The sequence below is a fragment of the Parasteatoda tepidariorum genome, chromosome 10, assembly GCF_982258835.1.
Source record: "Parasteatoda tepidariorum strain Cologne lab strain chromosome 10, Ptep-v5.0, whole genome shotgun sequence".
Taxonomy (NCBI): domain Eukaryota; kingdom Metazoa; phylum Arthropoda; class Arachnida; order Araneae; family Theridiidae; genus Parasteatoda; species Parasteatoda tepidariorum.
This window is the reverse complement of record NC_141764.1, coordinates 37744705-37816793: the sequence shown is the minus strand read 5'-3', so window position 1 is coordinate 37816793 and position 72089 is coordinate 37744705. Positions and strand designations below refer to the sequence as shown.

The window sequence follows — 72089 nt, the reverse complement described above, 5'->3', positions numbered from 1 at the left end:
AATTTATTTTTAACACCAAAAAAGTATTGAAATTAAAGCTATCTGAACTCCAACAATACAATTAAAGCTATTTAACAGCTTATAAGAAGCTTTACTAAATCTATCTACTACTCCATATAAGGAATATAATTTAAGCTATCTACAACTCCATAAAAGGAGTACAAATAAAGCTATCATTTTCATGTTACAAAGAGTACAATTAAAGTTATCTACAACTCCATATAATTGCTTGGGAGGCAATTAAATTAAAATTCTTATATTTTGTTGTACTTGAAGATAATGATTAGTAGTCCTTCATACAATCATTTAAAAAATTATTTCAGATTTTTAAGTTATCTTATAAAGTAATAAATTGTTTCCGAGGCGAGGTTTTCGAATTCCATTAAACCACCTGTTTGCTAAACCTAAAATAAATCTAAATCCCTTTCTTAACCATCTTAGAAACATCTAAATTATGTAATATGAAAATGATATAAAAGTATGAAAGCCAATATAAATTACTCGACATGATATCTTTCTTTGTGACCATTATAATTCCAGAAAGATAATAGCCATAGCCATTAAATCAAACGCAATTTACTAAATTTTGAATAAACACATTATGATATTCAAGAGATAGCTAGCGATTTTATAACCACCTGCTCTTAAGCGAATTCTTGCTCAAAAATAAATGACGACGCTGTAACAATAAGCTTGTCCAATTATAAAAAGCAATCTAAATGTAATCACAATACCCCAATCGACAGATCATAATCGGGCCACAGTCCCAACAATAACAAAGTCGTAGCGAAAAAAAAAAGTAAATATTAACATTGCTTTCCATTTTTTCTGATTAACCGTGAAGGTCGCTTCGGATGTTACAGAAGATTATAAAAATAAAGGAGTACCGTTAGTGAGTAGAGGCCAACGCCTTTGCCTAAGGCACCTGACTCAGGCACGATGTGTTCACATGCCTTCAACTACTGAATACCATCACGCAGAAGAAAACACATCCGCATCTTAAAATCTCCTGGCGCCGGACACGGGGTGGGAATTATAAATTTTGACTCGGGTCCTGGTTTGGGTGACTTCTAGACTTTCCTTTGTTATTTTTCTATCAATTTTAACATCAAAATTCCATTTAATTTAATGAAGTGTAATTACCGTTAACTTCCTCTTATCAGAGACTAAAAGGGTGGCAAAAGTTACGAAATGATTGAACTGATATTGATGTAATAACATGAATTTGATCTTAGTAATGTCAATAGTAATGCAGTTAAATATTTTTTGCTTCCAAGTTATGTCCATTTGCATTAAAAAGAAATCAATAACGAATGTTTTATAAGTGTGTTTTTTTATGCTGTAATTATTTATTTATTTATAGGACTCTTTCATCGATGTTAAAGACGAGGTGAAAGTTTGGCGACAACCAGCTTGGTGACACTAAATGAATCTTCAGGTATTCGAGAACAATTATAAGCCTTAAATTACTATCATTATAATTAATTACATTCTAATAAAACTTGAATTATTCATTTAAGCATTTAAATTTATTTATAGAGATACTTTTTCTGCTTGAAACAATATAGAACATATTTTTTTATATATATAGACTAGAAGGCTCCACCCACAGCTCTCCCATGCACCAACTCCCAAGTTTGTTTCTCATTCATCATCGTTTTTATCTTAAGGACCATTTTGTTAATAAAATATATAATATTATAATTTTGTAATCTTGGGGATTAAGATGTAAGAGCATTTCTGTTAAGATGTTTACCGTAACGAAATGAAAGATTACCTGGACTTGAAAAACAGTATGAAAAAAGTTAAACTTAAGAATGTGAGACACAATCAGGAGAAATAAATTAGGAAAAAATTTACTTTTTATCGATGCACAAAAAAATCTTATATCATTATGAAAGTTCAAATCTGAGAAGAATTTTATCTCTTCTGAATTAAAATTTTTTATTTTTAAGAAATTCAAAGTAAATGTTAAGATTTCTATCTTGCAAAATTTTATCTCTTTCTAACTCTTTCTTTGTTGTTATTTTCCACATCAACTCAAGTACGAGCTTATAAACTGAATATCTCGAGAAAAATAAATAATTTTTTTTTAAAACGATTGATAAATAGTCTTTATTTTAAGGGGGAAAAACAGTTTCTAAAAAAAAATTTGAAATTTTAATAACTTTTAAACAAATTGGAATCTTGATAAAATAAGCAAATAAAAAAAATAAAATAAACTTATGTTAAGTACATGAACAAAAATGGACCTTAAAGCACATCTAATTTCAAGTCTACATTTACAATATCTAAGAGGTTGCAAAGTGGTCCGTAGGATATTTTTTACAACAAGTTTAACAAGTAATAATTCTCAAACTATTTATCCAATGCTAATTTTTATTCCATCATATTCTCTGTACATTTTTCTAAACGTCATTTTAATTTCAAGTTTCCAATTCTAATAGTTTCTGCTCAGTAAAACAAAATGTAACATTAAGTTGAACATCCAAAACAACGTTGGAAGCGCTCGTAATTTTTTTAAAATTTTATTTATATATCTTTTTATAGAGAAAAAGTTTTACATCAGATTTTGAATGATAACAAAAATTGAACAACATTTTGCTGATTAATACGTTAAATCATTGCTCGACAACATTTCTTATTTATTATACAAAAAAAAATTTTGCTGATTAATACGTTAAATCATTGCTCGACAACATTTCTTATGTATTACACAAAAAAAATTGTTTGCTGATTAATACGTTAAATCATTGCTCGACAACATTTCTTATTTATTATACAAAAAAAAATTGTTTGTTGATTAATACGTTAAATCATTGCTCGACAACATTTCTTATTTATTTTACAAAAAAAATTTTTTTTGATTAATACGTTAAATCATTGCTCGACAACATTTCTTATTTATTATATAAAAAAAATTGTTTTTTTATTAATACGTTAAATCATTGCACGACAACATTTCGTATTTATTATACAAAAGAATTGTTTGTTGATTAATACGTTAAATCATTGCTCGACAACATTTCTTATTTATTATACAAAAAAAATTTTTGTTGATTAATACGTTAAATCATTGCTCGACAACACTTCTTATTTATTATACAAAAAAAATTTGTTTGTTGATTAATACGTTAAATCATTGCACGACAACATTTCTTATTTATTATACAAAAAAAATTGTTTGTTGAGTTCTTGTTTTCACGACACTAATGGACTCTTAATTAACTTACTCTTAACTTAATTAACTTACTCTTAACTTAATTAACTCTTAATTAACTGACATATATTGTTAAAATATACCTTCCAAAATATTAAAATAGTTTAACTATCATATTCTAAGTGTGCTCTTTAAGTGATCGTACAGTGAAATCTGCAAGAAAGACCACCTTTTTGCAGAACCCACCTCCATTTACGACCACTTTTGAGGGGCAAGGAATATTTTCCATAGACTTTGTGATGCCGAAAACCTTTAGGAGAGACCATCAAAACCTCTCCCAGAAACCGGGCAAATAAGGAAACACGAAAAAATATCAAAATAAAAAATATTAACAAAACAGTTTGATTCAAATGTATTCAAAATATTTGTGACTGACTCTTATTGAAAGATTGAAGAGATAAAAACATTGAAAAAAATTAGAGATTGATTGTTGTAGTTGTTGTAGTTCATTTACGTCGCACCTAGAGCTGCACAATGGGCTATTGGCGACGGTCTGGGAAACATCCCTGAGGATGATCCGAAGACATACCATCACAATTTTGATCCTCTGAAAGAGGGGATGGCAACCCCGCTTCGGTATCCCGACTACCAATTAGAGATTGAAGAAATTGAAAACCTCATATTACAGTCAAAGTGCAATGAAGACGATGCCATCAGTGATTTATTTTAAGAGTTAAGAGTTGAATTTAAAACAAAAGTTAATTCAGAAAAAGTTTCCTTTTCACTTCTCATTCAAATGTTCAATTTTTAAAGGAAACTAATTCTTATAATATAAAATTAACACTAAAAGGACGGAAAATTAGTATATACCTATATTGCCCAAAAGTAGTAAAAATGACTGGATTGTGAATGCGTAAATAAATTTGTATAAAATTACTTTTTAAAATTTTTTATATTATTTACAGTTATATAACAAGTTATTAGTAAATATTAACAATAAAAAGAATTATATGTTGTACAGAAAGTCGCAAAATTCTAAGAAATTGTGTCATTATATACATCATTGTTTTTCTAATTGAAATTAAAAGCAGTCAAAATGACTTCCTTTGGCAGTCTAGTGTTAAATGCAAACTAAAACAAAAAACATAATTGTTTATTTATTTAAAATAATTCTATTTGTTTTGACACATAATTATATCAGGAGAATCATTTTTATTGACGCTAAATTTCATTTTTCGATCCGGTTTTCATGACGCCAGCACAAATGCCATTTTCGCACTAAGAAAATGACACTGAGTAAAATTAAAATCACTCCTCAGAAGTCATATACCTTCGATAACATTTTGAAGTCAATGGAAGTAACCTCTTAGAACGACCAACCTTCATTAACGACCATTTAAATGCTGAACAGTGAGTGATCGCTCTCGAGAGGTTTACTGTACTACTATAATCGCACCTAATGCTCTGGGCGACGAACATTGGATATGATTTTATTGTTTTGCTTTGTTCGTGATTTTCTTTTATTTGCCTGATTTTCTTTGATTCAAAGCATATTTAATCGGATACCTTAAAAAATTGTTTTAATAAAAAAATTGGACCACCCATTAAGAGTTTATTTTCATTGAATATTTTTACATTTAAAGTGATATAGAATATATTTATCTTATTATTAAAAGTTTAAATCATATTTCTAATAATTATGCTTCTTAAATTAACATATTATAAAAATATCGTAAGACAGACATTATTTCTTGTTTGATGCATAATGACGAAAAAAGTGAACATCTAAATAACTTTTGATATTATGATCAGAATTTTACAAGACTCAACATCAATGCTCCAAGAGCCTAACCTTAAATATGCTGTTTAATTATGACAGATGATATCTTAAATTACTAAAACAAAAAAAGAACGTACTTCTCCGGAACAATACCGGATAAACAATACAATTTTTACGGTTTTGGTTTATTACGGTTTTGGTCCCTAAAAATTAAAGGGGTCCCCAAAATCTGAAAAATTAGACATACTAGTTAATGCCGGATAACATTCAAAAATTAGGACAACTTAAAGTTATTTCACTTTTCTCACATTTCAACCATATTAAAGAAAATGTATTTTTAAAATTGTATTTTTCGAAAACTATTCAACAAATTCCTTTCAAATTTTGGATTACATCATTAGAAATCACGTAGATTAAATAAGTGTAAAAATTTGTTATACCTTACGATTCAAAATTTCCACTACCAAAAGTGAATTAAATGATAAAAAATGAAAAATAATTAAAAGATAATATTTCACACGCAACTATCCTATTACAAACACGTTTTTTAATTACATGCCAAAATTGTTTCGTTTACTTCATTAGTTCCGAAGATGGGGCGAATAAAAAACTTTATATTTCCACTTAAAATAAGCTTTAATTAAATATTCACTCAATAATTAAATGTAAGCAATTGTTTTGTGGTCATTGACAATTGAAACATGTAAATATTTCACTTGTCAGTAACCACAAAATAATAGTTTCAAAATTTTTAAATTTCAGCGTAAGTGTATGTACAAGTTTCAATATGCGCGTATAAGTATTGGATGATTCTTAATTTTCTCCATGGCTTTTTTTATGTTTATTTTCATAAATTTATTATGTACAAAACTCTTAGCGATGAATATATGTTTGTTTTATAATTATTTTTGAACTCAAACTAATTTATGTTCCGTTCAATAAAATTTGTTTGATTGCATTTTAAATGAAACAAAACACGATAAAACAAGACACAAGAAGCTTTCATGACTTATACTTTCCCAAATATTACTTAACAATACAGAAGTTTCTTGGCACACATCGTATGGAAGAAAAACTATTTTTTATCAACGCTGCTGATCTAAAAAACGATCTAATAAAGCCTTTCAACATATATTTATATAATTACCGGTATTTCAATTACAAGAAAGAAAAAAAAAATTTTTTTTCCATGGCATTGTATCCTAAATTACACGTTTCTCGATGTTTGATATTACGCCAACAACATGTTTGACCGCCAAAAAATATCGCCTAGTGAAAAAAAAAAAAAAGGAGCAATATTCCTTTTATTTGACTTCTGGCTAAGGAGTATAATGTGGATCATAATAAAGACTTCATCTATTAATATTGGTAAAAACTTTAGAGTTAAAAAATTTCGTAAACCTTTTGTATACCTAACCACACCTTGGCACACCCTATCGTTCGAACTATTGAGGGAGGGGTTACTTTTGTGACTATTTTTTCTCACCCCTCAGGGTATGGGCCATTGTTGCAACCATTGTTTGATTTGATCGACTTCGATTTCAAATGTTATCATTTTTTGCAACGGAATGCATTCTTCATTTGATTGGCATGATAAGAATCTTATTGAAGTATCAATTTCAATGACAAGATTTCCTTGAAATTTGCCAGAAATTTTCTGATTACAGAAAAGGGCTTTTATTTCGCGAAAAATCTTAATTTTTTGGAAAAAAATTTAAAAAAAATTTTTTTATATTAATATTTAAAATTTTGCATAGTCATTGATTTTGTTACTAAATTATGAAACTACTGCAGGCAATTCTCAAAATTTTGAAATAATTACCCAATTTTTTCTTATTTAAAAAAAAATAATAACGTGACATCTTCCTCATTAGCAAAAAATTTTTATATATATATATATATATATATATATATATATATATATATATATATATATATATATATATATGGGTCATTCTCACGAAAACTGTCATTTTTCAGTTCATAAAATCCCAAAAAAGTAAAGTGAATAAAAAGCTCTGAAACTTTTTATATTAATAGAAATATGTAATGGCATTATAAAAAAAGTATATATCCTATAAATTATACTTAATACTTAAACTAATAAATTTTTTAAATAATTAATTTATAATTAATTATTAATAATAATTAATAATTAATTAATTAATTAATTTAACAAATACATTAATTAATTTAATTAATGCATTTATTGATTTTTTAATTTATTTTTAAAATTAATTAATAAGTAAATTAATTATTTTCACTATTTAAAAAGTGAGGGAATAACACTAATAGTGAGGGAATGATATTTTATTTTAATACATGTTTTTATCTAAGTTACATCTACCTAAAGTTTGAAAATGATAACATACTAAGTATATCTAATATTTATTATAATTTAGTCTTATATATTTAATAGTTTTTACAGGTTTGGGAAATAAAATTGGCTGGCACGATTGAACAAAAAAAATTTAATAATATACTCATCTTGAATCATTCCCTCACTTTATACACTAGTGAGGGAATTTCGAATTCAATAAAATTTAAAAATAACAGTTAGGCCTAATTAATTTCTGAAGTCAATCACATACAATTATATTCATACAAGAAAGCAACATATAATTATCCACTTTCTCGATGAAGTTGTATTTTATTTTACTCTAAAAAATGACATGAGTGAATGACAAATGTAAAAATTTTTACCTGGTTTGATTCATTCAAATTTATTCCACAGCAAAGCTTCTTTAAGTTGAAGATGGAAACATACTGCAATTTTGTTCTATGATGCCAGTTGTTAACTTCTGAAGTTTTTATTAAAATATTTTTATTCTAAGAAGATTGCAGGTGATAAGAATATTGTAGTGAGGGAATGGCGCGAAACACTGGGGACAAAGTTTAAGATAGTGCTGTGTTAATATTTTTATCAGAAATTAAATTTAAAATTGATTTTCTAAATTCTATATTTCAGTACTCTGAAATAAAAAACACGAATTTGTAAAAAAAAAAAAAATTATTTCAGAAACAATTTTTTTCTTTTTTTAAATCAGCAGTGGGGACAAGTGAGGGAGTGACATATTGGTATATTTTAATTACATAAAATAAATAAAAAATAAAAATTGATAATTTTATTTTTATTCTTTTGTTAGCTTGCATTCTGAAGGACACTTTCCCTGAATTTTTTTTTTTCGTAAGCTGTAAAACAAACATAAAATATACTGGGGACATGAAAATGACTGTTTTTGTGAGAATGACCCATATATATATATATATATATATATATATATATATATATATATATATATATATATATATATATATATATATATATATATAAAATTTCTCAATAATGAATATGTCATCATTTTTCGAAAATTATATGACATCATTCTTGAAACAATAAGATTAAAAAATGATATGATAAAAAAAATAATGTGATAAAGAAATAATATGATAAAAAAATAATATTATAAAAAAATAATATGACAACATTCTTAAAGAAATATGATATTCTTAAAAATTATATAGCACCATTCTTAAAAATTATTGCATCATTAAAAGGTAATATATTATAGGTCAATTCCATATAAAACAGAATAAAAAATATAAAAATCTTATTGCTACCATATCATATATTTTCATAAAAATTTTATGTAGAAAAGTTCTTGATAAAAAGAAATAGCTTAAAATAATTTTTCAGAATTTTTTGAACCAAAACTGCGACGAGGGAGACTATTTGATTCAATTTAGGAAAATGGCGTAACTACATATGAGGATTTGTATATTAAAAATGTCTATATCTTTTTTAATGTATGACCCTAATTTTCGTAATTTTGGTATCAACACTATGTAAGGATTATAAAAATATTTTTATAAAGTCATTACTTTGTAATTTAGCTATTAAAATGCTAAAAATAATTTTAAAGGTTTATTGAATGAATTTTTCGGAGAATTTTTTGGCAAATTTCAATAATTTTCTACTGCAAATTACAATAATTTTTACTAATTTTCTACTTCCCCATAATGTTAAATATCATACACTTCAAAAAAAAAAAAATCAAAATGGGGATGAACTGTTTCTTCGTGTGCTTTCGAACAGGTCGTAATTGGGAAACCGTCATAACAGATCATAGACATTTCGTCGTACCCGGCCCCTTGCCGGGTGCGACGAAGATACTTTACATGGGTTCCTATAGCATTTTAATCCTGATCATTTACTCTAATTCCACTCGAAGTTTGACGCAACATTTACGGATATCCCTGTAATACACGACAATTTTAAATGCGTACATTTCGACAAAAAAATGTCCATTAAAAAATCTGTAGCTTTAGGAACTAAACTAATTACAGATTTGAAATTCCCGTACCTGAATTTGGAAAAATCAAGTATTTGCTGTTGTTTCTAATACTACTTTCAGATCCAGAAAACCTGCTTGGGAAAACCAAGCGTATTCAAGACAGAGGGTGCGTTTTTTTGTTTTTCATTGGTGCCATCTATGACCAAGAATACGAATTGAGCCACACACACGACACAATCCGCTTATAAAGTGAACCCATGCATACATCCACAGATCGTAACTTTGATCTGAACTAGAGAACGATCAATCTCCAATTCAGTACCCCCAGAGGTATGTATTGTTATAGAACCATGGAGGACTTTGTGACCCGATAGATTTAACGTGCATCAGTCACGATTTCACGACTTCTTGCAGATATGCCCAACGCCCTACCAACCAGGTTATCCCGGCCTAGATCAAGTATTTGTATAAATGCAACAAAATATTGGCTCCCCAGTAAAATTTTTATTATTTATTTCGATAAAGATTATGTAACAAAGTTGGACTCCTCCCGCTTGAAAAGCAGTTTCCCTGGCTCCTTACGATTTCCTCATTATCGGTAAAATATGTTCAACTTTGAACCATATCATTAATAGTTTAGTTCAAATTAAGCAACGGCGTGTAACATAATATCGGCAATGTGGGGCAAATATGTTGAAACCTTATTAAGTAGTTAAAACGAACCATATTTCAGTTCAAGCTGCACCATTTTATTTTAATCTAATAGTCGGCGTTAGACAGTCAGCCCAATTTTGAGTTTATGACTTTCAATGTTCAACTCTGTAGCTTTGTAATTTAAACCAAACTCAGAAGACAAAGGAACTCCTGGATCAAGCATTGGGACAAGCTAGCATCCGTGGAGAGGATTGTTTGATGTGATCTATACGTATTTGCGTTAAATGGAGAGAAAAACTACGAAAACCTGTTACAGTTAGCACAATGCCCAGGGGTTCTAACCCCTAATCCGTCAACATCTGATCATATTTTGCTTCAGCACTAGCTGGTAATAGAATTCGTATGAACCAGCCACCGCAGGGATTCAAATCTGGGTCACATCATTGGGAAGCGAAAGCTCTATTCTGTGAACCACCATATCGTATAATAAAGCTGCACCATATCGTATTATAACGTTCAAATATTTTTATTTAACTTAGCACCATATTAAGGTTTAAAAGTATTATGATTTGAAACATTTTAAAATAATTTCGTTGAAGTAGCGTTTAAAATTCAAGACTAAAACCCATAGAAATACAAAATTTCCATGAAAATGAATGTTCTTTCAAAATATTGTGAAAGAACCTTGTCCTGGTTAAGTAATGCTGCATTACGTGTTCAAGCTTTTAAGCAAAATCCAACATCCCAATATCCATAACTTCATTAAATACGTTTTAAAGTATTGTTTTTAGAAGCAAAATTTTTGGCACCAAACTGACCCATTTAGACTAATTATTAGAACACTCTCCCCATAATTTTCTCTCTTTGTATACTTACAATTATCTGGGTGTGATGTTTCCTTTTAGTTTCATGGGACACGACCTTGACCTATTGGAAAGTTTAAAGTCAAATGTAGCAACTAAATTGATCAGACAATGCATTTAAGAATTGTGATTTATGTTGGCTTGAGACACTCATATTCAAAATAGGGTGTTTCTTAGTTTTTGTTTTCAACTACTTCACCCTTTAAAAAAAAATCGGAAGCAATTCGTAAATATTATTTATTGGAATATTATCCTTAAATGTTAATGCTTGTATATGTTAAATTATTTTTCGAATAATTTGTATTTTCTGCCTAGAAATAGATGTACGAATCTAATCTATGTTAAAAGTTTAAAAAAAAATTTTTTTTTTGATTGTATACGAAATAACATGATAAAAAAAGCATATCGGTAAGTTATGAAAAAATATTTTTCTTTCATAAGAAAAATAAAGGAAAATTTTTTCCATATCATATTCTGGTGTCATTTATGTAAAAATTAAATTTTCAGATAAAAACGCTAATTTTACGAGGAACTATTGATAAGAATAGCATTTAACCCTTTTGAAGGCCGTGGTAAGTATACATACCACCACGTTTTACCACTTTTAATTTAGGTTTCCATTTTTCAATAACTTCAGCTTTCTTGAAGTGAATTTAAATAAAATTGGTAACCATTTGTCACTTTTAAAAAACGTATAAAAGTTATAAAATACATAATTCCTTTTGAAGTTTGTAACATTTAAGGAATTTATTTTATAAATAAATAAATAAATAAATATTAATATTTTATAAATATATTTACCACCAAAAAAATGGCATTTTTATAAATGAAATGAGTTTTTTTTTGTATCAATTACTGTTCTTAAAACAATTTTAATTCCGAAAATACTTTAATTTTTCTTTACTAGAAATAAAAGGCCCGTTAAAGGGCTAAGATGACACCAATAATGCAAACACAGACAAATATATTTTTTACTAACTAAATATAGAGTGGAAAAAAACCGTGTACTCAAAATAACTTTTGATCTAATGATCGGATCTTCACGTATTACAACTCAATCTTAACGGTTTAAAGAGGTGAATTCAAATGTGTTAATTAAGTAGTGCAGACGATATTTTAAGTTACGAAACCAAACACAAAAACTTACTATCTCTGGGAAAAAAACGGATTTTTTTTTTTATTGATTGAAATTACTTGACCCTCAAAATATGTAGGACAGCCGCAATCGGAAAATTATGATTGTTCAGGAGAACGGACGAGAGTTTGGTCGAATAGTACCTGAGAAATTGAATTTTGAAAAATCGTATTTTTAATCTTTTTTAGTTACATTAAATATACGACAGGTTATTTTTCTTCTCAGGAACTATTTACAGATTTCGTTCAAATTTTGCATTTCGCCATATAAAATAAGATTCGCTAAAATGATGTAAAAATTTGTAAATCTTATAATTCAAAATTTCATTGAATGTCATTCAATAAAATAATAAAAAAAAATTATTAAAAAATTATTTTGTGCATGATCTTTGGATAAACGAACTTTATAATTGTGTACAAAAAAAAATTCGATTCGCTTAAAAAATTCTAGAAATATGGAAAAATACGCAAAAAGTGAAATTAACATTAAGGGGATCAAACCCCTCAAATTTCATGGGTCAAGAATCCGATTTCATCAAAAAAAAGATAACTTTATTCAGAGAAAGTAAGTTTTGTGTTCGTCTCGTAATAGAAAATATCGTTTGTATTAATCTGTTCGCTAATTTCATGTCACCCCTTTAAACCATTATGATTGATTCCTTAATACGCAAGGATCCGGTCGTTACATTAAAAATTATTTGGGGTGGTTCGTTTCTTTCGTACTTTGTTTATTTGAATTATAATTCCATGTAAATTATAATACTCAGTAAATAATAATAACCTTATAAATATTAGTTAAAAAAAAAAAAATTTTTTTTTTCGCTTCATCCTACAGTTATACTTTTACGTAAATTCTCTTAATCACATTTCACATGACAAAAAAAATAAACAAATTAGGAATAAATGCCAAATTTTTAAAATCACTTCTGAATTTCAGAGCAATTTATAGCTTCACAGCAGGATAATGCATCTATACACATTGCTAGGTGACGCGAGATTTTCCGAAATTCAAACTAAGCAATTAGAGCAATTTATAGTTTCACAGCAGGATAATGCATCTATACGCATTGCTAGGTGACACGAGATTTTCCGAAATTCAAACCAAGCAATTAGAGCAATTTATAGTTTCACAGCAGGATAATGCATCTATACGCATTGCTAGATGACGCGAGATTTTCCGAAATTCAAACCAAGCAATTAGAGCAATTTATAGTTTCACAGCAGGATAATGCATCTATACACATTGCTAGGTGACGCGAGATTTTCCGAAATTCAAACCAAGCAATTAGAGCAATTTATAGTTTCACAGCAGGATAATGCATCTATACGCATTGCTAGATGACGCGAGATTTTCCGAAATTCAAATTAATTCATGAATACAATTTCGTTGATAATCGTTAAGAGAAAAAATGAAACTGGATGCAATACAAAAGTATTTTGGGATTTAAAAAGGATAAATCAAAGACACTGTATTGCCAAGAGTGATGATTTACAACTTTTTTAGAAGAAAAAAAAACTGCTTAAAAATGTTAGAATCAGAACCCTTAATTGTAATGATATTTTGACTAACTGCAATTGACTTTTTCAAAGTACATTGAAAGCAATAAAATTTATATTTTCATTCTAAACAATTTTCCCAGAAAAAAAGTAATGTTTAAGAAATTAGTTTTTGCATTGAGTTATCATTTTATTTAACATTATTTCATTTAAAGTAATGGAGCTGCTTTGGTTTCCTTCTATTGGTTTCCTTCGAGTTTTGTATAATAAATAATAAGGAAACAACTTTATCTAAAACTATTTAGTTTTGTTCACACACATTCAAAAATAAACTTATATGTGAGTTGTTCAAACATTCGTAGTTTAAAATGACTTCTAATGACAATTTTAATTTTTATTTAAAAAAAACGGTTCAAAATTATATTTTTTATTTTAAAATTTGTTACGAAAAAAAGTACTTTAGTTGTTAACATTTATGCTACCATTTATATTAGCATTTATGTATGCAATAATTTGAAAACATCATATCTAATTGCATAAATTTGCTCATTTATAATATTTATAATCATATTTAAAAAAATCTGTTCATTGTTTTACAGGTAAAATTATTAAAGTCATCATTAAAAAGTTGGATAAATTTGAAAAGCGGAAAAGAAAGAAAAGCGGTTTAAAATTATATTTTTTATTTTAAAATTTGTTACGAAAAAAGTACTTCAGTTGTTACCATTAGTTGCTACCATTTATATTAGCATTTATGTATGCAATAATTTGAAAACATCATTTCTAATTGCATAAATTTGCTCATTTATAATATTCATGATCATATTTAAAAAAAATCTGTTCATTTGTTTTACAGGTAAAATGATTAAAGTCATTATTAAAAAGTAGGATAATTTTTTTTAATTTTTAAAATTGGATCGTAACTATGAAAAGAGTAGCCTGTTGAATATTTTTAATTATTTATATACTTGAAATGTATTTATTATTAAAAAAAGTAACTCTAATCGCCTATTTTGAGGATTTAAGTGATAGGACTCTATGTTTTTCATGATTTATTCTAACTTGATGAGGGAAAAATTTGAAACTAGACTGACTTTGATGCAATGCATTTTTATTTGCTATTAGTTCTACGTAGGAGGTAAAAAAAAGCAATTAATTAATTAATCGGAATTAATCAACACAATGAAATAACGCACAAAACTGAAAAACATATACCGGAACAATTAATAAAACTAAAATCAACCCATATTTTTTTTATTTATTATTTTTTTACTGCCCTTCCTGGGAGCTGCAGGTTTTAGATTTAGCCAAGAAGATAGATTAATTACCCTCAGTATCATTTGGCATGATGCATGTCAACTCATGATAGCCAAAATTAACTAAGATCAAGCAATTTTTTTCGGTACTCATCCCTTTAGGGAGAAGGGGGGGGAGTATTTTACATTAGCATATTTGGTACAATGCCTAATGATCTATGAGAAAAAATTATTTTTCAAAAGTTCCTCCTGAACGCATTAATTGAAATTTTTGAGCAAATTCAAGGATCGGGGGGCTAAACTTGCCCCTTGCACTCGCTGATCATATTTCGGCAACACAACAAACTTCCTTTTATATAACTAAAATTAAATCTATATAACTTCCTTATATAGATTTAATTTTAGTTATATAACTTCAAAACAAAATTGTAGGATTCAATAAGAAAAAGCAAGAACCGTTTTTCTAATAAAATACTTTTTTATCAGTGCTACCTGATATCAGCATTTTTATCAATGCATTAAAAAAAAGCGCTTATGTTGGTTTATTTATTTATTACTTATAATTCGTATTTTTCCTATTACTGAAAAAGGCGAGGAAAAAAACGAATATAACCGTCTTTTGGTTTCGATCAGTGTATAAAAAAATAGTCTCGTTAAAATAGGTTTATTAATTTTTTATCCAAACTGTAAAACGCTAGTGGCGTCATCTCTCGAGGAAAATTCGTATTAAATACGTATTTACAAAATGCGATGTACGAAAACTGCTTTCTCGTATTCTCTAGTATTATAAGTATTTTATTTCTAAGCCTTTAAAAATTAAATAAATAAAAAACTTCTCCTTGCTCCTGAAAAATCTATAATTTAAATAAAAAATAAACAAAAACTTTTGTTGTTTTGTATTTTCAGTTTCTTGATTACAAAGTGGTTTGAACTTTTAATACTTCTGATTCATCTGAATCAGAACTACCTATATTTTTTTCACATTTCCCAAAACACTGTACAAATATAGTGCATGATTGAAGTCATGGGCGTCACAGGCTTCCAACACGACAATTAAAAAATTACGACGATAACTAAATAAAACAAAACTTAAGTCAAACAGTTATATTACATTAGAGAAATATATTTTCATCTCTCATTTAGGATTATCTAGAAGAAATTCTGGTACGTATTTTTTTCTTCTTTATGATCTGACTTTTTTAAGCGATAAATTTGGTTCTGTATTTTTTGAATCTAAATTGAATGAATTAGAAATCAAATTGTTTTATTGTATTTAAAAAAAATATACGAATAATTTTAACTTTAAAAAATATATTATGATAGTTTTCAATTTAATTGCTTACACTGCTCTGTAAGTTAAATTAATACAATGAAATTTTACTTATTAATTAAAAAAAAGTTAATTATTTTTAAATAAGACATGTACAAAATAATAAACAGTGTTTTGATTGATTATTTTTTAATATTATCTATCTGTAGTAACAATCTGTTTACCGAAAAAAAATAAATAAAAAAAGAAGGTTCTGTAATTGAATTCTGTAATTAGAATAAAATATATGAACTCAACTTTAATTAAAATTTATTATTTATGATAGTTAGAACATAGATAAAAAAATATTGAAATTCATACAATCCAAAATGTTAAAAAGGAAATTTTTAAAAAAATATACATATAAGTTTTATTTATTTTCAATCGCATACATATTTATTTCACAACTCATTCGAGCAATATCAGCCAGACATCTATTTATCAATAAAAAAAGAAGGTTCTGTAATTGAATTCTGTAATTAGAATAAAATATATGAACTCAACTTTAATTAAAATTTATTATTTATGATAGTTAGAACATAGATAAAAAAATATTGAAATTCATACAATCCAAAATGTTAAAAAGGAAATTTTTAAAAAAATATACATATAAGTTTTATTTATTTTCAATCGCATACATATTTATTTCACAACTCATTCGAGCAATATCAGCCAGACATCTATTTATCAATAAAAAAAGAAGGTTCTGTAATTGAATTCTGTAATTAGAATAAAATATATGAACTCAACTTTAATTAAAATTTATTATTTATGATAGTTAGAACATAGATAAAAAAATATTGAAATTCATACAATCCAAAATGTTAAAAAGGAAATTTTTAAAAAAATATACATATAAGTTTTATTTATTTTCAATCGCATACATATTTATTTCACAACTCATTCGAGCAATATCAGCCAGACATCTATTTATCAATAAAAAAAGAAGGTTCTGTAATTGAATTCTGTAATTAGAATAAAATATATGAACTCAACTTTAATTAAAATTTATTATTTATGATAGTTAGAACATAGATAAAAAAATATTGAAATTCATACAATCCAAAATGTTAAAAAGGAAATTTTTAAAAAAATATACATATAAGTTTTATTTATTTTCAATCGCATACATATTTATTTCACAACTCATTCGAGCAATATCAGCCAGACATCTATTTATCAATAAAAAAAGAAGGTTCTGTAATTGAATTCTGTAATTAGAATAAAATATATGAACTCAACTTTAATTAAAATTTATTATTTATGATAGTTAGAACATAGATAAAAAAATATTGAAATTCATACAATCCAAAATGTTAAAAAGGAAATTTTTAAAAAAATATACATATAAGTTTTATTTATTTTCAATCGCATACATATTTATTTCACAACTCATTCGAGCAATATCAGCCAGACATCTATTTATCAATAAAAAAAGAAGGTTCTGTAATTGAATTCTGTAATTAGAATAAAATATATGAACTCAACTTTAATTAAAATTTATTATTTATGATAGTTAGAACATAGATAAAAAAATATTGAAATTCATACAATCCAAAATGTTAAAAAGGAAATTTTTAAAAAAATATACATATAAGTTTTATTTATTTTCAATCGCATACATATTTATTTCACAACTCATTCGAGCAATATCAGCCAGACATCTATTTATCAATAAAAAAAGAAGGTTCTGTAATTGAATTCTGTAATTAGAATAAAATATATGAACTCAACTTTAATTAAAATTTATTATTTATGATAGTTAGAACATAGATAAAAAAATATTGAAATTCATACAATCCAAAATGTTAAAAAGGAAATTTTTAAAAAAATATACATATAAGTTTTATTTATTTTCAATCGCATACATATTTATTTCACAACTCATTCGAGCAATATCAGCCAGACATCTATTTATCGCTCGACAAAAGTAAAATTCAGCGGTTTGTCTGGTATAAGGGACATACGCGATTTGCTTCCTATCTCAGGACCATCATATTCCACTCGGAATTTCTCGATAATCTAAAAATAATAATAATAAAGTTAAAAACAAAATATTTACAAAACTAAAGTTCATCGAAATTAATGACATGGCATATTTTTATAAATAAATAGAGTCACATTAATTCTACGAAACACGTAGAAAACAGACACAGAATTTGCATATATCGACCGGAAGTAAGTTTTTATTATTAATAATTATATTAAATTTGTTATAGAATTTGATGTTCAAATTGATAAGGTATAGATTAAACTGCAATTAATAAAATTATATGTTACTGTTATTTTATATTAATTACTAAATAATATTAATCTTACAGTTTTTTTGTATTAAGAAAAAGCATTTTTTGCGAATCTCTATAGCTGGTTGTTAATTAAATAATTAGGCGCTAGATTTCAGGCATTCAAATTCTGGGGAGTTTAAAGCTCTACTATATTTTTTTCTTATTTTCTTATATTTTTCTCACAAAATAAATAACGGTGAAAAACTTAATTTTTTCAATTATGGTAGGGTACTTTATTTACGTCGCACTAGAGCTGCACAATGAGCTATAGACGACGGTCAGGGAAACATACCCGAGGATGATTCAAAGACATGCCATCGCGCATTTAATTTTCTGTATGGGGGGATGACTCCCCTGCTTTGGTAGCCTGATACGCTCAAAGTCGAGCACTTTACGGTAGAACAGTTTAACGAGGACCGATACCGTGCACCTTCGGTCCCTAAGCAGGCTGATCAAAGTGGTCATCAACCCGCTTACTGACAGCAGTCAGTGATGCTTGACTTCGGTGTTCTACTGGGAACCGTGTATTTACGATTAGTCCACTGCTGAACCTTCAATTATGGAAGAGTCATGCATTATAGCATGACTTTGCATGAATAACAAAGAATAAATTTCGAACAAATAAAATTTTGAAACGAAATTTACATAATGAAATAAAAAGCAAAATATATTTTCTGCATTTTCTAAGTTCTTGCTTCGTTTTTAAATTATTACGATACAATAAGATTTGATATAAAATTTTAGCAGAAAAAGTGACACAAATTACTGTTACAAATTTATTAACATGTTATACATTTAAAAATATGTTACACTAAGGCAGGAAATTCCAATTCTTAAAGATGCTAACCAAATTCAAGTTCTTGCCACTCCCGAAAAAAATCTGAACAATTTTAATAAATGTAGTATGAAAAACTTTTTGGCATCTATAAACCATAAAAGGATGCAAAATATATGAGACAGATTTTTCAATGATTCCAACATCCTCCACATATCATTAAAAGTCATTAAAATAAGAAAAACATTAAAATTGCTCCCATACTTACAGCACTTCATCGTCTTTATATACCTCTACCTTTAAGTACTAAATAAAATGCTACTTGTCAAGGTCAAAATATGTTTGAGGGGTTCATTTATGATTAGTGAATCTTCTAGAGAATTTTAAGTCTCGTGGCCTCGAAGATTCACTAAAGTTGAGCCCTAAAATTTTCCAAGATTTCAAACGAAAACTTTGAGAAAAATATGAATGGCAGTTTGAGTCGAAGCGCAACATTTTACATGACAAAACTTACTCGCCAGGCCAAAATATTCAGTCACCAATGGCGAGTTCGCCAGTGGAAATTTCGCACCCTGTATTACGCTATAATTGAATTACATTGCAATATAAAAGTTTAAAAAACGTGTAAATTTACTAACTGTTCTTAAAACTACTAAATTTTGCGAAATTTTAACGGCCCTGAGCGGCTACTCAGTTGGTCACTCACAAAGAATATTTTATTTTATTTTATATAACCCTTATTGAAAAGCCGACCCAAATTTCAGTTTACAGCTACCAATGTTCAACTCCATATCCTTGTAATTTTGAACCCAATCCAGAAGACAAGGGAACTCCTGGATCAGAACCCCCAAAGGTATTGATTTGTTATAGGATTTTGGACGACTTTGTGATTTAACGTGCAAAAGTCACCATTTAATACACGGGGATTCTTTGTCCGGCTGGACTCCCATTCTTTCGAACAAGAGTTCAACGCCATACCAATCAGACTATCCAGGCCCAGACTATCAGACTAAGTATAGCCCATACTGAAAAGAAATTAAAACTTTAATAATGGCAAGTCTTATTTTTTGATCGTTAAATCCTTATCCATTATAATGTCTTACCATGGCTAAAATGCAAAATGCTGTTGTTGACTGACTTTCTGGATGTGATTGTTACTGACAACATACCATCTCCCTGGCATAAATTCATTTGCTCTGCTTAAAGTTTTAGTTTAATATGTAATTGGATTCTGAGAATTTTTAAAATTCCTACAGCTTGAAAAAGTTTGTGAGTTAAACCGATTTTAATTTGCATTGGGCAATAATGCAATTCACAATGGTATCTTACCCATTGTGGTAGTCCTGAAAGAGTGGATACCACCTCTAGAGAACGCACTAGGTTTGCTCATCGGCAAGATCGATTGTGCAGCTCATTGGAAATAAAAAAAAAATAATGCAATACGTCACCTTTCAAACGCAATCCTGATTAAAAGTAAATAATACCTTGATAATGGCAAGTCTTATTTCTTGTTCGGCAAATCTTTGTCCAACACAACGTCTTGAGCCATGACTAAATGGCAAAATGCTGTAAGGATGTCCAACTTTCTTGATGCGAGCGGTACTATCGTCATACCATCTTTCTGGCAAAAATTCTGAAGCTCTGTCAAAATTTTTATCTTGACGACATATTATTGGATTCTGAGCAATGCATAAAACCTAGTAAAAGAAGTTAATTGTAGAAGTAAGTAAATAGTAACATGTATTAAGTTAAGGAATATTAAAAGGATGTTACAAGATTTTCAGGGATTGCTATTGATTGTTATAAATTCTGTTATGATGATGGCCCGTAATATGTATTTTTTCAATCTCTGTCAAATAAAGACAATAAAGTATCCACACTGTTAAAAGCAGGATAAAAAAAACTGAAAATTTTGGAAAAATTATTGATAAAGTTGCAATTGTAACCAAGCAAATTTATTTTAACAATTTAGCTTGATTTTTAAAAGTTATTTTGATGAAGTGATTGCTTTCTATTCACAAATTTATCTAAACAGAATTGATTCTAAGAGAAATGTTTGTGCATGGAACGTGAGAAGCATGAGTGGAAGTGATTAGAATTCTTTTAAAAACATAAATTTTAAGTAATTAATTTCAATTATTGAGAAAAAGAAAGACTGTGCTGAGTCAAGAAACAAAATTGTTGCGAAGCTATCTGGGGGGTTATGAAACGTCAGCGGACCCCAGTTTATGAGTAATAATAATAAAGATCATTGTACATACATCGGCTGGTAAATAATATCCTGATATAACAGTTGGTTCAGATAAAATTCTTGCATTTCCTCCGGCTGTTGGAGTTAATCTGTAGAGAGAAAAATTATACTAAATCACAAACTTGATATATTTTTTTAAAATTTAAAAAAATAGAAATGAAAAATCCATGTTAAATGTAACATGTTATTGTCATGTTAAATGTATTGATGCTTCACATAATGAATGCTTCGTGAGTAAGAAAATTTAGAAAAACATTATAGGAAGACTGTAAAATAAACTTATTTTTCCTTGATTCTAAATGGAAACTTTGCACTGATTTTATATTAAGAAAAATTTTTTTAAGTCATTTTTAGAAGTTTTTGTCCCATCATGTGTACAGAAAAGCATCATAATGGTAATGGAATAATAGAGTTTGTTATTGTTTATGATTTAATTGTTTTGATAAATTTTACAGTTCAATTCGTGCAATCACAGTTGCAGTCTATGCGAAATATTTACTGACCAACTTTGAATTTTTTTTTTAATTATAGATAATATTGAATCAACTTATTGTGAAATGAATTTATGGGATTTGTTGTTGTTTGTTCTTTCACAGTTTTGAAGATTAGTTTTACACAATTATATAACAAAATAGACAAAAACGAAATAGACAAAACAAAGATTATCACAAATTATTTAAGACATACCTATACGATTCTTTGATACATGCTTTTAAATATTTCATTTGATCCATTTTTTGCACTGACAATGGTAAACCATCTTCCATGAAATGCCTTATCTCTTCGTATAACTTTTCTTGAGCATCGGGACGCTTAGTAAGATTGTACAAAATAAATCCGATTGTATTACCTGTCTGCAATTATAAACAACTATGAAAGAATAATTGGATCAATCAAGAATTGTATAATTTAATAAATTTATACAGATTTATCAAAACAAATTTCATTTGCAAATGAATTAACAATATATAGTTATGAAGTAGTAGTAGCAGTACTTTATTTATGTCTAACTAGAGCAGTATAATGGGCTATTGGCGACGGTCTGAGAAATATCCGACAAAAGAGTGAAGAAGATTGTCAGTTTCTTCACTTTTACTGTAATATATTACTGAAGTTTTGGGACTTCAATTTTTAATTTTAGAGCAGGGAACAATATGAAAATTAAAAATATACAATAATAAAAATTCGTCTAAACTTTTTCTTTTTTTTCTTTGCCTGTATATTGTCTTATCTTTATTTTCAGACACATTGTGTTAAAATATTTGGTAATTGAAACATTTTTGTAATATATTAGAGAAATATCAAAAATACTAAGCTTTTTGGTGACCTCAATTGGTATCGGGATCTACAGTTTTAGAAACTCTGCTCTAAAGTATTAGAACTATAATTTATTTTACCATTTATTTGGTAATTTCAACATTTTGATGTCTATGCCTCTTACAAAATTGAATAGTAATAGACCATATAATCTGCTAATTCTACGGTTTATTTAAATGGTTGATAGGGCTTAAGTGACGGTCAATTATTTATTTAACTAATATATTTCTCAACTACAGCAGATAAAATATGGACCTAACTAATGCGTAGAGCCAGAAAATTTTTTACCTTGTTCTGTTAAATTCAAACATGTCTGGTAATTAGATAATAAAATCATATTTTATTTTCAATTTTTCCAAAAATCAATACCAAAGTGATGGTAAAAATTGCCGTACTTTTTGGTGTTACCATAGAGCCAGAAATATTGTAAATGTTACCCTATTCTGCTGATTTTGACCAAGCTGCCCTTAGGAAAATTTGCCATAGAGAAGCCTATGGTAATCTATGGCAACCTATGGCTACCATAGAAATTTGTATGGCAAGATGCCATACGCCTATGGTTACCATAGAGATTTGTATGGCAAAACCCCAAAAGCCTATGGCTACCATAAAGATTTGTATGGCAGTATACCATAGACCAATGGTAACCATAAGGATTTGTATGGCACGTCACCATTGACCTATGGCAACCACAGAAATTCGTATGGCAGTATACCATAGGCCAATGGTAACCTTAAAGATTTGTATGGCAGTATACCATAGATCTAGATCTCCACCAAGGAAACAACAACTTCTATGGAGTCCTCAAAAACATCTTCTAAAAGAAATAAATATCCATTATTTCACCCCGAAGTTAATTAAATTCAACATGTAATCCCGCAACGCCTTCCTGGTGAGTCTTTTCCGGCCACTGGGTGGCCAATTTTCCAATTTTTGAGTGTTTGAAATCCGATGTTCTATTCTTTTAGGCTTAGCGTATCAGACCGCCATATTAACGTGTCATCCACTACAAGTGGAATCTTTCGCTAACTTTGGCGACTTATTTTAATATTTTTTTCGATCTCATTCTTGGTCAAAACCACTTTATTGCAAACGCCTATGCGATTATCTATCTGAATTTATTAAGTTTTTAATTTTCGGCTGTCTGGTACTTTTATTATCTGTATCTTTTTAAAATGTGTCGCGATTGGGTATAGGTTTTCGCTGTGTTAAATTTTGCTATTTGTTAATGCTAATATAGTACACTTTAATTAATATCTTGCTGTTTATATTTTTATCTAAAATTTTTATATTTCTTTCTCCCAACTGTTTCTGATTAAACGACATCTTTCTTTTTATTTTATCCCCTCCCTCTGATTTTATATAAATTTTTAAAGTCGCATCACTTTTCCATTATTAATGGTGTTCTATTCCCCATAGCAATTTGTAAACTATCTTCATGATGAAAAACGCGGTTAAGTGCTCATGATCAAGCCAGATCATCATTTCTTTAATAATTAATAATTAAAATTTTTTAATTCTTTTAACTCGTTCGGTGATAATTTCCTTTTATTGCTGTCATAGATCTATATCAAGGTCAGTGTTTACATTCTCATTAGTTTTTGATTTTAATTCCACTTAGGATCTTGCAATGCTTTTTTACATTATCTTACATACTTTAGGGCTTTATATTTTTATTTTGTGTTTAATTTTTGCTTGCCATTAAATTGTTTTTATCATGTCTCTGTGTTTTACTATCTTACAACTAATATTTCTTAACTATCCACATATATTTGTACAATGTTCTGTTACATATTTATACATAGCTCAGGGTCATCACTTAACTAGATTTGCTGGATTACTGGTTGAAAATTATTTTGCTTCAATATTATCAACGTAACAGTCCCTGGCTATATCATCTGCTGCTATTACCAAAAATGCTTTTAACAATTTAATCGTTCCTTAAGTTTACAACTTTTTCGTCATAGCGATGCCCTATACCCAATTAATTTTTATTTACTATCCCTGACCAAGTGTCAATTTGTCAATAACAATTATTAATTTTACCAATTTTAATCATGTCTTAAACATGTTTCGTATTTACCAATGTTTCTATATTGCGTTCTCTTTTCTAACTGTGCTTAACACAACTCAACATAAATTTTCTGAGTTTTATATCCCTCACTAGTAGGGGATCAACTAATTTAGCTGTTTTCTATTCTTAACTTTTCATAGTCTAATACCATCCTTTTTATAGATAAAGTTTTGTTCACATGCCACCACTGGTAGCACCGTTACATATTCGGCTTTTGTCCCGTTTGGTCTATTTTAAACTAATTTCGCTTCGACCACCGGCCCCACTCTTTATATTTTGAGTTTTCATAGTATTTTATTGTTTTAGTAGTCTGTTTAATTTTTAGCTTAGTATCACATATCAAAATTTAAAAAAAAAATTCATACTCGCTCCGACCACCGGACCATTATTTAAATTTGCTTTCTTTTAGGTTCCTCTAATATCTGACGCTTATCTAACTAATTATGATTCCAATCAACAAATTAACGTTTTTTATACTCGCTCCGACCTCCAGACTCACTTTCTATTTTCTTGTTTTTTACAGTTTTAGCAAATATTGGTTGCCTGTACTCAATATATTTTGTTCCTAATCAACAAAACCAATACTTTCCCCACTCGCTCCGACGGCCGGACCCATTTTCTAACGGTTAGTACTAACCATTTAAAATTTATTTGAATAAGAACAGCATTCAGAAAGGATTCTGCAACTGAAACAGGAGAAGTTTATCAAAGAAATGTTTTTAAAAAAGCTTTCTGGATATATATTTATTCTACAATTATTAAGTTTTGCATTTTTAATATCCATTGCGAAAGATTCTTGTAAGTAATTATTTTTTGATGTATGGTAAAATATCAACGAGAAATGTTGCCATAGCTGTATGGCAAAGGTGTACCATAGCCTATGGAAAAATATTTCTTCATAAGATGTAGCACATTTTAGTTTTATGGCAAAAATTTGCCATATAAAAAAATGCCATAGGATATTCCTATGGGGTTTTGCCTATGGCAAAATTTTGCCATACACTTTTGCCATATAAAAAATGCCATAGGATATTCCTATGGGGTTTTGCCTATGGCAAAATTTTGCCATACATATATGGCAAAAATTTGCCATAGGATATTCCTATGGGGTTTTGCCTATGGTAAAATTTTGCCATACACTTTTGCCATATACGTATGGCAAAATTTTGCCATACATGTATGGCAGAAGTGTATGGCAAAATTTTGTCATAGGCAAAACCCCATAGGAATATCCTATGGCATTTTTTATGGCAAACCTATGGCAAATTTTCCTAAGGGTGTTTTCTTAATGTATGCAAGGTATTTTGTAATAATCGTCTTTAGATTATATTCATATTAGATGCAATCTGGAAAACATGGTTCCGTTAGTCGTTGGAGGGAAGTTTGAGACCCTTAATTTTCATTTCACTTTTTACGCGTTTTACCATATCTCTGAAACTTCTAAGCGAATCGAAAACGGCAATTTCATTTCTTTTTTCAGCCTCCAAATTCTATTTAAAAATTCGTATCTTTAAATTTTCATTTTTCCAGAAATATTTGATCTATTCCGTTAAATTTTTTGATTTTGTCAGTTAAAATTACATACAGTGATGCAAAATTTATATACAATTAAAAAATAAAATAACAAAATAATATATAATTATCAAAATTGCAATTTTTTTGGTAGAATTATCTTTAGATTACGAGTTTTATATTTGTGTTATAAAATTATTTGGTTGTCTGTAACAGTTATGACGAAATTCGCAAGAAAGGACAATAAGATTAAGAAACCCGAATTTTCGAAGGCTTGTCTGCATTTCAACGAGTTTTTTGCAGATAAATATACACCGAAGAGCCATTACATTATGACCACCCTCCATCTAACAATGGATTCGCCCAGGTTTTCTTGGTTTCTCGCCCAGGAACAATGTTTTCATGGGGCACATTAGGACCCATAATCCTCGTAGAACAATCCCTGACGTCTGCAAGCTACTTGAACATAGTTCACCCATTCATGGCAACAATTTTTCCTGCAGGGGATGGTGTTTACCAACAGGATAATGCACCACGTCATAAGGGTCGAATCGTCATGGATTGGTTCGAGGAACATTCCAGTGACTTTCAAGTAATGTCTTGGCCCCCAAATTCACCTGACCTTAATCCAATAGAGCATTTGTGGTTCTACTTGGAAAACCCAATTCGTGCTGCCAAGCTACCCCCTCGCAATGTGAGGGAAATGCAGGACCAGTTGGTGAGCGCTGGTACCAGATACCTCAGACTACCTATCAGCACCTTGTGGAATCAATGCCACGGCGGGTGCTAGCAGTTTTGAGGGCTAAACCCTTAGGAAAATTTGCCATAGGTTTGCCATAAAAAATGCCATAGGATATTCCTATGGGGTTTTGCCTATGGCAAAATTTTGCCATACGTATATGGCAAAAGTGTATGGCAAAATTTTACCATAGGCAAAACCCCATAGAAATATTCTATGGCAAATTTCTGCGATACATGTATGGCAAAATTTTGCCATAGGCAAAACCCCATAGGAATATCCTATGGCATTTTTTTATATGGCAAAAGTTTGCCATACGTATATGGCAAAAGTGTATGGCAAAATTTTGTCATAGGCAAAACCCCATAGGAATATCCTATGGCATTTTTTTATATGGCAAAATTTTGCCATACGTATATGGCAAAAGAGTATGGCAAAATTTTACCATAGGCAAAACCCCATAGGAATATCCTATGGCATTTTTTTATATGGTAAATTTTTGCCATTAAACTAAGATGTGCTACAGCTTATGACGAAATATTTTTCCATAGGCTATGGTACACTTTTGCCATACAGCTATAGCAACATTTCTCGTTGATATTTTATCATACATCAAAAAATAGTTACTTACAAGAATCTTTCGCAATGGATATTAAAAATGCAAAACTTAATAATTGTAGAATAAATATATATCCAGAAAGCTTTTTTTAAAAAAAAATTCTTTGATAAACTTCTCCTGTTTCACTTGCAGAATCCTTTCTGAATGCTGTTCTCATTCAAATAAATTTTATATGGTTAGTACTAAGCATTAGAAAATGGGTCCGGCTGCCGGAGCGAGTGGGGAAAGTATTGGTTATGTTGATTAGGAACAAAATATATTGAGTACAGGCAACCAATATTTGTTAAAACTGTAAAAAACAAGAAAATAGAAAGTGAGTCTGGAGGTCGGAGCGAGTATAAAAAACGTTAATTTGATTGATTGGTATCATAATTAGTTAGATGAGCGTCAGATATTAGAGGAACCTAAAAGAAAGCAAATTTAAATAATGGTCCGATGGTCGGAGCGAGTATGAAATTTTTTAAAATTTTGATATGTGATACTAAGCTAAAAATTAAGCAGACTACTAAAACAAGAAAATACTATGAAAACTCAAAAGATAAAGAGTGGGGCCGGTGGTCGAAGCGAAATTAGTTTAAAATAGACCAAACTGGACAAAAGCCGAATATGTAACGGTGCTGCCAGTGGTGGCATGTGAACAAAATTTTATCGATAAAAAAGATGGTATTGGACTATGAAAAGCTAAGAATAGAAAACAGGCTAAATTAGTTGATCCCCTACTAGTGAGGGATATAAAACTCAGAAAATTTATGTTGAGTTGTGTTAAGCACAGTTAGAAAAGAGAACGCAATATCGAAACATTGGTAAGTACAAAACATGTTTAAGACATGATTAAAATTGGTAAAATAAATAATTGCTATTTACACTTTGTCAGGGATAGTAAATAAAAATTAATTGGGTATAGGGCATCGCTATGACGAAAAAGTTGTAAACTTAAGGAGAGATTAAATTGTTAAAAGCATTTTTGGTAACAGCAGCAGATGATTTGGCCAGGGACTGTTCCGTTGCTAATATTGAAGCAAAATAATTGTCAACCAGTAATCCAGCAAATCTAGTTAAGTGATGACCCTAAGCTATGTATAAATATGAAACAGAACATTGTACAAATATATGTGGATAGTTAAGAAATATTAGTTGTAAGATAGTAAAACACAGAGACGTGATAAAAACAATTTAATGGCAAGCAAAAATTAAACACAAAATAAAAATATAAAGCCCTAACGTATGTAAGATAATGTAAAAAAGCATTGCAAGATCCTAAGTGGAATTAAAATCAAAAACTAATGAGAATGCAAACACTGACTTTGATATTGATATATGACAGCAATAAAATTTAATTATCACCGAACAAGTTAAAAGAATTAAAAAAATTTAATTATAAAAAGAAATGATGATCTGGCTTGATCATAAGCACTTAACTGCGTTTTTCATCATGAAGGTTGTTTACAAATTGCTATGGAGAATAGAACACCATTAATAATGGAAAAGTGTTGTGACTTATATAAAATCAGAGGGAGGGGATAAAATAAAAAGGAAGATGTCGTTTAATCAGAAACAGTTGGGAGAAAGAAATATAAAAATTTTAGATAAAAATATAAACAGCAAGATATTAATTAAAGTGTACTATATTAGCATTAACAAATAGCAAAATTTAACACAGCGAAAACCTATACCCAATCGCGACACATTTTAAAAAGATACAGATAATAAAAGTACCAGACAGCCGAAAATTAAAAACTTAATAAATTCAGATAGATAATCGCATAGGCGTTTGCAATAAAGTGGTTTTGACCAAGAATGAGATCGAAAAAAATATTAAAATAAGTCGCCAAAGTTAGCGAAAGATTCCACTTGTAGTGGATGACACGTTAATATGGCGGTCTGATACGCTAAGCCTAAAAGAATAGAACATCGGATTTCAAACACTCAAAAATTGGAAAATTGGCCACCCAGTGGCCGGAAAAGACTCACCAGGAATCCTTTGTGGGACTACATGTTGAATTTAATTAACTTCGGGGTGAAATAATGGATATTTATTTCTTGTAGAACATGATTTTGAGGACTCCATAGAAGTTGTTGTTTCGTTGGTGGAGATCTAAATCAGCTTTTCTCTATGGTATACTGCCATACAAATCTTTAAGGTTACCATTGGCCTATGGTATACTGCCATATGAATTTCTGTGGTTGCCATAGGCCAATGGTGACGTGCCATACAAATCCTTATGGTTACCATTGGTCTATGGTATACTGCCATACAAATCTTTATGGTAGCCATAGGCTTTTAGGGTTTTGCCATACAAATCTCTATGGTAACCATAGGCGTATGGTATCTTGCCATATAAATTTCTATGGTAGCCATAGGCTTATGGGGTTGTGCCATACAAATCTCTATGGTAACCATAGGCGAATGGTATCTTGCCATACAAATTTCTATGGTAGCCATAGGTTGCCATAGATTACCATAGGCTTCTCTATGGCAAATTTTCCTAAGGGAAGGTGGTCCTACATGTTATTATCAGGGTGGTCATAATGTAATGGCTCTTTGGTGTATTTCACCACGCAGGTTATCATTCGCAATTCCTAATTTTCATACCCGAATTTTTCGCATGCAGTGTTAATGGTCTACTACTTAATTGGCGAAATATATTTACCCGCGAAAAACTCGCCAATCAGGTTTTCGATCGCATGGCTATCTCTCCACAATATTTTGAGTCAGAATTATTATATTTTGAGTTACTTACAGCATCAATGCCGGCTGAAAAGATTTCCGTCATCAAAAGGCTGATATCAGAAGGTGATAAGTTTTGATCCTCCAAAAGTCTTTTCACAAATTCTAATTCTGACTTGTCTTTGATGCTATCATCCATCAGTTTTTCTTTTGCTATTTTAACACAATCCGATGCAAAACTGTAATAAAGGAAACTTTTATTAAAGAAATTATCTCATATTTTTTAATTATAAATTAGGCAGTGTTTGCCTCATTTAGTTTTGAAAGTATAGATTTATTTTTAATTCTGAAGTAAGAAAAATGAATATTATTTATTCAGTTTATAAATATTCATTATTAATTCTCGATACTGATTAATAAATATTAGCCTTTTTAATTAATAAATAATATAATATAGATAACAAACAGTAGATATTAATAATATTTAATATCATTTATTAATTAACTATTTAATTACATTTTAATTGATAGCATTTATTTAGTTATAGTTTATAACTGATTTGAGCAAATAGGCTATTCCATTCTTTTGCATCCAAAATTGACCTAGCTATCCAAAAGTTGCTCATTTACTCTACATTTGTTTTTGTTTGTATTGTAGTGTTTTAATAAAAATAAAAAATAAAAAGATATAATAGGTTTCTTTTTTCATTATTTTCACTTACTCTAAAGATTAATTTTACCAGTGCACAGAAAATTTCATTGAAAAATTTAAAAGAATTATGACAACTGACGTACTGAACTTGTTAGATTCGTCACATGTTATTGAGAGATTTAATACTTCAATTCAAACTGTGAAATACTGGATTAACATTAAAAATTACACTGTCATAATTTTTTTTTATGAAGTGTACAGTAAAATAATAGAAAAGATGTCAGGTATCAAACACCTATGGTGTTATTAAATTTTAAAAAAAATATTCATAATGATAAAAAAAAACATTTAAAGACGACAAAGAGAACAGTTTAAGTCAATAAAAGCTGATTCGGAGAAAAAACGATTTTGCGCTTGAAAAGGAAGGGTTTTTCCTCAGTAAAGCGCATCTTCACTGTGTAATAACTCTCGGGAGAACCAGTTTTTTACGTTATTGATTTATCAAATTTTAGTAAAATTCAAAATGCAACAGGCAGTGAACCAACAGTTATTTTTTGCGAAAAATAGACATAAACCATTCCCTCCCTCCCTGATTTTTTTAATTCTTTCCCCCCTGATTTTAATAAGCTACTTTCAAAGAAAAAAGCATAAAGATATCTGATCTACGCTTCTTTCAACATTTGCATTTTAATAAAGTTTGACGTCATTTACTATTTTTGTAGTTAAATAACAATAAAAGCACGTAAACTTATTTTAACTTCGTTACGAAACTAAGAAAAAATTCATAATGGTAAAAATTATTTAATAAACTACTATTAAAGGAAATAGAGATTAAAGATTTACGATCAACACCTCTTCCACCAATTGCATTTAAATATCATTTACTAGTCCATTAGTATCATTACAAGTTCGATATCATTTACTAGTCCATTAGTATCATTACAAGTTCGATATCATTTACTAGTCCATTAGTATCATTACAAGTTCGATATCATTTACTATTTCTGTATTTAAATAACAATTAAAACACCTGAACTTTGCTTAAACTTCATTTATAAATTAAGAAAGCATTTAGAATGGTAAAAATTGTTTAAAAAGTTACTTTTAAAGAAAAACATTATAATTTTTTCATCTACACTTTTTCTCCCAATTGAATCTTAAATTCGAAATGATTAGCTATTTTTGCACTTAAATAACAATTAAAACACCTCAACTTTGTTTAAACTTCATATATAAATTAAGAAAGCATTTAGAATGGTAAAAATTGTTTAAAAAGTTACTTTTAAAGAAAAACGTTATAATTTTTTCATCTACACTTTTTCTCCCAATTGAATCGTAAATTCGAAATGATTAGCTATTTTTGCACTTAAATAACACTTAAAACACATCAACTTATTTTAACTTCAAGGTTGATCACTTTATTTTCTCCATAAATTTCAAGAGCAATGTGATATATCTAGGTCCAGCTCGATTAGTTGAACCAAGTTTAATAGAGTCTGGAGGCCATTCTTATTTGCTGCGTGTTGAAGTGTCACGTGACGTTGAAATTTACTTCAAGGTTTTCTTTTATATAAGGCACCTTATGTACAAAAGATAAGACAACAACAAATTACTCAATTTTTATACAAGTTAAGTCTGCTGTTATGTTTACTATACAGTCTAATAAGTTTCTTTTCATATTCATGCCTTGCTAATTTTGACGACAACGGTAAAATTGAAAATGACTAAAGAATCATTTAATAGTGTTTTTAAAAAGAGACGAGTGTTATAATTTGTGTAAGAAAGCGAAACGTCATAAATGAAAATCACATAAAGCAAAAAGAACATATTTTTGTAATTAATGTTAATATTATTACTATAAATTATGTCAAACCTATTAATAAAACGTTTTAAAGAAAGAATTTTATTTTTGATGCTTCAAAATAAAATTTTCGAAACTGAAGAAAAGAAATCATTACATAATATTTTAATTCATCAATATACATAATTATGCACATTTTTATACATCGAAACTGTGTAAAAAAGAAATTATGAATGTTTAGACATATTTTTTTATAAGAGAATCGCAATAGTTTAATGTTATAAAAGGAAATTCAAGAAAAAAACTTTTAAACAATCAATAATCTTTAATGGTATTTTTTAAAGAAGACAGCATTCTATTGAAGAATAAATTTAAATAATTAAAATTAGCAAATGCTTTCATAAAACAATAAATAATAATTAGGCTAGTATAATAATTAAAACTTTTTATTATTGTTATTATTAAAATGATGCTAAACAATGAATTAAACATTTTTATTAAATAATTTACCTGGTACAAAATGTAAAAATCTGACATTTTAGAAATTTATAAAGCAGTGACCTAAATTTTTTTTTACATTTTGCGGACTTTTAAAAAGCTGTTCACTAATGTAACCCAAATAAGGATATTCATAGTTTTTATATTATTATTATGATTTTTTTATACTTAAGTTAATCAAAATTTTCCGAAAAACAGCAAATTAATGTAGGTTTTGTTTTAACGAAATTTTCCTGTATTTTTATATTGTTAACATCCCTTGCATTTTTAACCTTGTATAGCTTATCTATTATATTACTTTATCTATGTTTTTAAAGTAAAATTTTACTAAAATAGATTGTTTTGATAAATATTAAGAAGAACATTTTATTCACGTTGATGAATAATAATTATTTAAAAACAACTGACTATACAACGAGATGACTGAAACCACACATACATAGTAAGAAACTTTGAAACGTGATAAACCATATTATCGTTCAAACTTCCATATCGCATCGCCAAGTTCACCCAGTTATCATGCCAATTCTTCCGACTCTTATTTAACTTAATTACACGATACTACGCACTCTAAGAAAGTTTCATGAAATTCGGGGAGCTGACCTTTAACTTATACTGCTAGCTTCCTTTTTTGAGTAGGATGCAAAATACCCATAATGGGATAACTGCGAGTGACATAGGGTGGGTATCTCGATCTTGATTGGTTCTTAAAACGTGGCATTAAAGGCCTGTTTACACGGTCCAATTTCTTGAATCCGAGAAATTGAACGGATTTCTATCCAAGAAATTGGATGATTCGTTGACATTATCCAAGTTCTTGAATGTCGCTGACTCGTTGAAAGAAAAACTTGCGCATGCGCATTGTTCATATGTAAGTATTATTTTATAATGTTGAATAAGTTTAAAATTACTAAATAAATTCAAATAAAATCATAATAACACAAATAAACCTCAACAGATCAATTTATTTGGACTAAAATCTATGAAAACCCACAACAAAATGACATAATTTGCTGCCAGCTTGTTGACGTCACAAAACCTAAGACGCTGATTGGTTAAGGGAGAAAAAACTTGGATAGAAAGTAGAACATGCTCTACTATCGTCCAAGAAGTTGGACCAAGTTCTTGGATGATTGTTTACACGATCCAAGCTCAAAGCAAAACAAGTTTATATCAATATCGATCAATCTCTGTCCAAGAAATTGGATCGTCTAAACAGGCCTTAAGTCGTCAAGTATTTATTTTATTAACTGACACATTCTATATTCCTTCACACTGAAACTTTCACAAATATTTCAATTCTTTCACTATATAATGCAGGCACGAAGCATGTAGAGCATAAACATACAAATTGTACATCGAAGTTTCCAGGTACTCAAAACAAAAATATATCAGGGCTACAAAAAAATTTATAAACAATTAATAAATCTAAGTCAAATTTTGTCTCGTCTAAAAGACGTAAACGAGAAGAATTATATTTCGGCAATTTCGATGTTCGATACGGGGCTGCATTTAATTAACTTCATGCTAATTAACATTGTAACTTATGTAAAGAATTTTTTAGCTGAATTTTAACATTCCATTTAGCTTATTAACGATCAACAGGCCCTGGCGTCATAGTTAACATGTGTGAGTATCCATAATCTTCCTCTTGAAGAGCAAGTACACAATTGTGACAAACTTCGGCAAAATTAATAGGATCAGACGTTAAATAAAACGGCTGCTTATTAAAGCTTCTCAACTCTGTTAAAGGGTGCACCCGCACGCACTTTTCCGTAGTAGTTACAGTATCAGGATATGGCCACAGAAGTACCAGGTTCGATTCCAACTGTCATCAAAGAACATCTCTCTTGCACCCTCTGTAATTACGGAAAACGTACAAACAAATCTTAATCCTCAGTGGACTACAAACTCATCTGTCTGAAACAACGTGAAGACCCAAGACGAAGATAACTTTTACAAGCATAATGTTAAGTTATGGTAAGTAGCCAGCCATAGATTTTACAAGAAAAATTTACTAGCAGATCGTTTTTATGATCATTATAGGTATACATTCATTTTATGGTCACTGACTGGAACACTTAGCTGGATTTTTTACAATTTGATCAATTTGAATAGAAACGCAGCTTATTAAGGTTGACATAATTATTGACATAATTTATTAAGCTTGAGGCAAATTTGCACTGCAAATATCTATCTATATTATATAAAACGCTAAGACGTACGTATGTATCAATAAAACCAATGATATTTCTTTTCTCGCGATGGCAACAGTTTTCATTTTTAATTGATAGCATTCGGCGCGCAAGAGCACGTAGTGAGCATCATATGTCTAATCGGGTGAATTCTCACCGAATTATCAAAAGAATTCTCACAAAATTATCTTCATCGAAGCTGCATCGGCTTCGATGAAGATAATTTTCATCCGGCGTTCAGTACTATTTCATATTGTTTTACAACACATGGTTTTAGCCCTCTGGTGCGAAAGACTTTAAAACAAAACTTACAACAGTCACTTTTCTCAACAACTGAAATTTAGAATAGTGTGACTAAGAAAAATATGCAAACTGTTTGCAATTTCAAATTAATATTGAAATGCACAGGTTTAGAATTTTCTACAGTAAAAAGTTTTCGGAACTTCAGTGTTCAAAAAAGTATACAAAAGCTAGACATTAAGAACGTATCCAATGAGCGAGCAAAGCGAGCATCGGATTGCGAAGCAATCCGAAATGAACTGCAAAAGCAGTTCCGGGGGTTGGCGAGCGCCAGCGAGCAGGGGGCGAAGCCTCCTAGTATTAATATTACTACGCACAGATGAACAATTTCTTTCTTTTAAATTGAAATCGTAATTGTTGCCTTAGAGTAAAAAAAAAAAAAAAATTTTTTTTTGGAACATATTTTTTTAATTAAATTTATTACCTGGTTTGTTCAGAAGCCTAAGTCTTCTTATCATTTTAGTTTTCCTCTCTCGCTCTATTTTAATGTTTTGTTATGGAGGATAATTATGAACAGTTTTTGCAAGGAGAGAACAAACACAGAGAAAAAGTTTTTTTTTTAAAAAAATAAAAGATTGAACTGTTTTTGCAAACGAATCGCTCATTTATATCAGGAAGGTTAATTTTTAATGCTACTCAAACTATTTTAATTAAAAAAGACGAACCTTTGGAAGAAATCTTGAGAACTGACAAGTTTCTTGTAGGATCGAGTATTAAATATCTTCCACCATGGAAACCCAAGAAGTGTATCAGCCAGTCCTTGCATTGCATCATCCGCTGACTGAGTAAGTTTCTTACTGAAATTGTTCTGAGATTTTGATGCATCCAAAAGACCCAATCGCATTCCAAAACAAACCAGGCCTACAGCTATAATAAAGAGTCTTGTTTCATAATTTATGTTTGGATTCTATAACAAGAATATTTCATTGCACAAAACTACAATTTTTTGCAATTATAATTACTAATTACTGCAATTTCAAAAATATCGGTTCTAAGAAGAACCTGAACCTATACACCATGCAAACTTTCTACTATATGAATAGGTTTTTAAATTGAACCATATTTAAGTTCAAATAAAATCATAATTTTAATTTTAAGTAAAATAAATCATCCCCACGACAGGGTTAAGGGTCAGCAATTTCATGACCATCGCCATAACATGTACTAACAGTAAGTGTTAGCCAACTGGTTTATATGAAGTATCATCGCACATCAAATTTAAAAAGATGATTTTAACTAATTTCTTATAAATTATTTTATAAATAACGATAAAAATATTTTAATTCATTAATCAAAATATAATTCACAATTGAAATTTTCAAAATGCAGTTTAAAAATATATTAAATAATATAATTAAACTTTTACCTTCTTCTGTATATCGATATATTTCATTCAAGAAATTCGGAATCTGTCCAGTTAAACTCTTTTTTCTCTGCATGAAAGCAACGAAATCTTCTGCAATTTTTTCCTGTCCCAATAAATAGGTTTGTGCAAAATGAGGAGATAACATAAAATTTGTAGCATCTCTGAGACGTTTCCACTCCTTTCCATTCCTGAAACAACAAGTAAACTATACAGGATGTTCTGTAATGACTACCTTTAATATGCATTTTTAGGAACTTCTGAAAAAAATGGAATAAAAATAGAAACGGAACAAAAACGAATGTAATTGATAATATTTTATGCCAGGTATAATAAAAGAGAGGTTTAAACAATCGAAATTTTTTTTATTAGTTAAAGAAACTGGAAAATTTTTCTTTTCGCTAAGATGCATTTAATCCTCACAGCTTCAATTAAACAGGTTTTTTAATAATTTCAATCCCTCTAATGCTCATATGGATATTAATAACGTTTGGCCCTAGTATTATCAAAAGAGTTTGATCCGAGTTATATCAATAGTGTATGGAAAAAATCATCAACTGCATAGCTATGGGAACCAGGCCAAGATACCGCCCAAGGAAAATGTGGAAGGACGTCGTTATTGATGACTTGGAAATATTGAAGATCCGTAGGTGGAGGGAGAAGTCAGAACAGAGGGCTGTATGGAATAGAATTGTGTAACAAACCAGGGCACACAAAGGGCTGTAGAGCTATAGAAGTTCAACAACTTATGATTATTTTGGTACCTAACATTATGAATTTTCGATACCTAACATTATGAATTTTCGAATGAATGAAGAGATTGTGTGCACTGCCATTTATGCAGATAATGGGTACTGCTCTATTACGGCCTCTATATGGTCGATTTTTAAGAACGCTACTTTGCACAAATCCTTAGCGATTGTCAATGTCGCAATGTAGTATTTTGCACAAAATTCTACCATAGAAGAAGCCCTTTTCCTACCCGGCCTTCCCCAGTTTGCTTTATTATGTTTCGAAACAGTCTAGGTTTTTTTTTCTTTTTTTTTTACCAACTTTAATATTAACTGGAGTTGGAAATTCCTAATACGTTTAATTTTTTTTACTTCAGTTTCGACGATGGCTCTAAAAATATGCAGTAAGGACGGTGATTATGAAGCATTTTTATTGGATTTAATGTACTTGGACATAAAATTCTAATATAAGAAACGTAAAAAAAAAAAGAAATTCAAATAAATAATGTAATTATCGTTTTGAAAATTAAATTTGAAATGGTTATCCGTAAATATTGACTGACAAAAAAATGTTCCTATGTCCTAAGACGTTAAACTTGCTTTTATTTTTAAAGAAGAGGCATTTAAAAAATTTTTTGTCTTCACTTAATATCTAACAATAAAGAACGCCTGAACATTTTTATTTTAAGACGCAAAATTTTAACTGATGTTAAAAAATCTTATAGACAAAAACGTAAATATTCGTCCTACTCTTGTTCAACTTCAAAAGAAACAGCTTTTCGCAAATTGTGTAACGGATTAATATTTTCTTCTTCACAATGACGCAAGCAGAACTCGTGACGTAATAAAATCTAATGAATCTCTATCCAGATTACGAAGAATGAGGCAACTGAACACAGAAGAGGCTCCGCCCTTTACGAGTCTATTGAATAATCTAATTTTCACACCTGAATGTAATCGATAATTTAGAAAATTCTTACTCCGAAACCAAGCCAGCACAACTGTAAACATCTTTTCTTTTGCTTCGATAAAGCTTAAGAGCTTCGAAAATAGGTCTTTTTGGATACAACATTTCCACTGAGTAGAGTCGCTGGATATCTTCGGGTCGAAAAAGCAGTACCATTCGAACACCGAGATCTACTCTTACGATATCTCCATACTTTTTGTGCAAGTCTAAGAAAGCTTTTTGAAGGTAATCCATGGAATAAGGACCTGAAATCATTAAAAGTATACATAGATAAACATTTTTTTGTTGTTTAAAAATGATTTAAAACTTCTCGACTAATGACATTTTTTTATTTAAGGGTTAAAAACGTATAAATTCTAATTGCTGAAACTTAAGCTATAATCACTTCAATGTAATTTTTACGCTGTGATAATAGATTTAAAAAAAATCGAAATAAAAAGTAATATTTTTAAAAACCACGTTTTTGTAGTGGAGAATCATAATTATAGAACAAAAATTTGAAAAACGAAAAACGTGGGGAGCATAAAATACATAGCAGTAATGTTATATTAGTGTGTGTATGTGTGCTCATGAGAATATGTGTATGTATATCTGTAATTGTATCTGAATGTGGATGTGTATGTGGAATATGTTTGTGTATATGCATGTGTAGGATGATGTATATGTGGATGTGGCTGTGCATGTGTAAGAAAATGTGTATATGTACTGTTATGTATTTCATGCTCACCACGTTTTTCGTTTTTCAAATTTTTGCTTTTTAATTATTATTCTTCAATACAAAAACGTGGTTTTTAAAAATATTACTTTTAAATTTGATTTTTTTTTTTTTTTTTTTTTTGTACTCACTTCCAAAATTTCAATTTTTTCACTCACAGTACACAAAACTTTTCAGCTGACACTAATTTGAAATAATCGAATCGACACCAAAAGACGATCACGAGAATATTAATTTTTCTTTAATTTTAATTTTATTTTACTTCGTATGTCTTTTTTTCTCTTCATTTTCATGCATTGTCGTCCAATTCTGAACTATGTGCTAAATTTGAAGTCTGTAACTAGTCGAGTTTGAAATCGATTACAAAATTCCACCCGAACAGACATACACGAAGGCAAGTTGATATAAACGTGGTAAAATATGTATAGACATTTCAGCAAGAGTATCAAAATTATTTCCATCTCTGTCATGGGATAAGAAAGAAAACTCATCCCAATCAGTCATCATCGATTAATCGTTATCATCCATTTCATACAGTACTACTACCTCACACACCTCTCGAGCCATAATTTGAGATTCGCATTATACTTATATATACTGTTGCTGGAAAAAGGCAAGCTCCGTCACCAATAAGTACTAGGACAGTAATCGGCACCTCAGCAGCGTTTATGCTTCAAATTTCTACGGTTATTTTAGAAATGATCAAAAATAAATGTAATAATAAATTAATATTAAATTAACTATAATAAATTAATTGCTTGATATCTAATCTCTTATTTCTATAAAAAAAATATAAAATTATTCTAAATACTTAACGAAAAACTAACTATTCGAAACTACTTAAATAATAAATAATAATCATTATTAATAAATATTACTATTAATTATTATTAGTAATTGTCATTGTTAAACATTATCACTTACACTACGTAATTATTACTTGTTATTACTTTTTATTATTGGAATCAGGGTTGGGTTTTTGACGTCAAAAAGTGGTTTTTGACATGAAGAGGGTATAATACTGGTTTAAACCGTCAAAAACCCGTCAAAAATGTCAAAAACTAAAGTTTGCCAAAAAAATATATAAACTTCAAAACTACCAACAGTTGCCATGCATTATATTGAAATTTAATTATACTATAGGTAATCAGCAGGTTTTCTTCTTCTTCTTCTTCTTCTTCTTGCTTGAGCTTGTCAGATATGTGGCACCTCTGCACATGTTGCATTTTGTACCATACTCCAAGCCCAATTTTTCCTAGTTCCATTGTCTCGGGTCGCCTACTTTATTAATATAGTCTGACAGTCCCTTAATGGAATTAAGGTGAAGCTCTTTAGGATATGGATTGCCTAAGGTAGTGAGGCGCGTAAGGGCGAGGGCATCACATTCGTATAGGATGTGATGTGCTGATTCTACCTCTTCACGGCATTTCCGACATATTGGTTCTTGTTCGAAAAGTCCCAATCTATGTAGATGTTTCCTGAAATGATAATGCCCAGTGATGAAGCCTACAATTGTTTGAATCTTCAATCTTGGGAGCCTAAGAATTTCAGAAGCAATTTTTGCAGAAGGGCTGCTGATCCTGCTTTTAGCATGTTTTTGTCCAGGAGAATTGCGCCAAACTTTGTTCATCTCCTGTTTTTCCCATCTTAGGACAGCCTTCTTTGTAGTCTTCATATTGATTCCACAGAAGGGTTCTGTTCCTATTGGATTGAAAGAGGATCCCTGTTTTGCGAGTTCATCAGCTCTTTCATTACCATCAATTCCCATATGCCCTGGTACCCAAATAAGAATGATTTTATTCCTTTTTGCCAGTTCTATTAGGAGATTCTTGCATTCCAAAACAATTTTTGATTTTACTTGAAATGAGTCAGCAGGTTTTAAAATATTTTTTAATTTAAATTAAGGTAAAATAACAGATTTAAAATCTCAGAAATTTATATTCAAATGCATGTGCAGAAAAATTTTGCACAAAATTTTTTTAAATATTTATATTTTGAAAAAAAAAATTTTTTTTTTGATACTTAAGAAAATTAAAAGTTTATTACTATGCATTTTTGACATATAAGGAACATATAACTAATATTTATAAGGAACTTACAAGTTATGTTGTATAAATACAAACTTGATACAAGTGTATGAAATAAATTTTTAATGTTATACCGAATATCTTTATTATCCAGATTGTTAATTTGAATTTAAAAGTAGTTATATTTGTGAATAATGATAAATATAATTCATATTGTTTATTATATTTATTTATAATTATTACACTTATCATTTTAAAACAATTTTTACCTCTTAATTTTTTCCTCCACTTGTATTAAGAATACAAATAATGCATATCTTGAAAGCAAGAAGTAATTATTCAACAGCTGAATATTTAGATATTCAACAAAACTATGTATATAGTATTCAGCAAAATGAAATTCACAAGTATTTGGATAAACTAAATTTTCAGCATAGTAAATGAATAGGCTGAATATACTGTAAATCGACACTAACTACTCTGTGTATTTAACAGAAAGCACTTAAATTTGTATTGTCTTATGTTAAAAAGATTATTAAGAAGATTTAAAAGAATATTAAAAAGATTTTTCTTTAAAAGATGTCTAATGTGCAAAACTGCTAATGTTTATCTTTAAAAATGTCTAATTTTTAGTATAATCTATACTATACACTAAATTTGGTTATAAATAAATTTCTTAATAATATCACTGCAGATTTTCAATAACACATGAAAATGAATACATAATATTACAAAAGATGTGAGCTTTCAAAAGTACAAGATTTTGGTTACTATTCAAAATATAAGTGTTTTCAAAATTTTAAATTTATTTTTTCTAGAACATATTTAGAAACACTATCTTTTATAAAAAATATATAAATTTTATGTATTAATTAAATTTCACATATAAATATAGGTTTTTGACATTTTCGACATTTTTGACAGTGAGGTTTTTGACGTGACGGTTTAAACCATGGTTTAAACTGTCAAAAACTGTCACATGTCAAAAACCTGCCAACCCTGATTGGAATGTAACAAAATGAATTTGAATTAACGTAAACTAATTTTTTAACACTACATAAGTTATTACTTAAGGAAACCTAACAAAATGAATATTAACTATAATGTTGCCAATAAATAGAGAAATACCAGAGTTTTTTTACCGCATAAGAGAAATATATGTATACAGAAAATTAAAAAACTTACCAGATAGGAAATTACAAAATATTTTTAAAATGTGTTATATAATTGATGTCAACAATGTACTATTGAAATAGAAACACATTAAAATGTGAGTATGTTAATATCATATGACTATTTAGTTTAAATTATTATCTAATTGATGAATGTGTCTACTTTGAAAGGTATCGTTGCTGTACTCGAATTATTTTATTATTGTATTCAAATTATCTTGACCTACATCCTACATAAGTTTCAACTTATGCAAGTATAACTTTCAACGCAACTACGATCTAAAGTAACGATAATATGATCATATTAACAGTAAAACTTTATGTTGCCTCTGAACTATGTATAATATACAAAGTATTTGTAATTTTTCACATACAATGTGCAAGCAGGTAAAAATTCAAAATAACGAAATATTATTTGTTTATTCCAGTTCTGATCAACGATGCAGATCGCCACAGCTGAGCGAGAACATAATCTAATTATTCTTTGTTTTTAATTTAAAGAGAATGAGGAATAGCATTTTCAATTTGAATAGAATAAAGAAAAACAATCACAAGTAGTTAGTTCTAAAGTACATTTTAATTCTCAATTTAATTATCCCAAAGTTAATAAGATAATAGACATAAAAGAATGCTAACGCTAGTGTTAATTCGGACTTACCAAATTTCCCGAATAAATGAAGATTCCCAATAACAGGCAGTCTAGGAGGTCCTGGAATGGAATTAAATGGTTTCACATCGGTTTTTTCAGCAACGGCTGTTGCTGTATTTCTGTAAATTCCACAGGTAGGATTGTGAATGCCTTTGAGTTGTACAGAAATCCTCTGTAGTGACATCATTTTAATCTCAAATTGAGAATCTAAAGCATGTATCTAAGAAGCCTAAAAGGAATTTACAATATGTATTAATTTTCAGAGGATATTCAAACAAAACATTGGTTATATTGATTCTCTAATCACATAACTACTAGCTATTGGAAAAAAACTTGTTTTAATAGTTACATCACTAGATTTACGGTCATTATTTGAAAGGAAACTTCGTCGTTCTTCTTATTCTACTGCTCTGACTGACTTTCTAGTGAATTTAACAACACTAGCTTTTTAAAACATAACAACAGAAAGTTATTTGCAAAATCCATTTTCCTATTAAAAAAAAAACATCTAAATTTTCTGATTAACGTCTGGAAAAAATTAAGTGCTAGGAATACTTTATTGCTTTGCTTTACTGAAATTACATACATTTGCAGGCCTGTGTGCTCAATTTTGGCTTATAAGCCTTTGTCAAGTAGAAAGACAGAGCATTTCGGAGAAGGACATCACGAAGAATACATCCAGGGTTACGGCGGGATTCGAACCTGCTACCTCCACGCTTGCTAGGAATAAATCTGGCCATAGATTGTAGATTGTAGAAGAGTGCGGCGAGCTCTTTGCGTTAGCTTATAGCTATTTCCATTTATGTAATCTGGCCATATAACGTTTGTTTATAGGTACAACTTACATTTGCAGGCTTGTGTGCTCAATTAAGACTTATAAACCTTTGTTAAGTAAAAGGACAAGTAGCACAATACAAAGAAGGGCTTCACAAATATACATCCAGCGTAACAGCGGGATTCGAACCCGCTACTTCCACGCTTTGGACATCGTTTGGAGGGCGATACCGCTCGGGCAGGAAGACCCCTCACGTTCCATTTTTAGACACAGAATGCTGAGCTTGTTCTGAATATCACTTGGAATCTTTTTACACCAAGCTGTTCATTAATTGTGCATCTGCTATTTTATGTTCTATTTTGTAACCAGTGTTGAGCAGCTGACCCTTTGGTCTTTTTGTGCTTCCATGCTGACCTTCACCACTTCGTTATTTTGAAACCAACCTAGAAAACAAGGACATTCTCGGATCAAGGATTGGAACAAGCTGTTTAATTTAAGTTTATTTTTATACCTGTATTTGCGTTACATGAAGAGGAAAACCACCATAATGTTCCACGTTAGCTTGATGTCAAGGAGATTCCTACCCATGATCCGTCTAACATGGGAGATATTCTAGGGATATTGGAGGGAGAAGTATTCGAATCTATAAACTATTGCCAGAATTTTCTATGTCTGTTAGATAACATGCAGATATGTACTAAATTTACCCCAGTAAGAATAGGGGCTAGGAGATTTTAATTGAAACTAAACAATATTTTGCAGTGTCTCCAGAAATCAATTTTTTTTAAATAGTTTTCTGTAGGTATTAAAATAACTCAAGCATGTACTGTATTAATCTTGTTCTTAATAATTAATCAACAGTTTATTTATAAATTAGTTTTAATCAATATTTTAATCATACTGAAATTTGTGACTATCTTTTTGATATTAATTAAGTAAATTTGGATGCAAAATTCGTTCAGGAAATAACTCTTCTAGAGGTGCATGTGCTCATTATTATGCAAATAAAAGCAATTTCAATTCAAATTTTACATTAAGTTAACTACATTTTACTATAGATATTTAATACAAAGCCCAAAATGAATTCTATAAGAAGAGAGCTTATTTATTATTTGTAATCAGAACTTCAGTGATTGGTTAGGATGTGAGGAAAAAAAGCTGATTTTTCGTATTCCCCGACCCAAATTATGTAATATGTTATATAAATGACTACTCCATTTTATTTGCCCCTTTTTATCTTTAAATGCTTTTTCAATTAACATTCTTTTCATATTACACTACAGTCCTGATTGCTGAGAAAACTTGAAATTTACATTATGGAATTATTACAGAAATATTATGTAAGAAGTATTATGAAAATTTTATTTATTACAGAACATGTTAGTTAACAAGCAAAGTGTTCCGTAATCCCCACTCTTAATACTCTTTTTTAGAATCCAATCTATTACATAAGATGAAAAGGTTCGCAATAGGTCACAAATTAGTATATATTGAAGGGAATAAAAAGAAAATCGCTTTTGATATCCAACAAAACAATACTGATAAAGGTGAAGTTGAAAACATGAAAACCTGTTTGATCACCGGATTAAAAGTGAGAATTCGGAAGGCGACTTTGAAACCAATTCTCAGCAGAGAATCAAATTGGTTTTGGTTTTTCCCTTCTTACCTTTCTCGCTAATTATTTAATAAGTTTGAATAAATTTTTTCTCGCTTAGATATTATTTCGAGCAAATTAATAGTTTTTTCGCGCAATTGTTCATATTTTTTTAACTTTATTTTCGACTAGGATTTAAAAAATATATACATCAAGAATGCTCGCTACTTTCCTCCTAGTGTTTATTTTGGTCATGAAATTTTCTCTAATAAAGTCAAATAAATGTTAACTATTAGCAAGGAAGTATTTCTAGACATAAAGTATCAAAAATCACGAAAATATTGCATATTTTACATTTTTCGCCCTTAAATCAACTAAGCATGTAACAAAAAGTAATGATTTAACCCTTTGACGGTCAGGGAAATGAGCAGTTTTCGTTTAATTAATTCGCGCAGTATTACGAGCAAACAATAGTCGAAAGTGGCAGCTATTTTTCACCGCTGTTCTACCGAAAATGTCACCCTTCTCTGGCGATGCCAACTGCTTCGCTTTCTGGAATTGTTATAATTTCGTTGGAGATGGACAGTTACGCCTACTTTTTAATAGAGTAACCAGTAGACTGTTGCTTTAACGTTGCATTTTATATGATACTTATAGTTTTTGATATTTAGTGGTGAAAAAATTAATTAAAAGCAAAAATATTAAACTGAAAGTAACTTGACTTTCGCTATCACTAGGAAATACTATTTTACAAAGCGCAGCAAGTTGGCTTCTCTGGAAGCGGTAGATAGCTCGCCTCACGCGTTTAAAAATTTCTTAAAGTATTCGTAGTACATAAATAACAGTTTTTACGTACTTTTCGTTTTTAACATAGTCAATGCAGAATAATTATGGCGAACGAGCTCAGCTCGTCAGCGCGCATTGGGGAAAAATTTCACTACCCGAGTAGTGCTCGTTACTAACCATTACGGTAGAAATCTTGCTCCCGAGCGGAACTCGTTTGCGGGCATTATGAGCCACGATTCGATTGCGAGCTGAACTCGTTCATAACCGTCAAAGGGTTAATAATACATTAATTTATAAAAACAATAATATGTAACTTATAATTTAAGTAAATAAAATTTTTAAATAATAGTTTATTTAATTTTTTTTTAAATTAATATTTGGTAAGAATAAATAATTCCTTTTGCTTATTGAAACTCGTGATATGAATTTGCAGAGTTTTAAAATTTCTCAGTGAGCTCAATAGTTAATTACAAGAAGTATCGAATAACTCAACAAAATATCATACTAATTTACAAGATTTTTCCAATTTTGTTCTTTTAAGAGTCAAGAAAATCCATGAGTGTGTTTACAAAACTTTTCTTCTGGCGTAGATTTAAATCACTATAATGACGTAAATTGAAAATAGTGACGTAAGTTTAGACGATTCTCGAAAATAATAAATCATTGTAAAATCGGTTAAATTTTTGGCATATAACCCTAGGTAAACCCTAAAGATTTATTACTTACAACTCCTGCAGATGGTCGACCTTGAAAAAAGCACAAATAAACACAAAGGGGAATAACTTTGTACAAGTCAAAAATATAAAATTTTAAAAGTTACCTGTTTACTTGAATTTTAAAGTGAAACAAATTCCTGTGATGTAGTAGATAATCCATAAAAAAACCGAAATGTATCAAAACAGTTCTTTTACCTCAAATTAAAATCACTATAATGACGTAAATTGAAAATAGTGAGGTGAATATGACGTATATTAAGACGATTCTCAAAAATAATAAATCATTGTAAAATCGGTAAAATTTTTGGCATATAATCCTAGATAACCCCTTAAGATTTATTGCTTACAACTCCACCAGATGGTCGACCTTGAAAAAAGCACAAATAAACACAAAGGTGAATAACTTTGTATAAGTCAAAAGTTACCTGTTTACTTGAATTTTAAAGTAAAACAAATTCCTATGATGTAGTAGATAATCCATAAAAAAAACCGAAATGTAACAAAACAGTTCTTTTACCTCAAATTAAAATCACTAAAATGACGTAAATTGAAAATAGTGAGGTAAATATGACGTATATTAAGACGATTCTCGAAAACAATAAATCTTTGTTAAATCGGTTAAATCTTTCGAATTCTAAGCCGCTTGACATATAACCCCAGATAACCCCTAAAAATTTGTTACTTTAAATTTCACCAGATGGCGGCCTTGAAAAAAGCACAAATAAACACAAGGAAAATAACATTAAATGAATCTAAATACAGTATTTTAAAAGCATGTAATCTTACTTGTGTACTTGAATTATATAGCAGAATGAACATGGATGGTGTTCTTGATTATCTATTAAAAGATTCCAACTGGATTTCTTGATGTAAATAATTCAGAACTTGTTCACGTATCGCGTAATAGATTGTAGCTAAATATTTTTCAAGGTTATGAAGAGGGTAACAGGAGCGGTTGAAAGGTGACAGTCGTTCTAAAAACATCCAAGCATCCTTTCGATAAAATTCCAATACCTGAGTCGCACGCAGAATTTTTGTTAATTTTCTTCTTTTAATTTCTTCGCCAACAATCGCCAAATTATAGAATTCGTGATTTTTTTAAAATTATTATTTCGTTTAAATTTTCAGAAATAGTAGGAAGAGGTTAAAAAAGAATTTTTTTTTCTAACGACATGAGATTTTTTTTATCATAATATATGAAAAGAATACATAGTTTTTTGTTTTTTTTACGTTTTAATTTTTTTTAAAATAAATTTGAAGTAACTTAATCATTGGCAAATTAGAGAGGGTGTAAATGACCCAATTGTAATGTCAATATACCCTGTATGTTGTAATGGCGGTTGCTCTCTACAAGCCCTATGGTCGAAATTATGAATTAACCTGACATTCTATAACTATACACTCACCATTAAAAATCAAAAACTTCGAACAAAATTTATCATTTTAGTTTAATCACGAAAGACAGATTATTACATCAAAATTAAAAAATTTTTAATTTAACTATCTTAAAAAATGTTGGTTGCTGAGTCCATATATGGCAATACTTTTACTTTCGTTACTTTTACCGCCGGTACAAGTAAAAAGTACGTACTTTTACTTGTACTTCGTTACTTTTTAAATTTAGTACTTTTACTTGTACTTTCGTTGCTTTTTTAGGGAAAAAGTACAAGTATTTGTAACGGAAATGTCGAATGAAATCGTTACTTTTTTCTAAAACTCGGAAATCTTTCTAAAAAAAAATTTTTAAAAAAATTAAATTTGAAAAAAAAATGCTTATGTTTTTTTTTAATTTATAAAATTAATGTGCAATATACATGCATTCACAGCTAACTTCGTGTGTTAAAATACTTTGACCTCCCGTGGAGCGCTTATTCAGCGTGGTTATGCACGTTCTGAGAAATTCTCGCAGCAGACTCAGTGACACCACTTTCGAAATGCAATTATTTTGCAAAATGAATAAAAATATTAATTAGCAAGTTATTTTCATTCATTTTCGAGTTTTATGCATTTATTTAATACATTTTAAATAAAAAATGTTTGATTTTGTTATTGCGTTTTTCAATTTTCTTTTTGAACTCACTAATAATACATTTATGTCTTAATACATTTTTTACAAAATACATTTTTACCTAGTACATTTTTTACTGAAATTATGTTTATGCCCGACCTTGTCAAACAACGCCCAGTCAAATCTCTAAGTTTAGATCTTTAAGTCTAATGTTTAGAAAATGATTTTCTCGCATTACTTCAGCATTAGCCATTGTTACAAATAAAACTGCAGACTGTTCTGTTTCAACTTGTACTGGACATTCAATTATTTTTTACCAGCTCAAAGATCACAAAGCTATCTGAAACCCCGTATCTGCTTTGTTTATGTTTGTGCTTTTAAAACGCGTTTCTAGAGAGTAAAACAATTTTAAATCAATGGTAATTTAAATAAATAAAAATAATAAACTAAAAATTAAAATCAATAGATAAAAAAAAATTTCGCGCAAATCCATAAAAAGTTTGATATTAAAATTAAATTTGATTTTAAAATTGTATTATACGATTATTATTATAAAATTATATTATAAAATTATATTATAATATTCTTCCAAATTTAAAAATAAATTAATGTCCATAACTTTCAAAATTAAAAATAATTAAATAAATAGCAACAATTTTGCAAAAACATTAAAGAACATAAGAATATTATTCAATAAAATTTAGGTTACTTTGTTATTAGGTTACTTAGAAATGTACTTTTAAATCGTTACTTTTTTGTTTAGTACTTGTACTTTTACTTGTACTTTTTACTCGTTACTTTTTAAATTAAGAACTTTTTACTTTTTACTCGTTACTTTTTTTAAAATTACTTGTACTTTTACTCGTTACTTTTTAAAAGTAACGTTGCCATATATGGCTGAGTCTAAGCACAAATTTAGTAAAATAATTAAAGTTTCTCATCCTTTTGAGATAAATTTTAACCTAATTCTTTTACTCAGTTGTTACGTTTTTACTCAATAATTCTTTTACTTAAAATTTTGTATTTTAAATTTCTATTCAATTTTTAGTTATTAAAAGACTCGTTGAATGTTTTTCGTCACATAGATTAATTAGTAATGGAGTGAAAAAGTTAATTTCCATTAATGTTTTACAATTTTGCATCTGTTATTTTAATTGCATATTTCGCTAATGGGCTGCAATAGCTGCACAACTCAAAAAATCAAGTTTTGAGATAAGTGGAGTTTAAAGTTTTCATTGCTAAGGAAAATGCATAAGAAATGCTTCAGTTTGCTTGAACGAAGATTACCTTCAAGTTGAATTATGAGTTGTGCTAGTATTGCTGTTGAAAGAATGTGTATTTTCATATTTATACCTGTTCTCAGTCCAAAACGCTTGTTTTTTTAGTTGTGCCACTATTTCAGTCTTGTAAAATATGTATAATAAACGTTAAAATTACTTATTTTACTTTGACTAATAATAAAACGTTAATTAAACATGTTTATAATAAAACGTTTCATTGTAATAAAATATCATAGGATTACTTCATACACTATTTTAGTTAATTTTAAGCAAAAATAACAACAGTTAATTTTAAACAAAAATAAAAAATAAAAATGATGACGGAGAATAATGTTAAAAAAAGAAAAAGGATAAAGAAATATTAGAAGGTCAATGCCATTAAATAAATAATTAATGTTCACATAAATACCGTTTATAACGTATGTGTTAATGGATGCTGATTACTACCAAAGATGTTTATCTCGTATTTCTACATCAACGACGATATCAAGTGATTTTCTTTTCCATCAGTATGCAGAAATTGAAAAAAAAAGTAATTTTAATATTTGTTGTAGTCATTTAGGAACAAACGACTTTCTTCCCATGAAAATAGATAGAAGTTTAGAATTTTAGAAAACTGAAACAAAGTTTATTTAATTTTATGACTGTTGCATTGCACCATAATTACAACTGGCGAATGCGCAATATGAAATTCGGTTTTATTGGCAGATGTGCTGTGTGTAATAGAAAATTTTGAAAATTATTACGTTACGAAATATATTAGTAATTAGAATTGATGTTTTATAAAATTAACAAGTAAATTATGGTCAAAAAGAATTTAGCTTTTTATTGTTATTTATTGTGGACTGTTTATTGATTATTATTAATATTGAATTTAGGTGTTTACCTCTTTCGAAATCGGATGGGATACTTCTAGTTTGAAATATATTTTAAAAATTCCTAATCCTTATTTTAAAAAGAAATTCAAATGTTTTTATGCACACAATATGCTTTAATATTCTTAACACAAAAATGATATTTAAAGAAAGTGAAAGAAAATTTTTTTGTTTCAAAAAGAGAAAAGTATGTCGATTACACAAAATGTTAAAGACAAGGAAAAAAACGAGTCTGAAAATATGTGTCTTTTTAACTACCTAATAAAATTAACTTGCAAATTACGGTCATGACGAATTTAGCTGTTTATTGTCATTTATTGTAAGCTATTTGTTATTTATTAGTATTAACATCGAATTTGACTGTTATTGACCCACTTTCGATGTCGGGGGGGGGGATACCTCTAGTTTAAAATGCCTAAATATACCTAAAAGTACCTAATATTTATTTAAAAGAATTGCAAATGTTTTTATATACACATTATGCTTTAATATTCCCAACAATAAAATAATGTTTTAAGAAAACAAAAGTGCAATTTAAAAAAAAATAAGGGGCCAATTACGCCGACGTTTAACATGGGGCGGAACAGGGTGATGAATACAGGTTATTATAAAAACATGTAAAACTGGTTGAAAATCAAAATAATCATAATAAATAAATAAATAAGCAAATAAGTTTGTTCTATATTTATAAGTGCTCTATATTTATAAATTATCTCTATATTTATAAGAGTATTTGTGGCATAACTACCACTACAAATATTAAATACCAATTCACCAGTATATAAGACTTGTTAACTTTATTCTATCTTGAGGTACCTTTTGATAGATGAAGGTTGACATAGTCGATAATTATATCACCTCAATGGTGACCCGGACGTGATATGAACTCGTCAACATTGATGGGTGGTCCGCATTAAAATTAGTTAATTCGCTTAAAAATATACTGCTCAAAAAAAAATCCGGTGAATTAAATAAAGTCTCCCAGTCAATAAACGAAAATTAAGAAGAAAAAAGAAATGAGTGAAATACTTAAAAAAAAATGAAGAAAAAAATTATATACAATGAGCGAAATGCTATAAAAGAAAAGAATTAAGAAAAAAAATAATGAGAGAAATGCTATAAACAAAAAATGAAGAGAAAAAAATATAATAAGTCATTACGTAGGCTGATCAAAGTGGTCACCCACTTACTGACTGCAGCCAGGGATGCGTGACTTTGGTGTTCTGCGCGTCTGTACGATCAGTCCACTGCGGGACAGTCAAGTATTTATTTAAAATAATTTATAGCCTGGAGATATTTCGGTAGCCTAACGACCAGCGCAAAGTCAAGCACTTCACGGTAGGACAGTTTGGCGAGGACCGATACGAGGCACCCTTGGTCCCTATGCAGGCTGATCAAAGCTGTCACCCACCCTCTTAGTGACCGCAGTCAGTGATGCTTGACTTCGGTGTTCTACTGGGAACCGTATACTTACAATCAGCCACTGTGGGACGATTGCACATGAAATACGATTTTGTACAATTATGTAACGTTTGAAACAAAGTATTGTTCTTAGCATCCAAGAATAGTTATAGCTAGCAAAGAAACAAGTGGAACATGTCAGAGTAAGTTTCTTAACAATTATGTAATGTAAATAATAATCAGTACCTTAATTTTGTTCTGGTATATCCTTACTTGGGATGTTCAAAAATTCGAGTCTTGCAGTGGACTGATAGTTAAGACACGGTTCCCAGTAGATCACCGAAGTCAAGCATCACTGGCTGCGGTCAGTGTACGGATGGGCGACCGCTTGGATCTGTCTACGTAGAGACCGAGGGTGTGCGGTATTGGTCCTCGTCAAACTGTTCTACTGTAAAGTGTTTGACTTCGCGTGCAGGTCGTTGGGCTACCGAAGCGGGGGTGCCACCCCCCCAGCAGAGGATCAAAATTGTGATGGCATGTCTTCGGATCATCCTCAGGAATGTTTCCCAGACCGTCGCCACTGGCCCATTGTGCAGCTCTAGTGCGACGTAAATGAACTACAACAACAACAACAAAAATTCGATTGAAAAGTTCCACAGCCAATTAATGTATAAAAACTTAAGCTAGTACTCAACGACATGATTACTGAAAATATACTTGAGAAATATACGGAAATATACGCAAACAAGCGATTAATTATACGAAATCAAACACAATTGAATGTACGTTAGGCACATAAACTAATTATAGTTGTATTATATGTTCATATCTTGATTTCAAAATAATCATACAATTCATTCTGTTAAGTGTTAACTGATTCATAGGTCATGGGAGGGAATGACCAGATTTTAGTTCAAAACAGGAGCATCCAGAGGAAGTTAGGTAGGTACTTTAATTTTCGTCACACTCGAGCTACACAAGGGGCAATTGTCGACGTTCTGGGAAAAATCCCTGAGGATCCGAAGACATGCCATCACAATTTTGTGAGGCTACTTCCTCCATTTAGGCATAGATCTGAAGGAAATTTTCTTCAGATCCCTGGTACTGCTCAGCAAGCGATTCCAAAGATTATACGAGCACATGTATCACATGTACTCGGTGACCTTAGGCGGAGTCGAGGATCGAACCCCGGCACCTCCGGGCCGGAGGTCGATTCTCTTACCATTGGGTTACCATGTGTCCTACGAAAACTCTCTAGAATATTCTTAGGGATCATTATCACTGCAATTTTTTTTTATTTTATTTTATAACCGTCGTTGAACAGCCGACCCAAGTTCATGGGTTTACGACTACTAACGTTCAACTCCGTAGCCTTGTAATTTTGAACCAATCCAGAAGACAAGGAAACTCCTGGATCAGTACCCCCAGAGGTATTGATTTGTTGTGGGAACATGGAGGACTTTGAGACTCGACAGATTTAACGTGCATCAGTCACCATTTACTACACGGGGAGTCTTCGGCCGGCGAGGATCGAACCCACGACCTCTTGGATATGGGCCCAGCGCCCTACCGACCAGGCTATCCCGGCCCCTTATCACTGCAATTGATAGATATATTGATATTTTTGAATGCGAATGGAAACTTGATTAACAAATTTTTCACAAGTGAATGTTGTTGCACTCTAATTACGCCGTTCTGAATTTGCACAATGGGCTATTGGCGATTGTCTGGGAAACATTCCTGAAGATGATCCGAAGAGATACCATTACAATTTAGATCCTCTGCAGAGGGCATGGCACCCCCGATTCGGTAGCCCGAAGACCTTTATTCGCTAAGTCGAGCACTTTATGATAAAACAGTGTAACGAGGACCAATACAGCACACCCTCGGTCCCTTCATGGATTGATCCTAGTGGTCACCCACGCGCACACTGACCGCAGCCAGTGATGTTTGACTACGAAGTTCTACTGGGAACCGTGTCTTAACAATCAGTCCACTGCGGGACCACAAGTGAATGTATTTCACCAATCAAGTTCGCTTTTGCATGAGATGTTTCTTGAAAATGCAAAAAAAAAAAAAAAAAAAAAAAAAAAAATCGCAGCTGGTGCGGATGGTCTCATAGCTCCTTCAACTCCAGAGTTTAGCATGAAAAATGAAAGAGCCCATCTCAAAGTAGGTAAGTAGGGTTTTGGGTGACCCTACCAAGAAAAAATTCTCACGTTCTGCTTCGGGTAAATTTCCAACACTGTAAGAAACGTCAAACTTCGGCTGAACACACTACGGACTGCTTAGCTCTCCTGTTCAAGATAATATTTTCGCCTCCCCTTATCGTAATTACTCGTTTTTTTCAGTTGATGGGTTCTTTCGTAGCTTCAACTCCCTCTGGGATTTGGGATTCTACGCTCCCCGTCACTTAAGATCATTCTCGTTGGAATCAATTTTCTCCGTCTGCAATTGAGAATCAGGTTGGTGGAAAGTATTTACCCACGAAAAACTATCTAATCAGATTGTCTCGCATTTCCATTAGACTGCAACATCTGCTTAATGCCCAAAACGTTGAATTTGATTCCGTTTAGACACCTGGGATTCCTTTTGAGAAGAAAAAAAAATTTGCAACTCCGTAATGGCATTACTATGTACCTATTTCCCCTCCTCATCCATTTTTTTAAGAAACAGTATCGTATTTTACAAATATTTAATCTCTACTCTGCGTCACTAGGTAAATTTTATTCATTTATTTTTCAAAAAAAGAAGAAAAAATGGTAGCTAAGTCCTTTTTAGCAAACTTGGTCTTTTCTCCGAATTACTGAAAGACATTTGTCCAACCATAAAATTTTGTGTCCAAGATAATCAAGAGGTACAATAACATATCACATTATTTATAACACCAACCACAGGCATTCTCATTTTCAGATACAGTAGAATTAAAAGTTCTTTGGTATTTGCGAATATATTGCGTTGCATAAGTTTGGACAAGTTAAAAATTCACACAGATTTTGAAAAACATTTATTTATTCCACTATGACAGTTTCAGTGCAGTGTGCTATGCATGCTTTACGATTTTTATGACAATCACATCCACACAGCATACTTTACGATTCTTATAACAGTGTATCTATAGTTTATCTATATAAAGAACTCCCTAGCCATTTGTCTGGAGCAGTGGTGGTGACTATGGTTATGAAGTTTAACTATTTCAAGTTGGGTCATTATTTAAGACAGGTTTTGGCTCAGGTCGGTGAATCAGAGCCGTTTTTATGTTTTTAGAGGCCCTGGGCCTATCTTTATTTAGGGGCCCTTTTTGAGTAGTTTTGAAGAAAAAAAATTTAAATAATTTTTAATTCTTTTTATTTCAAGAATATAAAACAATGAGACATTATTATAACAGCTATAATACACTTTGCTTTGAACGTTTAAGGTTGCAATACGTTTTACGCTATTTGAGTGGCAAAGCCTTATATCACATCATTAAAATCAATTTCCTGCAAGAGATCATATTCATTTCTCATGACTGACAAATGACTCATTCTTTCTTAAGTCATATTATTTCTTAGTTCATTTTTTATTAATTTTGTCTAGAGAATCACCGTTAGCCGCTACATTTAATTATCATGAGTGAGAAAAACTTCAAAGTGAAATGTCAATAAATGGAAATGCGTCTTCGAGATTGTTGTTTTTTACTATTTTATATATCTCATCCATTCCTAATTCCTAATTGGTCTAACTTATACTTATGGGCTAAATGATGATTGAAATATTCTAATTATAGCACTAGTTTTATTTCATTCATATCATTGGCGTAAAATCTAAAAATTATAAAAGTGAAGCATTAGTTCCTTGGAATTTAAAGAATTTAAATTTGAAAAAAAAACCGAACATATCAGTTATGAGTTTATACGCCATTGAAAGAGATTTTATTTTTAATTGACTAATCACTGGGAGATTGACTAATCATCACAGGCTAAATTACTGGGAGGTAATCTAAAAATTTAAATATTCTGCCTTAAGTTTAAGGTGAGTGCTAGGCATAGTAAAAAAATTGCTGCGGGACCTTTCGAAGGGTCCCGCAGCAATTTTTTCGTTAGGTTAGGTTCGCCGTACTTTTTTTCGCAAGGTTAAAAGAGATCTCTTTAAACCTTGCTTGTAAACCTGAGTACTTGCCTGCCAAATTTGGAGCGTTATCTTATGTTTGTCCTCGACAATCGCATATATTTATGACTTGGTCATATTTATGCCGTTGGTCACGGAAAAGATATCCGATAGTATGTCAAATAGTATCAGGCAAGTTCTCAGATTTATGCCTTTCAGTTGGAATAAAATCCAAAAAACGTTCCACGGAAATTCCGTCATTCACATATCAGATAGCAAATGTCGGTTAAATCAATAGTTACTGAGACATATTTTACCTTCTTTAATTCTGCAATTATTTTGTTTTATACTTCATATACCACAATCGATTCAACTTCAATTAATTACAAATCGAAGCTGATAAATAGAATGTATGTTCATTACCCTTATACCCATAATTATTTATAAGTTCAACAAGAAAAGGGTCAAGTTAACTCAATTCTAAAGTTCCCAAGTAATTTCCACTTTGCTGCGATCCAATTGTTTGTTTGTCTCCACGGAATGCAAGACTTCGTGATGCTAAAAACTTTATTACTTCTGTTGTTGTTCTTGTTCATCTGATTGAATCTTTTGCTTGACAAGTAAATCATTGTAGCTTGTTGCGCCCAAACGAATTCCCATGTTCTAAAATGCACATATTGGAATGTTACCAATCGTTTATGCAACTTTCAGAACTAAATGCATTATGCAAGTAGTTGCTAAAAGGCGGCATCAAAAACTTTACAAACTTTAAGAGTGGCGAACTTTTGAGCCTTCAAACATACACTGGTGTAAAAGTACCATTAATGTCGTTCTACAATTTTCATAAAGATAACTAATTTCGTGATTAATAATTGTTTTCTTTTATATAATTTATAACAAATGTATTAAAATTTATACTAAAAACACTTTTAAGATTTTACCTGACATAATTATGTGCTAATTATAATTATAATTACCTGACATAATTATGTGCAAAAGCTAATAGTAGCTTTTGCAAATTAAAAAAGAAAGAAAGAATAAAATAAGATTAAAAAAAATTAAAAAGGAGACACCAATTTAAGAAAAAAAATCTAATTAAAATCACTTCTCTCTAAAGGAAAACGTATTTTAGTAGTTTGACTTTTAAATCAATCGATCATATTTTATGCCATTTGAGTTCCTCATTTCAACATTAATCAATAAATACGCGTAATAAAGTAATAAAATTATGCTCACAATCAGATTAGAACTCGTTGAGTGGAATAGAAATAAAACTGATGTAGGGGATACGTTTTGATTCTCACACTCACTGAGCACATGACCAAACTAAGTGTTAATGCTGTTCTAATTCGTATTTGCATTCATTCTAATTCGAGTACAAATTTTTTTCCTGGAAGATCATTGTTAATTGTCTTTTATTATTTCAAGTAGAGTTTTAAATTGAAGTTAAAGTTCTGAAATTTGAAAAGAAATTTTACTCTAATTAAAAGGCATTGAACGTTAGTGAAATAAGCAGCCGAAAACGTTTTAAAAGTATTTTTTTCCCTTGTCTTCATGACGTCATCAGTTATTTTCGAATTTGGACAACAGAGAATTTCTTCTACGCATCATATCGAATTAATCGTTAAAAAGAAGGAAAAATCGAAAAAATCTCTTAATTTCCGCATCTATTGCATTTCATTTATTATTTTTATTAAGGTACATTCCGAATTTTTCATTTCGAATCAGTGAGTAAATTCTCTGATATGATATAGTTTACGTTTTAATAGGATGCGAATATTTTGTTAAGCCTTGCTGAGTATTTTTGTATATTATTTGATATCTTTTCATATACCCCCTTCCTTTTTATGACATGTGTTGATATTATCTTTAACTGTTTTATTAAAATGATATTTTTCTTTCCAAATATTTCTTGATTCCAATCTTTCCAAATATTTCCTATTGATAACTAAAATTGATTGTTTCAATAAGATTTTATTCTCTTTCACTATACATTTCCTTTATACTATCGATAAAAGCTTTTTTTTTTCAAGCGTAAGGCGTTGTAAATAAAAATATATGAATTTTCTACAGGGGTTGAATATTAATCTCCCCCCCCCCCACAGCCTGGCCATCCAGGGTTTCAAAGAAAGGGAGAAAAAAAAGCTGGCTCTCATTAGTAAATTTTTTATGTATTTTTATTCCTAGCTAACAAACAATGTTATAAAAAATTTTTTTTTGTTCAATACAATTTAGTAAATAAATGTTTAAAATTATGCATTAAATGTTATGTCTGTGTAGTTTCTAAGTTCGTATGTGTTGAAACATAAGTACCTAAAGTGATGGAAGCAATTTACACTATTGTTATATATCCAAGTACTATATATTTTCTTGTCTTTTAAGTTCCCAGATTTTGCATAGAATTTTATAGAACTCTATAAAAGTGGAGAAGAGTTTATAAAAATAGATAAAATCATATTGTATGAAGGAAAAAAGTTTTATCAGACAGTTCATTGTGCTACTTTTAAAATGTATTAAGATATATCAAATGAGAAAAAAAGAAATAAAAGTTCCAATAGTGCTCTATGTGCAGGGTTAGTCTAACTGATTCATTAGTTTCAATATTATTTTTACTATACCAAGTATAAAGACAGGCAATACTTGGAGAAATGTATACAAGTACCAAGTTTCTGGCAATGTTAAAGATGTGCATCTTAGGTCCCTTGACAGGAATATCAATAAACCTGTTTTACCATTATAACCTAAACAATAATTCACAAAATATATGGTTTGCAACTTGTTTCGGATAATCAAAAAAATAGCTTAGTAAAAAAACTGCTAAATATATTTTAAAATTTTATGTGTGTCGATGTCTACCACAATTCCTTGTCTGTGTGTCACATAAATAGCTTTTTTTTGGAAAAAGAATTTTTTTTTATAAATTGTTCATTTCATTATTTCATGTATAAAAATTTAATCTTTTTTTGTTAAGCTGAAAATTCTGTCTTAGAACTATGTTCTATTTCAAAACAATTGTTAATATTGCTTGGTCTCTTTAAATCCATGTCCGTTTTTTTGTTTTTGTCTGTTACGGCTTTCTGACCGAAAACTAATATTTTGCATTTTTTTTTTTTGGCAGGCATTTAAGTTCTAATACAGCAAAATTTGTCTCATTTCATCTCTTTCACATAGAATTGACCCTATGCATTAATTGTATGTTTTCATCTGAAGCACTGATGTGTTTGTGTTGCATTGTTGAATTTAGACGTACATTAATTTCATCTTTACAAATTTGTGTATCTGTAATGCCAATAACTCTACAAGAAAACATCACTGCTTATTTAAAGGACATTGTTAGAAGCATTAAACATATGGGCAGAACAAATTTATCTTAGATGTGTATGCTGGGTGACCGAGGGTTCACTCAGTAACCCATCAATTGTACAGGTTAGCAGTTTTGGTAAATACACAAAGAGAGCGGTGATGGCTCAGGGGATAGAGCGTTTGTAAAATATCGTCAGTGGTGGACGGATCATGGGTTACAGTCCCTTTGCTGTCAGCCTAACCGTGGGAGATTTTCATGGTTTTCCTCTCCATGTAACGCAAATGCGGGTTAGTTCCTACAAAAAGTCCTTCGCGAATGCAAAATTTTCTCAATATTTGATCCAGGAGTTCCCTTGTCTTCAGAATTAGATTCAAAATTACAAGGCTCCGAAGTGGAACATTGGTTGTTGTAAACCCAAAAAATTGGGTCTGCTGTTCAATAACAGTTTTAAAATATGCAAAAAAGAAAAAGCCGTGGTGGCTTAGGGGATAGAGCTTTCAATGAGGTGAACCGGGTTCAAATTCAGCGATTGCTAGTCGACATGAATTCTGCATGCGACTTGCACCGACCACAGTGCTGATGTAAAATATTCTCAGTGGTAGACTGATCATGGGTTAAAGTCTCCTTACCTTTATTCTAAAGACAATAGGTTTTCGTGGCTTTCCTTTCTAGTCCAATTGCGGGTTAGTTCCATCAAAAAGTCCTCCACAAAGGTAAATTTCTCACAATCCAGGAGTTTTTTTGTCTTCTGAATTGGGTTAAAATTACAATGCTATGGTATTGAACATTAGTAGTCATAAACAAACCCAAAATTGGTTTGGCTGTTTAGCGACGGATATGAAATAAAAAAATAAAATTTGTACATAAAACATTTACAGTTCTTTTAAATAAATATTAGGTATATTTAAACTATATAGGGATCCCATCCGACCTCGAAAAGGGGTCAATTACAGTACATCGACGATTATAAAATAAAATAAGAAAATAAAATATTTGTCAATCTTCTTTATAGGTATATGGACATAAGAAATCTGTATATATATCTTAATTTCAAAAGACACAATGTCCATTGTAGTTTGATTTAATTTAAAAACATAATAATTTTAACTTTTATTGTATTTTAGAGATGTCAGCCCATTTAGTTTAAAAACACAATAATTTTAACTTTATTATATTTTAGAGATGTCAGCCCGTCGATTTAGTGATTGGAATTTGGAATGTAAAGTTTATATTGGAAATATCAGTAATCGTACAACCAAAGTTGATATTGAAGAGGTGTTCAGCAAGTATGGTCCTTTGAGAAATGTTTGGATTGCTCGCAGTCCACCCGGATTTGCATTTGTGGAGTATGAAGATAGAAGAGATGCTGAGGAAGCTTGTGCTTGTTTGGATGGATCGTATGTTGATTTTGTTCATAATTTTGATGTAATATTTTATATAAGTCTAATTTAATATTCATACTATTGATGATTGTATTTAATTTGAAATAGAAACCTTGGAAATACTAATCAAAATAATTTAATTAAAAATATTAATCAGATGTCTTTAAAATATTTTACATTTACTTTTTTTCGGAGTAACAGGTGTAATATTTGTGTATTTAAAATAATTGTTTATTTTTACAAATAAAATAAGGATTTCCATTCAATAAGATGTTAAATTTTGTTTTTAAAAAGAAAGTGCAATTTTGTAAAAAGACAAACATTTTTAAATAAAATAGTCTTTTGAAAGATTTCTTTTTTATCTTTGAAATCATGGTTAATTTAAACAATATTATCAATAATTTGTTATATTGTTATTTTAATCAGAGTTTGATCTAGGGCCGTTTTGTGGCCCCTTAACAAAATTAAAATTTTTAAAAACAGCCCCATCACAAAATTCTACGGTAAAAACTGTTTATTTGCAAATTTGAGCTGTTATTTTTATGAAGCAGAAATGTAAGATTTTTGATTTCCACAATTTCATATTGTTCGATAATAATTTTTCAGATGTTATTCATTTTTCGTCCCTTTTCACTCGGTTTTTCAATTTGTTATATTTTTCACATGATGATCGAACTTGAGTTATCATTTTTTGACTTGCTAGATTTTATTGTCACTTAACGTTGTTGGGTGATTATTGTAATTTTTTTTTGTCTCGTTCCACATGGTTTTTCAAACTTCTATGTTGTTTTTTTTTGATGTTGTTTTATAAAGGCTCTGTATGTTTTATATGATAGTATGTTTTGGGTTTCTTTAAAATTATGCAAATATTTGTGAAATACAAGGCTCTTTCAGAAGGATATAGTGCTCTTTTTAGTTTCTTACTACCTGCACTTTTTATTGTCTAGAATATGCCTTTGTGTATAATTAAGACTAACTTCGAAGATCAATATTTGAACATATTTTAGCAATAAGCCATTACTTGACTTTTTTTTCCAAATTTTTTTCTGTGCGTATGTGTTATAGACAGCTAATTATCTTCAAATCTTTATTTGATGATATGATCAAACTAGGGATAAAATGTAAAAAACATTTTTTTAACAAGGCATTGTGAAAAAAAAAGTTATTTATTTTGTATATCATATCATTTTGTTTATCATATTATTGTCCTGCTAATTTTGAGACAAGTTTGATTTTAAACATAAGAAAAATAATTATTTCTAAAATTGAATGTTTTTTATCAAAAGTTTTTCACAATAATAGTTTTCATTTTCCATTGCAGTAAGTATTTTTATCGCAAAAATGAGCTCTAAGCATGGATCCACCCCTGTGAATGTTTGGTATTGGTATTTAATGAATGTTTAAAATGAATTATTTTTCCTTTTAAATCTTATTGGACATTTTTGAGTGGAAATATAAACTATATTTAGATAATTTATGAAATCTATTTATTTTATTTTTAAAAGAGAATTTGTAAGTAGCTTGACTTTATACCGTGTAACAATGCTGGAACTGTTTTTTCTTTCTTTTATCAGTGTTTTCCCTAAGGGTTTTTTAGAAGGATGGCTAGCCTTGCCTGCTCTCAGATCCCTTTAAATGTGCCCTCCTTGCCCATTTCTGAAATTAAGCAATCATCCCTAAAAAACACTGCCTTTTCATTTGATGTTTTTAGGAAATTGGTGTTTTCTTAACCCTGTTTTAATAAAAAGTACATTTCTGATTTATTTAGATATTGATATTTATTTAACTTTAATTTTTAATTTCATTCCTGCATTTCATTAAGATCTTATGTTGTAATTATTTTTGTAATATATAGTAAAAACTAAAAACTCGCAAGATATTTGCATAAAATTTTTTTCTTTCCGTAATTTGAATTAAATTTTCCCGAAAATATTGTACTGTTAATCAGATTGCTAACAAGAGGTAGGATTTCTTTAGGAAAAAGTACTGTACTTTTTTCAAGGGACTGAAAAGAACACAGTGTATTTGAAGTCTAAATAAGATCCGTACAATTGTTTAGCTGTAGGTGTTAGCTTAAATTTAAACATATAAAATTTAATACAGTACAAAAAAGTAGAAAGTTTCCTTTTTTATTTATTCTTTTAAAACATAACTCTTTTTCTTATTTTACTTTACACGAAATGTTAAAATCTTTTTACTATTTTTAAATGAATTATGTCTTATTTTCCTATATGTACTCTTTACATCAATATAAATTATATGTACTTACATTTAGTTTACTTATTCCATTTTAAAAAAAAAAAAGATGAATATTCCGTTTAGATAATAGTTACACACTTGAAAAATTAAATTAATTATTCGGAATAAATAAATTTTGATATTTATTATTAATATTTGCTTTGTTAGGGATAAGGATAATTCTCAACTCGTTAAATTTTATTCATTTCTTTTTTTTTTTTCTTGAAGGGAGTATATTTATAAATTTTTTAGTGATTTTAAATATCACCATTATTTTTCTTTAAATGTGTAACTTTTATTTAAAAATTTACTTTTACATGTTTAATGTCTCATAATTTGAAGTTAAAGATAAAAAATTAAAAAAAAGCTTTCATGCTTATCAAATTTTTTCTTTTTTTTAGTTTACTCTTTTTGAAGAAATTTTACGCGTAGATTTTCTTATAGCTTGCCTTTAATTATTTTTCAAAAGCTTCAAATTTTTCTATTATGGTAATGAGTGAGAATTTCTTTGTGAAATATACACATTAAATAGTATTGGGTAATTTAAAAATTGAAGGTCAAATTCATTTATTATGTAATATTACACATTTCGATAAATTTTAACAATGGGGAGTGCTCTTTCAAAGCTCAAAGTTCCCTTTTCTATGAAGAAGCACCCTGCCCTTTTTTCTTTCTAGGGGGAAGTCTGCTTTTATATTTTAGTTAAGAGGTTTTAGGCCAAAAATCAAAGTCCTGCCAATTTCTCGTTTCAATGCAATATTTAAAACATTTTACTTTATTCCAAATATTTGTCTTGCTCTTAAGGTTTATATAATAGTAAAAAGAATATGGTCTTAAAAAAAGCTGTTTGACTTCTGCATTTCCTTAAAGTGTTATTTTTATTATTTTTTTTTTAATTTTATTTTTTTACTTTAAGTTATTCCATATTGAAATATTTGTCTAGATCTAAAACCGCACAATTTATTTTGTTGTTTTGCAAGTTTAGAAGAGTATGTAAAAAATTTATATTGTGATTTGTTTATTTTAGTTTTTTTCTTAGCAGTTAGTTAATCTATTTCTATTCCTTCAGTAATTTTCGTTTGTGATTTTGCATGCCTTACGTATTACTATAAAATAATTTATAACGCAGTAATATAGTTTTTAAGTGTTTTTATTATTTATTTTTATATTGAAATTCAATTAATTTTTAACTTAAATGCTTTATTAAAAAAAAGAATCTGATTTGAAATTTGAACACATTTTTTGCAGACGTCTTTGTAGTTCAAGAATCAGAGTGGAGATGTCCCATGGAAAGACCAAGAGGAGAAGAGAGGGTGGTGGGCGACGATCTCCGTAAGTTAGTTATTTAAAAAAAGGAATTTTTTCTACTCAAATTGATAATTATTAATTATAAATTATTTTCTTATGTATAAGGTTTACACCAGCAATGAAAATTTTGTGGTTAAGTAGGACAACTTTGGTATTCATTTAGTGGTCCAAAAACTTAATATAGATGCAAATTAGTGAACAAAAATTAATTACATACATTATATCTGACTGTTAGACAATTCATGTTATGGTATGGTACACATCAAAAATTATTAATTGTAATTGTCTTCTATAATACCCTGAAAGTAATTTGGTTCATTACCTCATAATGATTGATGATCTAGATCAGTATTTATAAAAATTAAGTGAAAAAAAAACTAAAAATATATTAGTAAATTTCAAATTAGAGATAAAACTGCAGAGAGCAAATTAATAAACAAAATACCCTGGAACTTATTAAGTTCATTGCTGCATAATGATTGAAGATCAGTATTTATAAAAATTAAGTGGAAAAAAACTAAAATTGTGTTATTAAATGGATTCAAAGCAGAGATGAAACTGCAGAGATCAAATAAAGAAAACAGAAAGTAAGAAGTAAAGCAAAATATTAAATTAGTAATTAATTATCTAAAAATTATGAAATTTTAAGTAAACTCAATTCTAAAAGTGCAGAAAATATTGTTTTATTGATGTACAATTCTATTGTCAGTGCATGAATGCAAAGCAGAGCGCCTCATGTAAATTTGGAATTTTAGGATTTGAATTTAAATATTTGCAACACATACCATATCATGAATAGAACAATTAAATAAAAAAAAAAACATTTTCAATGCGCGAAAATCGATGTGAAAAAACTTTTTCTTTATTTTGAAAAACATATTTCAAAATGACTAATTTGTCGTTTATTTGTATGATTTTTAGTGTCATTTTTAGAACATTTAACGGTGTTTGCCCCCATATCACTATACTGGCGTGAATCCTACTTATGTAGTTTCACATTCATGTATCAAACTTACATGTAGTTTTACACATTCATGTATTTTTAGAAAATCATCATAACTTTAAAGTAAAATGTTGTGATTAGATTAGTGAGCGGCTTATTAACTCATTAAGTTGTTTGTTGCTTAATATTACATTAGATTTTGAATAAATAGAATAATTGTATTAGTGATTGGTGAAATTTTTTGTTAGCAAGAAAATGGTCTTAAGCCCAGTTTAGTCTTGGAAATACATTCATTTTTTTTCCTAAGCTGAAGGGCATAAATTAATATTGGAGTGTATTTTAACAAATACGAGTTGTATAGACTATTAAAACTTCACGTATTAAAAAGTTTAATCAAATCTTAGTAATCTTTCTGTATGAAAGACTATTTTCACTTATTTATTCTCTATTTTTATTAGATTTTAAAGCTCTTGTAAGGGATTTTGATTTCATTTTTATAATTTTTATGTATTTTGAGAATTGCATGTTAAGTTAAGAATAAATTAAAATTTATATTATTTTATTAATAATAAGTGTCTTAATATTTTTTTCCTTTCCTTCAATTGATAGCTTATCATAGTCATTTCCCCCCCATCCAATTTATGTCTTTAGAGTTTTATTTAATCTTTTTATCAAATCTGAATCAAATCATTTATTTTTCAAAGATAAAAAATTATTGATAATTGTAATGAATCCACATTTTATGCTTTGATGTACTGTATGATCCTGCTCAAGAGTTTGGAAAGTCAATTCCAGATTTTAGATATTTTACTTGAGTTGACAGTAAAGCTGAAGTTATAAACTAAAATTTTTTTTAAAAAAATTTCACGATCCCACCAAAAACCATCATGATCTTTTGCTGGTTTTTTCGCAATTATTTTCCTAATTTCTGCATGGTTTTTAGTTTGATATTTTAATAGGCTACTATGATCTTGTGAATATCGAGGCACATGATTAAATTGAAAATCCGAAAAGGGCTTGTATTAGGCTTACAATTGACAATTTTCAATGTCATAAATTATGTAGAGCAATAATTTTTAGATAGAAAATCAATATCTATTACACCAAGTACACGAGTTAGTAGACAAGAGAAAAGAGAACAATTTAAAGAACCATTGTCTAAATAATTTTCATTGATTATTTAAACAAAATTAGGCATTTTTATTTTATCTTAAAGTTATAATACATTTTTACAGAGAAAAATTTTAGTTTAATTTTTAATGTATTTTTTTCTAGCCTATTTTATTTCTCTTTAAACAGGTGCATGAGGTTTGTTTCTTTTTCTTTAATAATAAAATAGTTATGTCTTTTTTTTCATGTTTGGAATTCTTACTGAATTTTTAGTGCTCATTGGTTATATAATTGCTTATTTATAAAATAATTTTTTTGTAAAATTATATGTAACTAAAATTCGGTTAACCCCTTAATGATCGGTTAATTTTCAAGAAAACGGTTATAAAAGGCCTATTTTTTTATACGCGTATTTGATAAGTGCTGATATCTAGTTTAAAATTATCAACAATGACCTTAAATATATACTGGTACTGTCATCTGGTGTGTAAAATGAGAAGTAAAAAGTTTTCCAGGCAAAGGAAATGAATTAGTTTAATTTTTATTGGCGCATTACTACTGAACACTCCAGCCCAGGAATATCACGGGAGCAAGAAATAGAGGGTGAAATCTCACCCCGTAATTTTCATAACATATCCAGTACATAATTGTAACATATTCAGTACATAATTGTTCAATGTCTTTGATATTGCCTTTGATATTTGAACTACAAATGTTTTATTTAATGACTCTAATATTAATAATTTTTAAATTAAATGTGAAACATAAGAAGAATTTAACAGGGCACCCACTGGTCATCAGAGAGAACAGGGAGAATCTGGAGTTGTCAAGGAATTTTATTTCAACTCTGAAAAGCAAGTAATAGTAAGGGAAGGTTAAAAATTTTTACGAAGAACCTGGAAAATTCCTATATCATACCTGAAAAATAGCCAGTCTTATAATTGAAAATAGCAGTAATCAGTTATTGAGATTTAATTTAAATAATTTCACCTTTTAGTGAAACTTTTCTATGCTTCCATTCTCATTCTATTACATGTTTTTGCTCACAAAATCTAATATTATAAATCAGAAAATCAAAGTTTACTGATCAAAAAATAACATGGTATAGATAAAATATGGTATGGATTTTTATTAAAATTTACCTGACATGCCTGGAAAAGACAGGGAAAAGTTTTCTTAAATTGAGAAAAAATTAAATAGATGATCAAGTTTAGTTTCTATTCTGCTACTGATTGAAATTTTAAAATTGAATATTAGCTTAGCTGATATTAATTTGATTTTGTATAGAGCAGAATCAGCTTTCTAAACATTAAAATTGAAATCACATCGCATGTGGCAAGTAATTTGAAACTGACAGGCCATAATCTCTTTAATAGCTTTGTATGTTTTAGTAAGGTTAATTTCAGCTTATTTTTTTAATTTTTTTATTAAAAAATAAAATTTCATTTGTATAGAATATTCAATTAACAATGCTTTGTTTAAGCACAAAAACTTATTTTTTAATAATTAAAATATATACTATAATTCAAAAAAAAAAAAAAATATTTGTGGTGAAAGGAAACTTAACATTATGAAGATGTTAAATTTTCCATCTATATCTCAATGTCATATTTAACATAATGCTTCCATTTTTATTTTGAATATCTATAAATATCAAAACTTACCTTGTTGTGTCATTTATATCTAATAAAAATATTTTTGTTGATTTATTTTTGTTTAATCTAAACATTTTTAATTATTAATAGTCAAATCAACAATTCTTTTTTATTCAGTTTGTTCCTTATTTATAGTCTTATCTAATTGCCTTTTTTTATATATCTTTAATTGTTTTGAACCTAATATGATTGATTATTTACTATGGTTTGGCAAATAAATAAATGAAGCTAGTTCACATTTCAGTTCTAATTTATTGCATATGTTGTAAGGTGTTCTAGTTAAATTATTAAAATGCAAGTAGGTTTTACTCACTTGGTTGCACAACTGCCATTGCTGTAATCAGTATAATTATTATGTGTATCTAACATCAGATCTTGTACTGCTGAAAATCTTTATATTTATCCAACCAATTTTAAAATTATATAAATCCCATGGGCTTATGATTTTGTGACTAAATGTTTAGTACTTTTCCTCAATGTTTTTTAGAGGTGTTCTTTTTTCTTACAAATTAATGAGTAAAGAATTTAAGATTTTTTATAAGACATGCTTTGAAAAATTATTTCATAGAAAATATTTTTTTTCTCCTGTCAATTTTTTGTTGTCCCACTTAAATTATGGCCTAAAATTTTCAAGTGGAAGAAAACATTTATCTCATTTCGTGATACAAAATGCGCATTATTTTTTGGAACAGAAATTTTCATTAGAACATTAAATACTTCTGATACTTATATTTAAAACTATTTATTAAGGTGATTTAATAATTCATAATTGATTTAAGACTGTATAAATTAAAAGGTTTGCTCCTTTCATATAAATTGCACGAAAACCATGTTTTCGATAAAATAGAAAATTTTTTCTGCATAGCCAAAATCCTTTTGTGCTAATTTTCTTTAATGTGAAAATTTCAGGCTTATCCATCAATTACAGTGTGGCGCTGCAAGCCTCCTTAAACTCAATGTACCACTTACTTCTGTGCAGCTTTTTCAATTATGTGCCACTTAGGATCTGCTACTTCTGTTCTTTGAAGACAGAAACATGAGCTACTGTTTCTACTATTGCCTCCATTTCCCCCCACTTTGCTGGCAGTAGTTTCAAACTCACTCAAGAGTTCCTCAACGCTTTAACATCTGATACTCGAATAGCTACAAACCTGGAATACCCCGTCTCCCACCTCCTCCCAATCAGCAGCCATCATACCACCTTATCTGCTACCACATCCCACCACCACCCTCAATTCTTCATTAACATCACAATTCAACGTGCAGCAATATTGTAAGAATGCAGCATCAAAGGTTACTTTTATTTACTTAATTTGCCATTAGTAACATAAGTGTGCAGGTTACTTTTTCTTTGCTTGCATTCAAATAAAATTTGTGCTCAGTGGCATTAAGCTGATATGGATTCTCATATAATCAAATTTTTAAAAGTTGCCATTTAGTTTGCTAAAAGACAATTGATATTTCTTATTCTTGAAATTGGTTTGGTTAATTTTAAAAATAAAAGCTGTAGTTTATGGATGTTGGCAACATTAATATAAACTTATAAAGGCTTTGCCCAATTTTGTTTTATGTTTTAGTTCATATGTATACAGTTTTGCTATTAACTTATACTTATGTTATTTTAGTCGCCCCAGATATTATTCTAGAAGTCGTAGTAGGAGTCGCAGCCCTCGTTACAACCAGCGAGATAAGAGGGATCGATCTTATTCAAGGGAACGAAGATAAGCAAAATTTATTTAAAATACTACAAGCAGAAGGTAAAACGTTTTTTTTTATAAATGACTTTTCAGTATTTGTTACTAGATTCACTTATATTAAAGTAGTGGATATTATTTTCAGATTAATTGCTGGTGCAAGTAGTAATCATCTTGATCATCTTATAAAGCATTATGTAAATACTCTCATATTGAAACCAGTGTTTTAATAAATCATTTGGTTTAGAAGACGTAATATGTGTTGTGCTATTTTATTTATCATCATTATAAGTCATTTTAACCTTTTCAAGTTGCAATCTGTGGTTTAATATTGTATTGTCATCTTGAAACAATAAAAGATTTCTTCTGAAAAATGTATTATTACTCTAAACCGTGTGTTATCATTTTATTATTTTTTTGTCCTTAATTTAATGTGTTGATAAAAAATAAAAAAATTATTGGCTAATGAATAAAATTACTGTTCTTCACTTAGTTCTTATTTATATTTATCCATTTATAAAGTTCAATATTTTATCTTAAAAGATTTTTATAATAATTAGTTGAAATAGCATAAAATTTTATATTAAAATATGCATGCTGCTTTGACTTAGACCGAGTTAATTGACTTCCTGTTACTCTTTCAAACTACACAGATGTAAAGCTGTGATGAATTGCAGATGAATTCTTTAACTTACTTCTAATTCCAGGGTTCGTTCTGTCCTAAAATGTCCTAAGAAAGTACTAAATTTTCTTCTGAGTGCTGAAAAAGTACTAAATATTTTTTATTCCGGCATTTCTAAGAATTTTTTTTCAGCGATCGGTTTCACACCATTTCTGGATTTCATAATTTTTGATTTTTATCTCTGAGTGTGCTACGGTCAAACTGACAGATAACAACAATAATTATGTTTTTGCCTACTAGTTTTAGTTCTAGAGAATGCAAGGTTAAAGCAGAGTATTTGAATTTTTTTCTTCGTTCTAAATAAAAAGTTTTTAAGATCTTATTTGACAAATTGTTAATGATCGATCGAAACTTTATTATTATTTTGATATGATGAACTGTAATTAAGATTTTATCCCTTGCAGGTTTTAGTTCAATGATTCATTTCTTTCACAAATTTGCTCCCAATTATAAATATTGATTGGCTATGACCCTTCAGTCAGTTTACTTTGACTTTCATGTAAAGTGTAAGCTTATGTTGTGTTCTATATAAAACTGGTTCAACAGACACATATTTAATCACCACGGGCATATTTAATTGTGAAATTTTACTCCACTAAGAGATTTCTTGATATTTTGTCAGTTCGGTATTTTATTTCTGTAGGTAGTAGGTTTTAAAATATTTGAATATCCCAAGATTATGAAAATGTGGGAATAAGCTTTTAAGAGCATTTAAAAATGGTCAGGAAAAACATAGCTATGTATTAAATTTTTTTTTTTTCATAATTTCCATGCAATAAATAAAGCAAACAATTTTTGCAAAATTATTTTCTTTATCACACACGCAATTAAATCAAAAATATGAAAAACATTTAGCTAATGAATAAAGCCATAAAAATATATTGTCTTTAATATAAATTGACCTGTATATAATATAGATAGGATAATTCCACGGTGTCTGACATAAAAAATTGTCTTAAACGTTTATTACGTCTTATTTCTTAGAGCAATT

The 72089-nt window shown here is 29.2% G+C and overlaps 2 protein-coding genes across 12 annotated transcripts; one reads left to right on the top strand and one right to left on the bottom strand.

The window, feature by feature from the left end:
* Nucleotides 1-16939: 16939 nt before the first annotated feature.
* Nucleotides 16940-50965, bottom strand: LOC107454542 (cytochrome P450 302a1, mitochondrial). Of its 6 annotated transcripts, none has more exons than XM_043053206.3 (10): nucleotides 47916-48143; nucleotides 43268-43487; nucleotides 38709-38940; nucleotides 37001-37188; nucleotides 36300-36501; nucleotides 30262-30427; nucleotides 21947-22113; nucleotides 21270-21348; nucleotides 20493-20705; nucleotides 16940-17970 (listed from the first exon to the last, which is right to left on the bottom strand). In XM_043053206.3, exons 2-10 carry the CDS (start codon nucleotides 43443-43445, stop codon nucleotides 17863-17865), a joined length of 1533 nt encoding a protein of 510 aa, XP_042909140.2. In that variant the 5' UTR covers nucleotides 43446-43487; nucleotides 47916-48143; the 3' UTR covers nucleotides 16940-17862. The 6 variants fall into 6 exon arrangements, with proteins under 6 accessions (XP_042909140.2, XP_042909144.2, XP_087010056.1 ...); XM_043053210.3 differs by lacking the exon at nucleotides 47916-48143 and adding an exon at nucleotides 50827-50965 and having other exon boundaries at nucleotides 17678-17970; XM_087153930.1 differs by lacking the exon at nucleotides 47916-48143 and adding an exon at nucleotides 47555-47713 and having other exon boundaries at nucleotides 17678-17970.
* A 7335-nt stretch (nucleotides 50966-58300) lies between these two features.
* Nucleotides 58301-70790, top strand: LOC107454520 (RNA-binding protein 1). 6 transcript variants are annotated; one of them, XR_011637536.2, is made up of 6 exons: nucleotides 58337-58480; nucleotides 61267-61483; nucleotides 64955-65038; nucleotides 69632-70015; nucleotides 70348-70479; nucleotides 70562-70790. XR_011637536.2 is itself a non-coding variant. In XM_016071742.5 (5 exons), the coding sequence occupies exons 2-4, from the start codon at nucleotides 61269-61271 to the stop codon at nucleotides 70445-70447; spliced, it is 399 nt and encodes a 132-aa protein (XP_015927228.1). In that variant the 5' UTR covers nucleotides 58301-58509; nucleotides 61267-61268; the 3' UTR covers nucleotides 70448-70479; nucleotides 70562-70790. The 6 variants fall into 6 exon arrangements, 2 of the variants coding, with proteins under 2 accessions (XP_015927228.1, XP_015927236.1); XR_011637535.2 differs by having other exon boundaries at nucleotides 58337-58509; nucleotides 69632-69995; XR_011637534.2 differs by having other exon boundaries at nucleotides 58337-58509.
* Nucleotides 70791-72089: the final 1299 nt, after the last annotated feature.

Excerpts from the sequence above, each read along its gene's own strand:
- LOC107454542 (XM_043053210.3), bottom strand. The coding sequence starts at position 43,445 with ATGATGTCACTACAGAGGATTTCTGTACAACTCAAAGGCATTCACAAT. Across the intron at positions 30,428-36,299 it reads TCTCAAGATTTCTTCCAAAG|TTTTGCATCGGATTGTGTTA; the intron begins GTTCGTCTTTTT and ends CCTTTATTACAG. Across the intron at positions 22,114-30,261 it reads TTTCAGCCGGCATTGATGCT|ACAGGTAATACAATCGGATT; the intron begins GTAAGTAACTCA and ends TTATAATTGCAG.
- LOC107454520 (XM_016071742.5), top strand. The coding sequence starts at position 61,269 with ATGTCAGCCCGTCGATTTAGTGATTGGAATTTGGAATGTAAAGTTTAT. Across the intron at positions 61,484-64,954 it reads TGTGCTTGTTTGGATGGATC|ACGTCTTTGTAGTTCAAGAA; the intron begins GTATGTTGATTT and ends CATTTTTTGCAG. Across the intron at positions 65,039-70,347 it reads GGTGGTGGGCGACGATCTCC|TCGCCCCAGATATTATTCTA; the intron begins GTAAGTTAGTTA and ends ATGTTATTTTAG.